The sequence below is a fragment of the Rattus norvegicus genome, chromosome 3 (assembly GCF_021556685.1).
Source record: "Rattus norvegicus strain SHRSP/BbbUtx chromosome 3, alternate assembly SHRSP_T2T, whole genome shotgun sequence".
Taxonomy (NCBI): Eukaryota; Metazoa; Chordata; class Mammalia; order Rodentia; family Muridae; genus Rattus; species Rattus norvegicus.
Genome location: NC_141536.1, coordinates 118,454,879 through 118,526,089, shown reverse-complemented (window position 1 = coordinate 118,526,089; position 71,211 = coordinate 118,454,879). Strand labels below are relative to the sequence as shown.

General features: G+C 48.9%; 2 protein-coding genes and 1 long non-coding RNA gene across 29 annotated transcripts in view; 2 read left to right on the top strand and 1 right to left on the bottom strand.

The window, feature by feature from the left end:
- Nucleotides 1–2,014, top strand: part of Adra1d (adrenoceptor alpha 1D) — a 16,134-nt gene extending 14,120 nt beyond the window's left edge. Inside the window, 1 exon segment of the mRNA NM_024483.2 lies at nucleotides 652–2,014. Coding sequence (NP_077809.2) covers nucleotides 652–1,247 — 596 coding nt within the window. The 3' untranslated portion in view covers nucleotides 1,248–2,014.
- Nucleotides 2,015–28,082: 26,068 nt separating this feature from the next.
- Smox (spermine oxidase) lies at nucleotides 28,083–63,615 on the bottom strand. 27 transcript variants are annotated; one of them, XM_087651542.1, is made up of 9 exons: nucleotides 63,482–63,615; nucleotides 43,233–43,466; nucleotides 41,983–42,113; nucleotides 38,427–38,653; nucleotides 34,622–34,795; nucleotides 33,716–34,475; nucleotides 32,640–32,800; nucleotides 30,498–30,587; nucleotides 29,646–30,074 (listed from the first exon to the last, which is right to left on the bottom strand). In XM_087651542.1, the coding sequence occupies exons 3-9, from the start codon at nucleotides 42,065–42,067 to the stop codon at nucleotides 29,937–29,939; spliced, it is 1,635 nt and encodes a 544-aa protein (XP_087507668.1). In that variant the 5' UTR covers nucleotides 42,068–42,113; nucleotides 43,233–43,466; nucleotides 63,482–63,615; the 3' UTR covers nucleotides 29,646–29,936.
- On the top strand, nucleotides 45,242–53,614 carry LOC134486446 (uncharacterized). The gene is made up of 3 exons (XR_015684613.1): nucleotides 45,242–45,571; nucleotides 48,357–48,639; nucleotides 51,651–53,614. It is a non-coding gene; the product is annotated as an uncharacterized LOC134486446 (long non-coding RNA).
- Nucleotides 63,616–71,211: the final 7,596 nt, after the last annotated feature.

Below are 71,211 nucleotides of genomic sequence, written 5' to 3'. Positions count from 1 at the left end.
GAGTACACTGCACAGAGTACCATAAAACGCTATAACAAAAGACTGCAAAGAACTCATTTTGCTGGGAAAGGTTGCCAAAATATTTTTACATGAGACTTGTAGCAGAATTGTGCTTCCCCATCAACGCCTTAAAGAACAAGACCTGCTGGTGTCGCCTAGAGACTGACTGCCCTCAGCAGAGAGACCGCCATACAGGCGGCAGTAACTAGGCTCCACCACAAGGACTGGTGCAGCCAGTTTCTGTCAGTCTCCCAGAGGTTGCTGTAGCCCCCCTCCGACCCCCCCACCCCCGCTCATAAGCCTAGAAGATGACTGCCTCTGCCTCATCTTGAGGAACGTTTAGGGACACTGCTTGCCTCTCTGAGAGCAGAGCACACGCAGTCTCTGGTTTCTGTATGAAACCTGCTACATGTGGTTTGGGTGTCTTTCCGGTCGGGGTTTGTTGCCTGTGCCCAAATAGTTTTCTATCAAGTTAGATTCAGAAAACAGGAAGATAGTTCTTTCTCCTCATCTATGGTCTTAGAGAGTGACCGCCACCTCCATCACCACCACCATCTTGATAGCGACTCGGCTTCTGAGGTCGGCAGCAGTTCTTTGTCAACCTCCCTCCTAACCCCATCAGTTAATTACCCTGGTCTCTGTTCCCTGCAGGCTCTCTGTTCCCGCAGCTGAAACCGTCAGAGGGTGTCTTCAAGGTCATCTTCTGGCTGGGCTACTTCAATAGCTGTGTGAACCCGCTCATCTACCCCTGCTCCAGTCGCGAGTTCAAGCGCGCCTTCCTCCGCCTCCTGCGCTGCCAGTGTCGCCGCCGCCGCCGCCGCCTCTGGCGAGTCTACGGCCACCACTGGCGAGCCTCGACCGGCGACGCGCGTTCCGACTGCGCCCCCAGCCCTCGCATCGCTCCCCCCGGGGCCCCTCTAGCCCTCACTGCACACCCGGGTGCGGGCTCGGCAGACACGCCGGAGACGCAGGATTCGGTCTCCAGCAGTCGAAAGCCAGCCTCCGCCCTCCGGGAGTGGAGACTGCTCGGGCCGCTACAGAGACCCACGACCCAGCTGCGTGCGAAGGTGTCCAGCCTGTCCCATAAGATTCGCTCTGGGGGCGCGCGGCGCGCGGAGACTGCGTGTGCCCTGCGCTCCGAGGTAGAAGCAGTGTCCCTAAATGTTCCCCAAGATGGGGCAGAAGCTGTCATCTGCCAGGCTTATGAGCCGGGCGACTACAGCAACCTCCGAGAGACTGACATTTAAGGACCGAAACTCAGGCTGGGGAAGGTGCTGGGGAAAGTGCGGGGGCCAGGGGTGGGGTGCTTTATGGGATACTGCCTTCGGATCCAAGACTGCCCAGGGTGGCTGCTCCATCTCACCCAGAGCAACCCGAGCTGGACCTGGGGGTCGGAGCACTTCGAAGGTGATGGGTTATGGTGCCGCCTGCTGGACATAGTTGTCCAGAGCTCTTCCTGAAAGGGAAAGGCTACAGGATTCGCCCTTCTCATCCAGTCTAAGAAACTACTTAGTCAACTCCTAGTGTCTAAGCAGAAGGCTTCAGGTATGGCTTCTCCCCTTGGGGAGGAAGAGGAAGAGGTACAAATTCTTGTTTTGCTGCTCCCAGGGAAAAGATCCGTGGACAGTTTCTACTCCTTACTGCCACCTGGAGGAAGTCAATGGACCTACCATAGGACCTGCCATCCGGCAAGTTTTGGTGGCGTATTGGATGCCCGCCGAACAAATCTGTTGCTCTTCCGCTCTGGGCCCACTGCCCTCTTCCCCACACTCCTAACTGTATGTTCCCCTCACCATACCCCCCGCCCCGGGGCCTTACTGTTTACACTGTGTACATAGTTCATTGTGCCTGTCTGTGCCCATCACTTCTCACTGGGATTCCAGGCTGCCAAAGGGGAGAGCCTTATTTATCATTTTGAAACCTATTTATTGGTAAGAGTACTTATATTTTGTTCAGACTGTGCAAACTGTCCATCTTTGGCTTGTAATGCATATAGAGCCTCCTTCTTCTGAAATCCTTAGACCATCACAGGACAATTATGTTCTCCTTGCTGGTTTGGGGGGTGGGGGGCATATAGGTCAGAAACATATTTTGGGAGCTGGTCCTCTCCTTCATTCATTGGGTCACTACTGTCCTTTGGATCTTTTAGCAAGACTAAAGGTCTTCGGAGCTTTGTTGGCTTTTAAGAGTTGCATAAGCATCAGCACACGCGCGCGCGCGCACACACACACACACACACACACACACACACACACACACACACACACACAGATGCATCTGCGATGCTCCGAGGGCCTCAGGGAACATGGTGGCTACATCGTGTAAGTGATAAAACATCACAGAGGATATACACACCCAAGCAGACAAGCATGTGAGTGTTGAGAAAAGCCACACCTAGCTGTATGTTCCTCAGCTCTGAGTAGAGACATGCATCCCATGGTTCAATTCAATCTCTGAAAAGAAAATATCAGCCACACGTCTCCAACCTGCATAGGACTGATAACTGTGAAGAGTCAGCCCTTAGCAGGACAGCTTTCTAAACAATGCCCTGAAACTGGAAGAGCCCGTCACTGGCGCCAACATGGATCGGTGTTGTGAACCAAAAGGTTCCTTTTCTAGGGAGGTAGTCTAAACTCCAAGCCTTTCACAATAATTTTACAAGATCAAAAAGGAGCGGTAGCAGGGATCAGAAGGAAATGGTTTACAAGGCGATCTGGGATCTGAGTTTTCAAAGCTGGCCTCCCTGAAGCACCCAGGTACAGAGAAGCAGTTATAGCAGGCACTGGCTAGGAATGTGCTACCTACACCAAAGTGTCCCCTTTGTACATGCGGGCCTTCTTGAAGCTAGGCAACAGGCTTCTCACAGAAGGATCCACGAGTCAAGTCAGAAGTCAGTTAGTTGGTAGCCCCCAGTGTCAAGTTACTGAGCATTGACCTCTTGGGTAGAAGGATGCCAGGTTTGCTTCAAATGCCGGCTCAGGTGTTTGAGGTCCCACCCAGCATATGTGCCAGGCATGGCAGTCACCTCATGGCCAGGCTTCAGCCCTATGCCCTGGGCACACTGCTGCTGCTCACACTGGGAACTGGGTGTGAATGAGGTGCAAAAGGCGGCAGAGCCCAGAGCAAGGGTCTCTTTAGCAGAAGCCCCCAGGGATCTTGTTTTATAGCCAATAAAACACGGCTGCTGACCTCACCCCTTGGATATGACGGGATCTCAGCCGAGAGGATTAGATAGAATCGTGATGCCCTTGGGGTGGGGGAGCTAGCAAGTGACTTCAGGAAAATCTGGGAGAACACACCATTTCTTGGGTTCCTAGGTGCTACAGCTCTTCAGCCCATCCTACGAGCCAGACTAGAAACTGTCCCTGAAGTCCACATAAGACGAGGCCTTTGCCCTCATGTGATCTTAAAGGGTAGGTGAGGCCTGAGGCATCTATGACTAGGGAAAGGATGGTCCTATGAGATGTAACAAAGACTGAAGCGAGCTATAAAGGACACTACTGTTTGTCTAAGTCCCATCCCTGTCTTTACCCTCATCCCGGCTTCCCACCCCAGGACACTAACTGCTGTCTAACCACTCACCTTTCCTTCCCACACTTTTCCTAGGATACTTTTGCAACTTGCCAGGGACCTCGAGTTTCCCTGAACTCATTCTCTGTGTTAATGGCATCTAGCCTGGTACCACCTCTTCTCTGATGTAGTGTCTGCTGGAGCTGATTGGTATCCATTCATGCCTCCCTTTTCTTTCTCCTCCTTCCCCCACAGGCTTCTCTTTCAACCCTTAAATGGTCCCCAGGATTATACTCCTCAACTCTCCACATAATATCATCCACTCCACTTGTCAACGATGTCATCAATGACTCCCAGGCCTTGAACTCTTGAGCTCCTGATGTTTGTTCAACCTCCCAGACACACATCAAGGCCATTTACTTCGCACAAAACGCCCTGAGCATGCCCTGACTCCACCCCTCTCCAACATACTGGTTTCTGCATCGTTCCAAGATCTTCCTCACAGATTCCCAGCTCTGAACAAGCACCAAGTACACTGCAGCCTCTCAGATCGCTCACACCCTGCCTGTCTACAGTACACTGAGAGCAAATATGCCCTACACAACATATGATCCTCATTCCAATCATCCAACCCCCCCCCAAAGGCCCGTATCATCAACCAGTTCCTGGGTCTCTCCTGTTCCAGTCACTGACAGGCCAAGGGGAAGTGTCTGAAACTTCCATTATCCTTCCTTGTATCAGTTCTGACTCCTTAGAGCCCTCTTGACCCTGATTCTATTCCCATCTCTTTATACACCCAGGAGACTACATGGTCACCGTCTGTCCGCTTGGAAAGAATTCTTTTTAGTTGGCCCCCGTCCTGCCCTGCTTGTAGCTCCAGAGAAGTACAAATCCAGATGCTCAAAAAGGCTAGATCAGTCCTCAGCCTCTGCCTGGAATAGCTCACAGAGAACCACGTGGGTGCAGCCTCTCTGCCTGGAATAGTTCACAGAGAACCACATGCGTGCAGATGGGGCCCTTTTTTTTTTTAAAGCATTTTTTAAGATGTATTTTATTATATGAGTACACTGTAGCTGTCTTCAGACACACCAGAAGAGGGCACCAGATCTCATTACAGATGGTTGTGAGCCTCCATGTGATTTCTGGGAATTGAACTCAAGACCTCTGGAAGGGCAGTCAGTGCTCTTAACAACTAAGCCATCTCCCCCCCCCCCCCCGAAATGTGGCCTTTTGAGAAGGAGCTCGGTGCTGCCCTCCAATAGTCTGAGCTTCCTGTCTTCCCCATCTAGAACCTTAAGAGGAAAAGGGGAACTAAGAGAATTGTGACCAGGGCAGAGGCCTACATTCTAAAGTGGCTGGTTTGAAAGGACCCCTGGAAAACCGCAGGATGCATTTTGGAATGGAGACAGGAGGCCTGGAGCTCAGGGGAATGGCAGTGGTGGTGGAGTGTGGGCCTTTCGTGTGTAAGGCCCTAGCTTCAATCCCCAGGATCAGGGCTTGGGAGTATCAATAAGGAGTCTCGGAAATGGAGCCATACAAGGTGGGCTTTGAAAGAGGGCCGGAAGGATACACACATTGAAGCATCTGTCTGCACTTGAGCTGCTCTGTTTACGAGGCTTTCTTTTGCCACCCATTGGTGCCATCAGAGTTTACGTTCATTCCTTTCTACCCTTCCAAGAACCAAAGGAAAAGTCCTAGGTCCTTTTCTGTTTTTTTTTTTTCATAACATACCTTGATGAAATGGAGGCTTATTCTGTGTGTACGTGCATGCGTGTGTGTGTGTGTGTGTGTGTGTGTGTGTGTGTGTGTGTGTGTGTGTGTGTGTGCGTGTACATTCAGAAGATAACTGTGGAATTAGTTCTCTCCTTCTACCCTTACATGGGTTTCAGGAATCAGAATCAGGCCCTTAGGCTCACGTGGCAAGCACATTTTCCCACTGGAATTGGTCCCATTCGTCCTCTGAGTGAAGCCAAAGAGGTCATGGGTCACTGGCCACCTCACGGGTCAGCTAATATGGGGTCAAATCTAACAACGGGTGAGGCAGATGGGAGTAGGAGGGGTCACAGAGGACAAATGCCATCTGTGTGCCAGCACGGGAGAAGGGAGGTGTTCAGAGAGTGGGGGGGAGCAGCGTGAATGGTAGTGACATCTCTCTGCACACTGGACCAGCTAAGGAGACCGTGACTGTGAAGGACACGGGTCACTACCTGCGTTCTCACTTTTCTCACCTGAGTTAAGGGTTGCTGGAACTGTCAAGCTTGTGCCCTCTGCTTTATAGCTTCACTGAGAGCTTTTCCTCTTAGCTGCCGTGTGTAACCGGTGGCATGTTGTTCAAGGTTAAGGCTAGAGAGGATCTAAGCTGCAGTGTTGCAGCCAGCACCTATCTCAGTCACCGGGCATTAACTGACCCAGAGCCACACCTCCCCTACAGCTCTCACACAGGGCCTTAATGACCATAGGTAGGTCACGTGACTACCTCGCATGAAGAACTGGAAAAGTAGGTGTGGTTAGTTTAAAGAAGGGGTCCAAAAAAGTTCTGCCAGTCAAATTCAGCCAGCTACCTACTCAGTACTGCCCACAAACTAAAAATGGGGGAAAGTCAAAAGTTTTATTTTTTTTAAAGATTTATTTATTTATTATATGTGAGTACTACACTGTCTCTGTCTTCAGACACACCAGAAGAGGGCATCGGATCCCATTACAGATGGTTGTGAGTCACCATGTGGTTGCTGGGATTTGAACTCAGGACCTCTGGAAGAGCAGTTGGTGCTCTTAACCACTGAGCCATCTCTCCAGCCCCAAAAGTATTATTTTATGGCATTATGTGAGCATTGCTTTCCAATACCTTCAGTTTTGCCTCTTGATTCACAAAACCTAGGCGTATTACCTTAACCGTTACAGGAAAGCCTACATCTTAGGGTAACTGAAGGGAATCGCTGCCTCCTTCCTGGGACAACACTGCTTCCTGAACCAGAACAAGGGTTCTGCCTAGCAAGAAACCTCAGAAAATATGGACCAGGCAGCCCTAGTTGTCTACAACCCGTTTCAAACTTGTATTCAGTTACTTAACCTTTTTATTGGTGAATATTCGTTGTGTGTAATAATGATTTATTTAATCTCCAGATAGCATAAACTAAGACTTAACCCCTCTCACCAGTCCCTGGGACAAAGGAGTTGTTCTGGAATGTACCTGCCTCAAGGATATCTTCTCAGCTCGGCCAGATTGTAGGAAGAGACCCAAGAAAACTGGAACCTAACCAGCCACCTATGCCAAGGTGGCAGAACTCAATGTTATGACTACAGGAAGCGGGTCTGGGGGCTGGTCACATCACAGCACTCAGTGAGAAGTGATGTTTGTAAGCACCAACTGTCACAAGTCCTAATGACTAAGTCATTGATTGAAAGCCTAAATGTGTCCTGAAAGCAACATAAGATTGAAGACAGACTGAGGTTGTGGACCCGGGCCAGTCATCCACCACCTAGAACATCCTGCCTGTTTCCTATGCTACAGTCCTCTCCATCCTCCTGGATGCCTCCCTCTCTGTCTTTCTTTTTTTTTTAAGATTTATTTATTTATCATATACAAGTACACTGTAGCTGTCTTCAGACACACCAGAAGAGGGCATCAGATCCCATTACAGATGGTTGTGAGCCACCATTTGGTTCCTGGGAATTGAACTCAGGACCTCTGGAAGAGCAGTCAGTGCTCTTAACCACTGAGCCATCTCTCCAGCCCCCCTCTCTGTCTTTCATAATGTGTCCTTCACCCCACCCCAATCTGAAGGTGATGCTGAGGCCTTTATAAGACTGACACGTTCCTTCCCAACTCTTTCCTCTTGTTCTGTGCCTGTAAGTTCTCTGTGTCTGTCTCTAATGTCATCTCTCATCAGTCCATTTCAGAGTGGAACATGGAAAGACAATCTTAAGAGCTTTTATTTCTAAGTTCTTGGTCACCCTGAACACCAGGCCTGTGTTTGTAGTGAACGCCACCTGCACAGGAGGGATCTAAATGCCTTCTGACTCCCTTTGACCAGCCAGCGTTCTCTAACCAGCAGCAAACAACCTAGGTAAAGTCACTGAATAATATTAACTGAGCGCCTGCCATATTCCAGATGGGTGAAAATAAAACAAGCTACAAAAAGAAAAACAACCCCGGCCCCCATGGAATTCTTGTTATACGATATACAGGGGATACATAATCCACTAAATAAAACCTATGGTAGGTTACATAGGAATAAACAAAGAGGATGTAACAGAAAGTAGTGGGGATGGGGAGATTACACCCTGGAACACGGGAGAGTTCTCAGCAGATGGAAACATGCAAGAAAAGGTCTGAAGACATTAAGGAACTGAGCCTCCAGAATCGCTGAAAGGAAGCATTTCAGGCAGAGGAGACAGCTGGTGCCAAAAGTCGTGAGTTAGTAGGATGCCTGGCATGTCCAAAGATCACCAAGGATGCCGTGTGCTGTGGCAATCACAACAGTCATGAAGTGAGGGTGGCTTTGCAGAGCAGTTCAGGCACAGGGGGCAAAGAGGAGGCTCTGGAGGTGTTCCAGAGATGGGGCCCACTTCCTAGGTACCACACAGGCCCCTCTGCAGCTACCAACTAGTCAGCCCTGTTAGGAGCCCTTTGTCTCTTGGGGAAGTTGTTTGATTGGTTGATTTTTGATCAAAGGCAACATTTCCAATTTAAAGCAGCATCCTGTGAAGTGCGTTTAAGACCCTTCCCTGTGAAATACTAACAAAGTAAAAGATGAGGATAAAAATTTCAAAACAAACCTGAAAAATAAAACCATCATCGGTCAAGCATTTGCATACTCTAGGGACCAACTTTAAGTTTTATGAGTTACTGCAGAGTTGGCCCTTTGCATTAAGGGCTTGATGCCCCTGCACTCCGTAAATTTACTACCACCCCTAACTCCAAGAGTCTGCTCAACCATCAAATCACTGGCCACCATCCTACTGCCCCTGAGTGGCTTTCTAAATCGCCAGGAAAGAAGCCAAGATTTCTCACTCTCCCAGTCCCCTCGGGGGTGGGGGAGAATGTGGGGGGCTGTCACACAAGGACTTCACGGTCACTGGATTACCTAGTTAGCATGTAGGTTTGGGGCAGAAGAGCAGTAAAATTGTGGTTTTTCTCGGCTTCAACTGATAGAGAATGAGTGGTTGGATGAAGTTGTAGGGCATTTTCAAGAGGACAGTAGATCTTCCTGGATAGAAGTTTGACAGAATTAAGAATGTTGTCCTGGCTGCTTTTGTTGTCAACTTGACACAAGCTGAAGTTATCACAGAAAGGAACCTCCTTTGAGGAAATGCTTCCATGAGATCCAGCTGTAAGGTGTTTTCTCAATTAGTGCAAGTGAGGGAGGATCCATTGTGGGTGGTGCCGTCCCTGGGCTGATAGTACTGGGTTCTATAAGAAAGCAAGCTGAGCAAGCCAGGGGAAGCAAGCCAGTAACTAGCATCCCTCCATAGCCTCTGTATCAGCTCCTGCTTCCTGATTTGCCTGAGTTCCAGTCCTGACTTCCTTTGGTGATGAACCACAATGTGTAAGTGTAAGCTGAATAAACCCTTTCCTCCCCAACTTGCTTCTTGGTCATGATGTTTCGGCAGGAATAGAAACCCTGACTAAGACAAGTGTTTATTGGCTTCAACAGCATAGCCTGCAGCAACGTGCCCTTTATGCCACGAATTGCCTCCCTTTGGGTCCAAATCCTGTGGCCTGATCCTTCCAGGTCCCTGGTTGGGATGGAGCCACACTTGAACCCTGACTGACTTCCCAGTCTATTACCAGTGGCCAGAAATACTTTCTTGGGCTGTTGATTTCCCCCAAAGAAAGGTGTATCCATCAGCTACTATCATGATAATGCTGTGAAACAACTCACTCCAAGACTCTCAGATCACAACTGGAAACTTTTCTTTGTCTTGCCTATGCCTGTCTTCAGGTTTGGCTCAAGATTCTCATGGGTTCAGATCTGTTCCCATATTTTTCCATGTTCTACTTGAACCGTCAGCTAGAGCATGTACTTCTCATGGCAAGTGGTGGACAGGAAGCTGAAACCAAGTGCACAGATACCAAGTGTGCACATTATTAGCTTCTGCTGCCTGCCTCAGGAAAGAGGCCTTAAGTCACATCAAATATGTGCCCATTCCCTCAGTCAAAGCAAGTCACTTGACCAACCTAACAGTCAATGGGACAGAAAAGTACACTCTGACCCAAGGGAAGAGGCCCATGAGTGAACGGGTGCTGAACAACATTCTGGTATCACAAGGAACCAACGTTCCCGGCAAACGTAGCCCTATGCCTTACTCTACGCTGTGTCCAGGAGGCTCGGGTGTAATTAATGAGAAGCCCAGAGACACCCTTGTGGAATCTGGACCCACTTCTGATGGTGGCTGTTCTACTTCCAGCAAGCAAAAGTGGGACCAAGCAGGAACAGAAAATACAGGCCAGAATCGACTGCATGACCAATCCATGTGTATAAACAGGAGGTGGCAAGGTCACACCCAGGGGGTAGCTATGACCCTAACAAGGAGTCACAGGGTCACATTTCTGATTCTCTAACCCTCTCTTCAAGAGGGCCAGGTTTCTTGGCAGTGGCTCTAGGTCTCCTCTTCAGCTAGCCTTTCAATTTAGCCTCCAAGGAAATAACTGGACACCCCCCACCTCTGCAACCTCAGCCCTTCCAGACTCCCTCTCCCTCTTCCAAGGCTAGCCAGGCATGATCATCACCATACAACTGCCTTCTTCTACTACAGCGATCCTGTGTCACAGCTGAACACTGTGATACATTTGTATATTAGTCATTCAGAGATAAGACTGCTGTAGTCAGCAGATCCCGTCGAAGTGGCTCTTCTGACCTTGGCTAGGTTTACGTGTCTCAGAGCTGCTCAGTGACCTAGACATAGGCCCCAGTAAGACCAGTGACTTGGCTCTGCTCCACGGGCAGCCCAACCCAAGCATGTTGTCCCGGTGACCGAAGAAGTGCAGGACTGTAAGTAGAACATGCAAGGACTGTTGGAGCATGCTCACATCCACTTCATGCTCTTGTGTGAAGTTGAATGGCCAAATGGGGATTCATTTGTGAGAGGCTCTATTTAAAAAAAAAAAAAAGCCATTCGAGGTAAACAACGGAAACTTATTTCCTTACAGTCCACAGGGCAGAAACCCAAGCTCCGTAAATCCAGGATGTTGTTGGGTCACTGTCCTCTGAAGACCTCTCCCCTTGCTTTATAAATGGGCATTACTCCTGTGTCACCAGCCATCTTTTCTGTGTTTGTCTATGTCCTGATGTCTATTGATGGATTGGGGTCTATTCTAATGACCTTATTTTAAATTAATTACCTCTTTAAAGAGTCTGGTTCCAAGTCGGTCACATTCTAAGGTGTAGGACTTTGATGACTTGTCGTTAGGGACACAACTCAGCATCTAACAGCCTCCTGGGTGAGAGCAGACACAAAGTTACTGGAAGAGTTGGCAGAGGATGTTGCTTTTGTCGTCCACCTATGAGACAGCACTAACCTGACCTTTGCCTGAACCACAACAGCAGAGATGCAGACCGAGAACTGCTGTGACTTGAGACTCCCCCACAGCAAGGCCAGGTTTGCCTTTGTCACTGGAGCCTAGCTTACACCCATCTCCTAAAAGCCAAGTAAAAGCCTGTTGTATATGTCCTCTGAAGCATGTCACAGCTACACAGAGTGGCTAATGTTCTTTGTGGGGGGGTGGGGGCGAGTGGGAGGGGGAGTTGAGACAGGGTTTCTCTGTGTAACAGCCTTGGTTGTCTTGGAACTCTCTTTGTAGATCAGGCTGTCCTCAAACCCACAAAGACACACACAACAAACAATAAAATAAGTCTTGAAAAAAAGTTCAGTTTTTACGAAAATGCCATTCCTTTAAAGAAAGTAAAGACATCCCACTTGGACTGACAATGTTCACCCACCCGACAAGAGCCATAGACCATCTAACAAAACCATCAGCGCCAAGTCTGAAAACCCCTGTATGAGCTGTTGGCTAAAGGACTGAAGAGCTTGACAGAACAAACAGGCTAGTGCTATTGTCCTTGTTCCTCCCAGAGGCTGACAGCAAGTCCCTATTGATGAAGACACCACATACCTCAGACACAGAACTTGGAGGATCCGAGCTGGATCTGACCCTAGAGCTTCCTCCCTAAGATTAGCTCCCCTCGTACTGGAAGGTGTCATGCAAGACGGATGCCAAGAGAAAGAAACAACCAATAGCCTTACCTATGAGGTCTATGAACCCCACAGTGACCAGCACGGCATGATAACTGCATTCTAAAAATGCATCCTCAAACCGGCCGGTAAGTGTAGCTCTCATCCCTCATCAAATCCTTGCAACAGACAGAGCTCATTACAGAAAAATACAACTGGCCATAATGGAAGAGTTCAGTGGTTCGTGGGAGCCTAGCTCCGTACAGAGACATGTGTAACACAATCCCTACACCAAGATTTTAAGAGCCAGAGGACCAGGAAGTGGATGTGAGAATGTGTCTCTTACACATTACTGGGAAGCTTCCGCCATGGTGCTGCTTAAACAAGACTCAAGCACAATACCAACAGAGGTGCTAACGTGGGAGGGAGAAGTCTCACAGGGCCCCACCTCCAGACAAAGAGCTACAGGCAACTGAGGAAGCTAAAAACAATCTGAACAGTGAGCCCCTGACTCCAACACTTGAAACCATATACACATAAGCAACACTGAACAGACTGAGTGGGTGTGTGTTTACATTTACACACACACACACACACACACACACACACACACACACACCAGTAAGAATGAAAAAGAGGCCATGAATTAGAAAGAGAAAGAAAAGTAGTTATGAGAGAGGGGTTTGGAGGGAGGAAAGGGAAAGGAGAAAAGTATGCAATTATATTCTGATTTTTAAAAATAAAAATGTTAAGGGAAAGGAAAAAAGGCAAAACACAGTTGAAAGGGTTTTTTGAAATGGAGTCCAGAAACCATCAATGTGGAAGACTTATTTAGGACTTTAGACGTTGGCTATGAACTCTAGTCCTCTTTGCCGCTGGACCACAGGCTCTGACATTGTGCCCAGAGGCTCAAGATGCTCATCAAAAGGCTATCAGACTCTTGTTTTATGGGCCTTTCCCTCCTGTTTATCTTCTGTCTTCTATCCATTCCTTCTGGGTCTTCTATCAGCTACATCGCCTCGTTCCTTCTCAACACTCAGGATCCCACAAACGATCTCTTTTTTCCCTCATTTGGCTAGCTGAACTCCTGCCTTCCAAACTGCAATTACTACTCTCCTAAATAGTCATTTTCACTTTGAAAAGAAAGTATAAATTATCTACAGAATATTAACCCTTAACAAAATTGAAACAGTATATATTCCAAAAACCCATAACACTCTAAACATTGTCACTTTTACATGTAAACTCTGTCTTTAGGAAATAGATAATCAATATTTTATTTTCCCAACATTTATAGAAAAGACAAAAGGATATTTTTTATAAGTCTGTTTGTGACTATAAATGACAAAAATGTTTCTGAAGAAACACTTGCAAACAAAACTTTGCAACATTAAAATATATCATGTTCAGTACAATAGAACACAGGACTATTAGGACACTCCCTGGCCTACTTGTAACAAGCTTTTAAGGCAAAAGCCTATGACCTGCTGCCCCAGCAGGCTTGGCCACTCATCCCAACAGCCAACACAAGAGCTGAGTAGCGGGACAAGCTGCATGGGAACCATGGAACTTTAATCAACACATGCTGGACCGAGCAGATAGGACGGTCGGTCGACCTAAGTTCCTCTTCAGGTATAGATATGAGCTCAGGTTTAGATAAAGTCGGGCAAGGGAAGAAAGGTCTTTGAGAAATCCTTAGGGTGTGGTCAGCTGATCGTTGTCTTTGTTCTGGCTGTCAATGGCCTCAAAGAAGTCCTTGTTTCTTGAGGCACCAAGTGAAAGTGATTGCAAGAACTCCAGGGGGCAGCCCTCCATCAGGGATAACGGCCCTTCTCTGGAGAGTTGTCTGTCCCATGAGGCTCCTCTGTTCCTAGAATCCAAAGTGACTTTGGGTTTAGTACACCCTGAGACTTTATGTGCCTTTGGGGCATAAGGACAGGACACATAAAGAGCTGACAGCGATGTCCCAGTTTACCTTCATGCCTCGGCCAGAAGGGAACCAAGCTAGGTTAAGCTGCTCGATAAACACTTCTGCAATGGTCAACGTGCTGGCAAGCAGGGGACTCAAAATAAAGGGGACTGATGCAAAACAAAGGTCTTCATGCTGTTTGTAGTTCCTTAGAGACCCAATAACGTGCTTCTTAACTGAGAAACTGGGACAGCAAGATGGGTCAGTGCGTGCCTGCCTCTCAACTCTGGGCTTGATCCCCAGAAGTCACATAAGGATGGAAAGAAAACATTAACCACACAAAGTTGGTCTCTGATCTCCGCACACGCACCATGGCATATATGCATGTGTGCATGCACACATACACTGTTCTAGAAAGAGCATACCTTCTAGTGAGGGATCACTCCATTTAGAGAGGAGGAACGTTCTTTACATAAACTCCTGATCAGCTGGTGCTAACACCCAAGTAACAGTCAACCCCGACAGATGATTTTGCTAGCTTATATATGCCTTAATCTTATGCATTTTATAAACATGGTTATCCTTAAACCTCCTTTGGTCCTGGCCCCAGGGTATATGTTGAATAATTTAAAAAGAGACAAGTCTGGTCACTTACTTAGGCTGATAGGAGATTTACAGAGCAAGGATATTACATATTGCCAAAATTATTTTAAGTACACTAATATTGTTCTTTTTCGAATAGTTGTAACCCAGATCATATTGCCTACTTGGCAGAATTATGTTTTTTCCTGATAAGGCTGCAGGGTATGGGAATCAGGGCCTGATGGCCGTCATAAGACAATGCTATCTCCTTTGTCGTTGGAATCAGCCCAACAGATGATCAGTCCTGGTCAATAAACATTTACATCCTAGTATCCTAAAAATTCATCTCCGACAGACCTGGCTAGCATATTACTACCTACCTTTAGGTATTTTTGAAGGCAGAGCTTCTGTGCCTAAATTCCACTTAGGCAACTTAATGTCTCCAAAGCAAATCTATTAGTAAGTCCTTTATAACACCAATTCTATCACTTTGAGTTTCTTCTACACAAACACCACCTAAAGAGAGCGAGTAGGGAGCTGGGGGAATGGTGCTCAGTGGTTAAGAGCACTGGCTACTCTTCCAAAGGACTCGATTTTCCCAGCACCCACATGGGAGTTCACAACCATTGTAACTCCAGTTCCAGGACCTGATGCCCTCTGATGCCCTCTGCTGGCCTCTGCAGGTACCAGGCTTGGTGTATAGGCACACCTGCAGGCAAAACACGCACACACAATTTATTTAATTGTTTTTACTTTACTGTGTGAACTACAGTCATACACAAAATGGATGACTCCAATCTTCTCACAATTTACTTATCCTTAATCAAAGAAGCCAAACTCAAACCGTACATGCTGTCCTTGCTGTTCCAAATATGGAAATTTCAAGACCAGCAAACAAGTAAACAATGTGAGTGTTAGGGGTCCTGTCCTTTTGGGAAGATAGAGGCATTTGTGTTGGAGATGTCTAGGGAGTGTGTACCATTACCAGCATGCATAAGCTGGAGCCTTCCATCCTCAAAACAGAGGTACTGGGAGGTTGTGGCTAAAACCCCTCCCCACCCCCAGGAAAGATGTAAACAACGTCCACTGCCTCCTTCTAAAGTCCCCAAGACAAATCATTTCTACGGAAGTTCACTCTAGGAAACCAGTGAGTTTCTAGGGCTTACAGAGCAGCGGATGGAGGATTGTGGTCAGATGCACAGGTGACTGGAAAATAGCCACCCTGGACAGTCTGCATCCAGCATGGATGATGACATCTTGCGTGTGGCTGTATAGACAGAGTCCCCTTCCTTAGTCCTTCATTTACTTTCGTTCCCCCTTCCTAAGAGCCCCACCCCCACCCCACCCCAGGCCACAAGGCTGAGTGATTAGGGCGGAATGTCTTACAATTGATTGGAGGAGTAGCAGAATACTAGGGGGCAGGGGCGGGGACAGTTTGCCTCGGCAGATGGTCCTGTACAACAGAGGTAGAACCTAGTGGGCCAGGAGACCGGCCCTCATGAGTGGACTGTGCCTTTCTTATGTGAGTCTAGCTCTCATGGTAAGTGGTCGTTAGGAAGCAAGCCCAGCTCTCATGAGCGTCTTCTCTCACACGCCTGTCTCCCTTCACCTTTCTACCATGAGCTGAAATGACATGGGACAGCACCAGAGTCTGGACAGATACTGTACCTGATCTGCCCTCTCAGCCTTGAGAACTATGTGCCAAAATATGCTCCAATCGTTCATAAACAGCCCAGTTTCTAGGGTTCTGTTATGGAAGCTCATGAAAGGGGCACTGTCAGCTGTTGTAGTTAGAATTAACTGTCAACCTGACAGGGCTCAGACACTGCCCCCATCACCTGGGGTGGGATATGGGCGGGGGGGGGGGTTCTTAGTAGAATACTTGCCTGAGAGACTGATCTGTGTGGGCGCTTGCAGAGGGCTGTTTTGATGAAGTTGAGCTAATTGATACTATCGATGCACTTTGGGTAGTACCATCCCTAGGCGGGTGGTCTCCATGCTGTAAGAAGCTTCTGAAAGGCCTGTGAGTGAGCCAGCGAAAGAGCCAAAAAGCAACATCCTAGGGTCAGCCCCTGCCCTGACCTCCTTTAATAATGGACTATGACCTGAAAGTGTAAGTCAAAAGAACTCACCCCACCCCACCCCCAGCCCACCCACACTCCATCCACCCTACCCTACCTCCACCCCACCCCACCCCACCTCCAACCTACCTCCACCCCACCCCCACCCCCACCCCCACCCCATCCCACCCGCACCCCTCCAATTTGCTTTTTGTCAGTGTTTCTCTGCACAGCAACAGAGTGGAAGAAGAGCCCCACAGTCAATATTTCATTTCTTTACCGGAACGGTGATAGAACACTACACGCTGACTATCATATATCATATATTGGTATTTTGAGTAATTCCCATAAAACATGTACACTTTGTACTGGTTCCTAACTTGAGTGCAGTGAGGTAGACTATCCCAGAGCTAGAAGAAAACACTACTTATGGACACCAGGGGACAACAGAAGCCCATTGCTAACTCTTCCTCCAGGGCTCAGGAAACTGGCTCGGGAGCAGATGTGTTTGTGTGGTGTGTGTGTGTGTGTGTATGTGTGTGTGTGGTGTGTGTGTGGTGTGTGGTGTGTGTGTGTGTGTGTGTATGTGTGTGTGGTGTGTGTGTGTATGTATGTGTGGTGTGTGTTTGGTATGTGTAGTGTGGTGTGTGTGTATGTGTGTGTGGTGTGTGTGTATGTGTGTGTGGTGTGTGTGTGGTGTATGTATGTGTGGTGTGTGTTTGGTATGTGTAGTGTGGTGTGTGTGTATGTGTATGTGGTGTGTGTGTATGTGTGTGTGGTGTGTGTGGTATGTGTGTGTGTGTGTGTGTGTGTGTATGTGTGTGTGTCTGTGTGTGTCTGTGTGTGGTCTATGTTCCACTTGTAGTTCAGTCAGGGACTCCAGGGAGCAGCATTTTAACCTTGGACATGACTTACAGGACCAAAGCACTGGGGGACACCCTCATTCCAGGAATGCTGGAACAGAACCTGGGTGGTTCCAACAAGACTCCCCGCCCCAAACCTCAGCTGCCAGCCCATTTGACAGTTATTGGGTGTCTATTTGTTAGAAAGGGGCAACAAGTGCACCAGCCCAAGACCAACCACAGAACTGCCTTGTACTCTGCATGCTATGCTTTCAAAAGCTGAAGAAAGACCGCTGGTTGTTACAGAAACACAGAAACAGAGAGTGGGTGAGGAGGATAAGGATTAGTGAGACCAAGTCACATGCAATTAATAAATGCTGATTGTGGGCAAAAATTCCTGAAAAGAAGCTGTGTGTGCAAAGATCGATTGGCTGATTAGAATTTCTGTACTGTGGAGATATTGGAACATTATGGATCAAAGGCCAGCTACCTTTTTAGGGGCCAGTTCTAGCCCTCTGGAACAGCCATTCTTTACCCACTTCTAATGAAGGGCCCTAGTTCTTACTGAAGCATAAGCGCTATTAGGAGGCTTGGCCTGGTAGAAAGTAGATAGGTTATGAGGACCCTAAGGACTTTCACCAGCCTTACACCCACTGCCTCAGGTCAAGATTAGGCCAAGTACCAGCTTCCTGCCTTGGGTCAAGGCTCAGCCAAGCTCCATTCTCCACCCAGAGTTCTCGGGAGGAACAGAGACATTCTTGAAAATCTGAATAATGTAGTGAGAGTCACCTGACCCTCTGGTCCCAGATAGAGCTGGAAGGCATGTCATATAAGTTTAAACTGTAAACTTGCTGATGTAACCTGTACCTTTAAAAGTTAAAAAAAAACTGCTTATTTATAGTCATTTGGGGTTGTCTTCCAGTCACTTGCCACGAGGGGCTGATTGAAGGTCCACCCCGATGTGCCGGAAAATAAACTTCTTGGGTTTGCATCAAACTCTGTTCTCGTGTCTCACTTGGGGGTCTCCCAGTAGTTAAGACTCACTTCGAGCCTTACAGTGTGTCTAAACTGACATCCTGTGACTAATGTGGGAAGCCCTCTGATTAAGGTTGAAGACCGCCATGACCAGAGAGCTTCTCTGAGCTCCACATAAAATGGAAGACTCCCTTTACCAAGGGCTTCCCCTTCTCTGCCCTTGTTTGGGGAGCCTGAACCCCTACACCCTTTACCTGGGGAAGATGGAGTAGTCCTTGGCAGACCTTCAAGTTCAACTTCCTCTTCCTGATGATAAGAACCTGCCCAGCAAGTACCTGGGATTCCTGGAATGCCTCTCTGAACAAATGAGGCAGAACTTTCAACTCTAGCCAGTGATTTTCATTTACCCTGAAAACACCTTCCCACTCTCCAAGGTCCATATATACCAAACCTGGTTCACCTTGAATAAAAGTATGCACACAAGCTAGGATCCTCAAAGAGAGCTGTTTCACTGAAGATAGTGAGAGAAGGCCTTCATTGGAAAGAGCTATAACACTAACATTATCGGAGAAGGCCTTCTCTCCCCACCACCACCACCACCACCACCACCACCACCACCACCACCCCTGGCACTCACTCCCAGCTGGACTGGGATCCTGCAGAACCCCACTGTTCCAGACTCTGCTTCAGCCTTCGAGCCTGGTGGAAGGGAAGAAGTGAAAGATGAGGAACCACAGCTGGATCCCAAAATGCACACCACAGACTAATAGATGAAATCCTCTTAGAATCTATCAACTTAGCAGACCGCTAGATTCCTCCAACCCAAAAATTAAGAATGTCATGAGATAGCACCTTGGGACCATAGAAAAGTTTCCAGCATCTTGCTATAATTGCCTCTCTCATGTACCCACCAGTGTATTTTCCTTCTTTTTTTGAAGCTGGGGATGGAACCCAGGGCCTTGCACTTGTTAGGCAAGTGCTCTACCACTAAGCTAAATCCCCAACCCCCACCAGTGTATTTTAATCTTGCCTTAATTTATTACTTTCTTTGTTCCATAGAACTATAAAAAACTTCATGAAATGACTTCTACTTTGGAACATGGAATTTGGGATAACCCAGTCATGTGACTCAAAATGGCTCTAGATCAAACTATCTCTTATTCCCTGTAAGGTGAAAGCTGTGTCTTTTGTGTCCGCATGATAGATAGACAAACTTTTAAAAGCAATGCTTCTTAAGCTGGGCATGATGGCTCATGGCTTCAGTCCCAGCACTGAGGAGGCAGAGGCCAGTTTGGTCTACATAATGAGCTCCAGGTTTTGATGAGAGGGGGTGGGGAGAGAAGAGGAGGAAGAAGAGGAAAGAAAAGAAAAAGGAGGAGAGAAGAAAAGAAAGGAATCTAAGATTCCAGTTGGGGAAGGAGCCTGAGACTTCATGTTTCTGGCAAGAGCCAGGAGATGCCAAAACTATGCTTCTACAGACCCAGATTCGGCAGAGGAGAGGAGAATTTGCAAGATGTTATAAGTAACCCTCATAAAATACAGTCAAGAATCAGAGAAGAAAGAAGGAAAAGAGGGAGAGGAGTGGAGCTGACAAGTTTTGTTCTACAAAAAGGACACAGAAGTCATAAATTCAGAAACCTGGTGCCACTACACCTTGAACTTTTAAAGCTAAGCCTACTCATACCATGTTACCCATCAGCTCTTCACCTAGATACAGACTCAATAGAAATACTTATCTTCATGAGTATATTTATATACTAAAATGTCCACAGCCATTCTAGTCTAACAACCAAACACTTGAAATAAATCTAATGTCTCATGTATCACCAGAGTGCATACATAAGTCATCACAAAACAGACTGTGATCTGCAGTCAGGACAAATAATCACTGAACAGGACCACATGGATGAACTACAGTATAAGCTAAAGTTTATAATGTTATTAGACAAGATCTGGGATCACCTGGAAGATGGGCCTCTGAGCACGTCTGTGGTTACAGTGTTAATGTGGGTGGGTCCTGGGCTGCACCCTGGCATGTGTGCATCGAGCCATTGCTCACCTCAAGGTCATGCTTCTTTCACTTCCCCTCTGTCATGGACTATACTCCTGAATAAATCCCTTTTCCCTTAAACTCTTGTCTGTGTATTTTACTACAGAAACAAGAAAGGAAATTAGGAATGAAAGTTGCTACAAAGAATTGGGAGTAGGGGTCACTGTAGAAGAAGCTCGACTGTGTGGTTCTTTAGCCTTTGCAACTAACTGTTTTGTGGTAGGACTATGAGAGACCTTGGCATTTTGGATTACAAGACAACACTGAATGGTGAAGGTAGGGCTTAATGGCCACTCTAGTGGGAGCTCAGAAGGCAAGCATGCTGAAAGGAAGGTGGGAAAAGGAGGCCTGACTTGAGGTTGACTGGAAGTCTACTGGGAACTGGGATAGGGGACCCATGGGAGTCAGAGCCAGCCTTACTACAAGAACTAGACTATGGACTACCCCCACTTTTCCTGCAACCTGTAAGAGATCACGGGTCTGAACTTTTCCTCGGAGCCCCCACCGTGCTGTCTATAGCATTAATTACTCTTCTAATAACCCCCCCAATCTGACTCAGTGTCCCAAATCTTTCAATTTTGAGTCCCAGATGCCAGACATGGAACTTAGGATTTGGTGTTTACCATGGTAGATTTTGGTTTTGTTTTAGTGTGATTGTTTTTGCCCCAATTCTTCCCCTTGAAATATGACTGTTTACTCCTTGTCATTATATGTTGGGAATAAACTGTTTTGTATTTTATAGGAGCTGACAGTGAGGAGACTTTGAACCTTACAGTGTCAAAACTGTTAATGACTATGAGGACTTTAAAGTTGGACCAAAACATACCATATCATATGAGCTCTTGAGACAGGTGACCTTGAAGGTAGAAGGTTAGAGCTTTAGTGATTTTTTTTTTTTTTTTGGTTCTTTTTTTCGGAGCTGGGGACCGAACCCAGGGCCTTGCTCTTCTTAGGCAAGCGCTCTACCGCTGAGCTAAATCCCCAACCCCTTTAGTGATGTTTTGAGCCCGGCCTGGTGACCAGCACTCAGGAGGCAGAGGCAGGTAGATCTCTGAGTTCTAGACCAGCCTGGTCTACAAAGCGAGTTCTGGGACAGCCAGAGCTACCCAGAGAAACCTTGTCTTGAAAAACTGAAGAAAAAGAAAAGGAAAACGAGAAAAAGGTGATGTTTTAATGTCCAGCTAAGGACTAAGTTATAAAAGTTCTAACTTGGAAGGGGAAGCCCTGGGTCCTGCTAAGACTGAACCCCCAGTGAACTAGACTATGGGGGGAGGGCGGCAATGGGGGGAGGGTTGGGAGGGGAACACCCATAAGGAAGGGGAGGGGGGAGGGGGATGTTTGTCCGGAAACCGGGAAAGGGAATAACACTTGAAATGTATATAAGAAATACTCAAGTTAATAAAAAAAATAAAAAATAAAAAAAAATAAAAGTTCTAACTATCACTTTGATAGTCTACAGTCACCTGGAATACAGGCTGCTGAGCAAACGGGATTATCTTTTTTATGTTAGTTGATGTTAGGCAACTCATTTTTTTTTAATCTTTATTAACTTGAGTATTTCTTATTTACATTTCAATTGTTATTCCTGTTATTCCCTTTCCCGGGTTCCAGGCCAACATCCCCCTAACCCCTCTCCATCCCTTCTATATGGGCTTCCACTCCCCATCCTCCCCCCATTGCCGCCCTCCCCCTAACAATCACGTTCACTGGGGGTCCAGTCTTAGCAGGACCCAGGGCTTCCCCTTACACTGGTGATCTTACTAGGATATTCATTGCTACCTATGAGGTCAGAGTCCAGGGTCAGTCCATGTATAGTCTTTAGGTAGTGGCTTAGTCCCTGGGAGCTCTGGTTGCTTGGCATTGTTGTACATATGGGGTCTCGAGCCCCTTCAAGCTCTTTCAGTCCTTTCTCTGATTCCTTCAACGGGGGTCCCGTTCTCAGTTCAGTGGTTTGCTGCTGGCATTCGCCTCTGTATTTGCTGTATTCTTGCTGTGTCTCTCAGGAGAGATCTACATCCGGCTCCTGTCTCCCTGCACTTCTTTGCTTCATCCATCTTATCTAGTTTGGTGGCTGTATATGTATGGGCCACATGTGGGGCAGGCTCTGAATGGGCGTTCCTTCTTAGGCAACTCATCTTAATTGTAGGCGGGACCAACACTTTCCTCCTTAAATTTGCTTTTGTCAGTGTATTTTATTGCAGCAACAGGAAAAGAAATTAAGGCATTGTGTTTACATTAAATGCAGAAATGAGAAAATCTGGGGCTGCAGAGATGCTCAATAGTTAGAGCACTGGCTGCTCTCAAAGAGGACACAGTTTCACTTTCCTAGCACCCACATGTACTCACAGCCAACCATCTGTAACCCCCTTTCCTGGCCTCTGTGAGCACCAGTCACACAAATGGTGCACAGACATGCATAGGCAAAAGATCAATACATATAAAATAAAACTAAAAATATTGTTCAATAGATGTTTGATTTTTTTTTTAAGAAATGAGCAAAGTTCAAAGTAAGATGTCAAGTGTCTCGAGAGTGACAGATCTTTGGTCTGATTAGGATCTAAAAAATGTCCCCCAAAGATATGAGTGATCACTCAGTCTCCCTCCCTCTTTCCCTCCCTCCCTTCCTGTCACTCCTCTTTCCTCTTTCTCTCTCTCTCTCTCTCTCTCTCTCTCTCTCTCTCTCTCTCTCTCTCTCACCCCCCCCTCTCCACTCTCTCCTGCCATAATGCCTCACCACAGCCCAAAGCAGTGCCATTGCATCTGCAGGGCCCTGAACTAAAACACCCTAGACTGGGAGTCAAAATGAACCTTTCCACTTTACAAGCCAATCATCTCAGATTGTTTTTGTCACAGTAGCGGAAAGCTGCCAAACACATTAACCTTACAGAAGTATACGTGGCAGTCAGCAGGTGGTTAAGGGCAACAGCTCATAGTTCCAGCTATTCCTGCAGGTCACCATTTTAGTTTCCAAGTGAAGCAAACCAATGTCTAGGAATTGGCCTTTTCTACATTATTCTACTTCAAAAACCACCACAAACTGCATACACAATGCACAGATCATGCATGCTGTGCTTTAAGACTTTGAACTTCATTGCATAACATCAAGAAACAAAAGTGGGGTTGTTGGTTTTTTTTCTTTTTCTTTTTTTTTTTTTTTTTTTTGGTGCTTCTCCCAGTCATTAACCTTACCAATTTTTAGATATTAATGTATCTAATGGCTTACTAAAGGCACTGCTTTACTGCCTCATTGCACAGCACGACTTCGCTTGTTACCTGGAACAGAATGGCCTGGAGGAATAGCTGAGAGATGAACCATTGCCCCAAACACTTCTGTAAAATCTTGCCTGCTTGCCTGCTTGCCTGCTTGCCAGTGTGCCTTGTATTTAGAATATAAAATGAAAGTGCACACTGAGCCTGGCATCAAAGCCTTTCTGGATCTGTCCTGGCTTCAGTCCACTAGTGACAACTTGTCCCTTCCAGTCACTGGTGTCAGAGTGTCGATTCCAGAAAGATTCCCACAACACTTCAAATGAGAACGTCCCTGTACCCAGACGTCTGAACACAGCCCCCAGGTAATGGTGCTGTTTGGGGAGGTCAGGATGCGCCCCCTGCTGGACCATGTTCCTCACTGCAGGCAGCTTTGAGAGGTTCCAGTTCCCTCTCCACTTCCTGCTTGTGGTTGAGGATGTGCACGGTCAGCTCCCTGCTCCAACAGTGTGCCTGCTGCTGCCATTCCTCCTCACTGAGGTGGTGATACGTTCGTCCCTTTGCCAGAAGCCAAAATAAACCCTCCTGCAAGTTGATGCTGGCCATGGTGTTTTACCACAGCAACAGGGGAATAACTAACACACAACTACATTCCAGGAAATACATTTATTTTTTTTTATATGCTACGTATGAAACCTTACTTTGTCCCCATGAGGTAGCCAGATTTAACGGGCCACAGTAAGTAAACGCAGTGCTGTTCCTCACACCGGTGCAGCTTCCATCAACACAGCACTGTGTCTGGGTCTCTGACACCAGCCTCACTTGAGTAAACTGAAGTCACACTTCTGAATTATTGATTGCGTAAACGCATTTCCTGAAGCATAACTAAAGTTTCTTGCATAATAAGTGAAGTATCTAAACATCTACTAGATGAACACCGAAAAAAAATGAATGATTCAATAAATGAACAAGAACAACAACAAAAATAAAATACAAAACCCTCATGCTAGAGGCACCAACTGTGCCTCTTTTTTGACTGTTATGGGAAAGTCGACGGCAATGTAGGAAGAGATACAATATTATTATTCATTGTTTAGTGTTTATTAAATGGGGTCCTGTGAGGGCTTTCTTGGTTCACTCTTCGGAATTGAGGAAGGCTCCGAGAATACAAATCCTCTCAGTGCAGCAAGTGCTGTGTCCCCATATGGCCAGAAGGGGGTGCTAGAGGTCATGGTTTGGTCCATGGCTTGTCCTTCCAAGGGGAGCCCATTTGGTCCTTGTCTAAGAATCTTTGCAATTGGAAAATCCCCACCACCAACTGCTTGTGTGAGGGCAGTGGGATGTATAAAGTAACACTGCACATGAAGCTTCCCTGTGGAGAAGAGCAGGGACAGGCACCTGGAAAGTCACAATAAAGGTCCCTTCCTGCCTTAGAGGGTGGAGTACACAGGTGGGGGATCACCAAAGCAAAGAAGGGGGGTCAACTATCACTCTCATCTGTCCTAAGAGAATTCTCACGGGTGACTGGAGGGCTTTCTGTGTGGGTGAGGAAGTGACCTAGTCAGCTTTTATGTGTCGATGAGGCAGAAGGGTCTATTGCCTGGAGACAGCAAAGAGAATTAGAGTTATGGGAAGGAGAAGATTCTCTGGAACCTAAGAGGCGGCCACCAGTACTTCAGGTTCACATCAGTTTTGCACAGTGTCCTCCTTCCTTTAGTGTTCTGCAAACGTTACTGCTAACCTGCCTTACACTGGGCACGAGGTACACAGCAGTGAACATGGAACTTCCACAGTAGCGAGATGGATGGGCAAGCAACTGGGACACCAAACAACAAAAGGGAGAAAAGAACTGCTATGAAGAAAGGGGGCACAGGGATAAATAGGGTAACTGTGGAAAATGACAGTATGCCCAGAAATGTGTCTGATTAGAACCCTAAAAGCAGCAAAGTGGGATGGGGGTGCCTGACAAAAAGGGCAGCCAGGTCTGAAGGAAGGAGAGGGAAGAAGCAGGTGGAGCTTAGAACTTCTCACAGGATGACTGAGAGCTACACCTTGGTTCTCCAGTATGGGGGCTGACACAGCTAGATTGGCCCTGGGGCAAACAGGCTCAAAGAGGAGGTTATACAGGAGCCCTCTAGGAGGCTGGCTCGGCCACTCAAGGCAGAGATGCGGGTACAGTGGGGTTTCTCAGAGAACTAGATGGAGAATGTGTAAGAGGAGTCGATGAGACTCGCCTATGGCACCTCAGATGAGGAGGAGTGGAGAGCGACCTGGGTGCTCTCCTGAAGCCACAGGATTTCGGTGCCAGGTATCCAGATGAAGAGGACAGCAGCTGGGCTGGACTGTGAAGGGGTGGGAGGGAAGATGGCGTTCTGTGTGGTTTGTTTCCTCTGCTTTACTCTGGTCAGTGGGTACAGCCCTTCTCCTCCAGAAGAGCCTGCTGGTATGACTTGGCTCATGACAGAACCATGCTGACTGGTTTTAGGAGAACAAGGAATGGTAAGAGAGACCAAGTGAAATGATATGCAAATCCGAGATCCCAGAGCAAGAGCCATTTACAGGTCACAGGACACGCTCGAGGGGCAACAACCCAAACTCGTAAGAAAGGACAGCAGCCTGCCCAGTCAGCTAGACAGGGCAGTGAAGTCACTCAAAGGAGAAGGCGACATGGTGACACGGCCTTGGGTGTGCAGATGGTTGTGTGACCCCACTTGTTGGGGTAGGGGTGATGGTAGACATAAGACAAAAAGAAGTACAGGGTGAGGTGGAGTGAACCCCAAGTCCAACAGGCCCAAATCACACATGCACTGGATCTGTAAAGTAAAACGCCTAACAGTTAACTTGAATTCCCTGAGAGTAGGTTTGGGATGTCCATTATTATTAGCAACACTAGAATAAAGGGCATGAAAATGTCCCTCTCTCCACTACCTCTGCTGTAGGGGGATGAAAAAGGGCAGTGGCCAACCCTTCTGCCTAGTATGAAGTATACTGCATAAGGTTGCCATGGTTACCCTTAGCAGGACTCTTCCTGCCTGGTGCCCTATACAAATGAGAGACTGGCTCAATAGACAGGCTGGCCCAGAGAAAACCCAGCCTCCTGCCGCTCTGCCATTAGACAGGCAATTGTTTAAAAACCAGCCAGCGGCTTGCTTATACTACACCTAGGAGCTTCCCTTTCCCCATCCCAAAGGCCCAAGCAAACTGCAGTTATCGCTATGATTTAGACCTAGACTGTCCTCCAAAGACCAACATGTAAAGACCTGGTCTGTGGCACTGCAGAGACATGATGGAACCTTTAAGAGGCCGAGTCTTATGGGAGGGATCCAGATCACTGTGGGCTTTCACAAAGCAATGGCTGAAAACCTTACCTGGAGCCCCCAGTGCCTATGACACAAGATGCCAGGTGACTAAACGTACAGACTCCAGGATATAACAGACCGCAGGAAATAACTTTTCTCTGCAAGTGAACCTCTATGCAATGGAAATGATGTGGCAGCAATGGGGAGGGAAGGGGTGCGGGGGGAGTTGACAGGGTTGGGTGCCACATCTGCTTTCAGAAACTCGGTCGGTCAGCACGTGGGAAGCACCCCACCTTCCTGTTAGAGGTAGTGACTCCTTCTGAGGACTCTTCTCCTCCTTGTCCATCTGCCTCGGACCTGCTTTGGGGACTATGAGCCATGCACACAGGGCACAGCTCTTCGATGAGAGGCAACATCTGGAGGCCTGACCTCTTCAGCACTCTCTCCAGAGCCACACACGCCCCCAGCCCCCACCCCTCACCCCCTGCATCTGTCTTCATCCGCATCTCCAAAGGTCCCTCGGCATCTTCAGTTCCCTCCCCTCATGAGACAGCATGTCCCCTAAGCTATGTGGCCCAGGGCAGCCCCACCTAAGCCCTTTTAAGAACTTCAGTCCCCTCTGCTGAAGCCTTGACTTCTCTCACACAGCTACTGATACAAAGGCCAAATATAATAACCACCTATTACCTGAGCTCGAGTTTAGTCCTCATCACCAAGCCACCAGTGGACTATGTGACAGTCTGAATAAGAAATGTCATCTACAGTCTCAAGCATTTAGTCCAGACTTGGTGAGCTATTTGTGGAAGCTTAGGCAGTGTGGCCTTGCTGAGGGACATTTGTCACTGGGGTCAAACGTCAGTTTATTTTATGTGTATCGGTGTTTTATGTATCATGTGTATGCAGTGCCTGCAGAGGCTAGAGGAGGGGGTTGTACCCCAAAAACTGGAGTTGTTAGAGATGGTCATGAGCCACGATATAGGTGCTGGCAATTGGACTGGAGTCCTCTAGAAGGTAAGCCAGTGTTCCCAACCACCAGACCAGCCAGCCCGACCCAGGTTTTGAAGTTCCAAAGCTGTACCCCATTCCCAGTTCACTCTGCTTCCAGCTTGCAGTTTAAGACGTGAGCCTTCAGTGTCTGCCCCAGCCGCTTCCACACCACCGTCAACCACTCGTATCCCTCTGTACGTGGGAGCCCGTTAAATGGTTCCTTCTACAAGTTGCTTTGATGGTGGTGTTTTAGCAGTGATAGAAAAGTAACTGGCACAGGGTATAAGTCCTTCCTCCCTTCATCTGCTCTCAAGGTGTTGTCCACTGAGCTGGGAGGGGCAAGAAAGTAACCTTCAAAAGTGGCTTGTTTAAACTGAGGCACATGTAAAAGTACAGAAATTCAGTGCACAACCCAAGGCGTCCTTACCCACACATAAAGGTAACAGCTCCAGGAACTATCTCCCCTCTCACTGTTGACACTGTAGCTTTGCAGCTCCTTGAACTTTTAATGAAAACAAAGCATCCAATCCAGAGTCTATATTCTTTCATTCCGTATTGTTGAGACTAATCTATGTTGCAAACAGCCATTTATTTTATTTTACTACTGTGAAGAACTCTATATATTCGCACGTATGCATTAGTTTATCCTTTCTCCTGTTGGGGCACACCTAGGCTATTTCCAGTTTCTAGCAATCATGAATTCATCATTTCAGTGGGCATCTGAACTTCTCTCTCTTGGGTAGGAATCGGGAGTGTGGTTCCTCAATGTGGCGGGTGAGTGGCCAGCATTGACAGGATCTGCCACATAGACTTCAGGTACAGCTGTGCCTATGCTCCCCACATCTGGAACAATGGCTTCTGATTAGTTTGGTGTACCGGCCTCATCTTCTCAAGGACAACACAATAGATGGCCTGGATTACGGCATCGGGCAGACTTCACTGCCGACCTGTGAGACAAGCACACTAACTGTAAAGCTTTACTTACCTGGGGAAGAGAGAAATCATCCTTTCCAACCAGGGCTGGCATCCATTGTGCCAGGAAACTATGCAGACTGTAGAGATGGCTTGGAGGTTAAAAGCACTGGCTGATCTTCCAAAGGGCTCGGGTTCAATTCCCAGCACCCACATGACAGCTAACAAACATGTGAAACTCCAGTTCTGGGGATCCCTCACCCTCTTCTGGTCTGTGGGTACCAGGCACGCACATAGTGCACATACATACATACATACATACATACATACATACATACATACAGGCAGAATGACCACACACATAAGAGTTCAACTAACAAAAGGAAACAATGTGCCCCTTATTTATGATTGATACCATGCTAGCATATGACTGGTGGTGTTGCTGAATGTTCTCCCTCCCCCCACCCACTCCTACCCCACATACCTGATGCCCCCCATACACACAATGTGCAGTCGCCAAAGAAACTTTTTGAGCCATCTGATCCCCATGGTGTTCTTTACAACTCTGACACCTGGTAATTAACTTCCCTCCTACTTTATAGCTTGTGGCTGCTTTTTGTCTGTCCTACTGCAGTCGGTGGAGAAAGCCAGGACCAGTGGAAGTGAGTCAGAACCTCCTATCAAATTCACAGAAAGTAAGGGCGGCTTCCCACAAAAGAACTGGGCTAGAGAGAAGGGAGGTGGTGTGACCAAAGGAGGACCCACAGCATGCTGTTTAGGTTCTGTGATGGAAGACATCCCACACATACTGTTAAAGACTCACTGCCCTGTGGCCAGCAATAAATTCATCGCACCCTGGTATGGAGCCACAGATGGGGCGTCCTGTAGAATTCACCTTCACTCCACACAGCCTGCCCACCCTAAGGAAGTGTGCAGTGGGTAGGGAGAGATACACATCCCAGGGGATCCCACTGAACAGAGACAAGCAGAACGGGGAAAGGGACATCTCCCCAACAACCCTAAGCACCTTCCCTTCTATAGGAGCACAGCTGTAACGCCTTGCACCAACCCCTAGTCAGAGATGAGAGTAAACAAACCGACACAAAGGCTTTGAATGGAGGAGAGAAGCGAAGGAGCTTGGGAAGGGTCACTTCTTTTATTATCCCAAAAATGCGAAGTATTGAAGGCACTTGCAAGAACATGGAGAGAGGAGGAAAGCAGGAAGCAGGATCCCACCTGGTCGTTACCCAGCCTGGAGAAAAAGAAAAGCTATAGAGCCAGGTCGGAAGTCAGCCCGGTGTCCACTACAGAAGGCGAATCCCATTCTACAGACAATGAGGAAGTTAAGAGCACGGGGGCAAGGGACGGGGACCAGCAGTCACGAGTTAGTGGTTCTTTAAGGAACACGTTTGGCAGTGAGGACACCGTTCAGGGCCCCTGCTGGAAGAGGTCTCGGTACATCTCGATGAGCCGAGCGGCCTCACGCTGGCCAGAGAGCAGAGCACCGTGGGTGGTGGAGTAGTACTTGCGGTGTGTGGCCTCACCGGAGAACAGCACCTGCATGGGCTAAGCGGGAGGAAGGGGAAGTGAGGGTGGGGTGGGGAAGCAGCCGAGGCAGCGGGCTCCCTGTCAGCCCCGGAACCCCTACTCCTACAAGGCAGACACGAGTGAACAGGATGCAGGTACTGCTGTTTCCATAGGGTGAAGGGTCACCCACCCACCTAGCCCCCTTCCCTTCCCCATACACCCCACGCCTCAGTTCCTTCTGTCCCAAGGCTGTTAGAAGTCCTGGCTCGATAGTCTCAAAGAATCCATTCACCTCTTAATAAATAGTCTACCCTCCTCAGCCTCTATTCTCTGATCAGACAGAGAGATTTATACCACCTGTTTCTGAGGCTAGCTGAGCTGCAGAGAGTAAATGAAGCTATGCACGTTAAGCACTTAGAATCTGGAAGAATGTAAACAAAGTTAGGTGGTAATTTAACAAACCTTTATGGAGCCCCTACTAGGGTCCAGGGATTGTTCTGGGCACTTGGATGATAAAAGGTGACCAGGCTGCTGCTTTGTGGAGCTTCCATGCTGGTGGGGAAGCCAGACACGAAACCCAGTTACTAAACAGTGTCGTATGTGATTGTGGGTGTTCGGGTGAGGTGCTGAAAGCCCAGAAAAGAGGTTCGAGGTCTGGGAAATCCCACAAAGCTTCCCAGAGAACAGGACTTAAAGGATGGATGCTGGTGAGTCGACAACAGGCAAAAGAAGTTCCGCCAGAGGGGAAGGTCACCACACTGAAGACAGGGAAACTCTGGTCTAGTCAGCGCTCAATCTCAAGAAAGCAGGTGTCCTGGTGAATCCAAGGCTGGTTCGGTCTTGCATATCAAACTCGTGTGTGGACTTTCTCCAAGAGAGCAGTGCTGACTCCACCAAGTCTAGACTAGGAACGAGCACCCTGGCCAGCTGCCAGGTAAACTGCACCTACTGATAAGGGACTAGGGAGTCTCAGGGATGGGCCGTGTGGCCAGCTCAGGCTGCCTCTCCGCCCTTCTTCATCAAGCCCCAGTTCCTGTTGTGTGTTTGTTTGTTTGTTTGTTTGTTTGTTTGTTTGTTTGTTTTGAGACAGGGTCTCAAAGTATATATCCATCCTGCCTGGCCTGGAACTCAGAAAGACCCGCCTGTCTCTACCGCTCGAGTGCTGGGATTAAAACTGTGAGTCGCCCACCGCTCCCAGCTCAGGTTCTAGTTCTAAACTGGTTCCAAAGTTATTCAAAGTAATAAAAATGACACGACTCGGCCTCTCTGTCAGCAGTGTGTAAACCTGTGGCTGAATTCTAGTCAACAGGCTTCAAGGTGTACTGCTGTCTCTGTCCAAGGAATCCCCTTTCTGGTCCATGTAGCTATTAACCGAAGACATAAGCGCCATGTTCTTACAGCCCTCGTTCTTGGACTATGAGGTAAACTCCTGAACATGGTAGCCTGGAGCTAAGATATGTGTTTCCCTACCACCATCCTCCAGATTTTTGCTGCTGATTTCTGTTTTGCTTTGCTTCTGTCACAGCCAGGGGGTCTCCTTCATAGGAAGTTGCCCTCTCTAAGCACAGCTAGACAGACACCTTCACTGACAGAAATCTCCATCAATAACTCCAAAGAAGTACTTTAAATATGTTATATTTTAACATTTAATGTATGTTCACAGTTAGTGAACAAACTATACTATGGGAGCATATTTCTGTCCGTCTTTAACAGTGTGTGTGTGTGTGTGTGTGTGTGTGTGTGTGTGTGTGTGTGTGTGTTCTCATGCCATCATGCTCATACAGAAATCAGGACAGCAAGCAAGAATCAATAATTCTATCTTTTGCATGAATCCTAGGGGCTGAAGCCAGGTCAGTCATCAGGGTTGGCCGTGAGTCCCTTACCCACCAAACCATCTTGCTGGCCTCAGATTTATTTTCTTCTTCGAGTACAGTTGACCTGCTCTGAGGCAGGGCAGTATTCTCAAGTTTTTCTCTGCCTTAAGACAGTGTCCATGTATCTCAGGCTCACCTTTCACTATGTGGCCAAGGATAACTCTGAACGGCTGCTCCTCTCCCTTCCACATCTCCAGTGCTAGAATTGGAGGGTTTCTGAGGTGCTGGGCTTCGAACCCAGGGCTTCTGACATATCAGACAAGTGCTTTACCAGTTAAGATACAACCCTAGTCCCTCAAATTTAATCTCTAAAACATATCAAGGACATAACCCTCTGCTGTCCCATCAGACTCTACTGTGGGAACGTTAGGCACGTGTGGCTTTGAACTTGAAGTGTAAGTAGTGCAATCAAGGAACCAAAACTTTAATTTATTAAATTTAATTGTTTAATGAATTCAATCTAGCTGCGGCTGAAGGTTTCTGTCTAGCACAGCAAGCAATGATTCAGGTTTCAGAGATTCAAGAAAATATTAATTTTCTATGTGATTCTACTTTTTTCTTCCAGATGTTAAGTGTTTGTTGCCTTGTTTTTTCTTTCACCATGGGAGCCACCCCCACTGTTCCTCACCATGACACCCTTAGTGGACACTACTCCAGTCCTCCTCCCTGGACCAGACACATGCAGAACACCCCCTCCAAGGCCTCTCCACAGCATTCACAGCCCACTCACCGCTGTCTTGGAGCTCTCTGTGTAGGGCAGGGGCTTGGCCAGCTTCTCCACATCTGCCCCACTTGAGCCCACCTGTGTGTATGAATAGGAACCCCGGAAGTATGGGTTGCTGCCCCAGGCTGAGCGCAGGATTCGCCTAGGTTTTGGTATATTGGGGTTCCCTGTTGGGGAGTCAAAAGAACCAAGAAAAGGGAACATAAGAAATAGCTATATAGGGAAGGCACCCCAGACAATCAAGCAGCCAAGAGGCAAGCATAAAAGATTGGAAGGAATGAGGGGGCTGGGCTCAAGCTGTATTTCCTATTCATCACTTCCTAGTGATCCCCAGAAAACAAACATTATGTATCTCAAGGCCTTTGAATTTCCTACTTTAAAGTATTAGTGGGGGGGGGTGCCTCAGTGGTAGAGCTCATGGTTAGCCCTCATGGGGGCCTGGGGTTCAGTCCAGGCAGTATTCAAAACAATTTCAGATAATCATGCTTCCCTTTTTATTTTCATGGGCTCCTGGGAAGTTCTCCTGCAATTGTGCGCAGAAAATAACCAATTAAAAGAGTCAAAGATGCTGGGTATGATAGCATATGCTTGTCGTTCTACCATTCAGAAGGCTGAATAGGACAGGAGGATCTTGAGTTCAAAGCAAGTAGCTACAACCCAGTGAGTTCCAGGCCAGCCTGGGCTACACAATGAAACCCTATCTTAAAAACAAAAACAAAACAAAACAAACAAACAAAAAACAGAGTAAAACAATTCTACCTCTGAATAAGATGCTAGGTAACAGGAAATGAGCAGCTGTGGTGATGGTGACATTGGAGCCCTTTTTACCATGAGGCCCTTAGTGGAAAGAGCAGTTCTTTTGAGTCATTTGAACTACAAAATGAGAGTGCCAGCAACTGAGGAGACAGAGGCTAAAGATGGTTCTCTGCAGTTGCTCTCCCAGTAGGCACAGCCACCTCAGTGCCACAATCTGGAAAGGGTAAAACTGCTACAGACCTGGGAGTTGAGAAAGTAACCAAGCCTCAGTGAACCACATGGACACAGCCCCAAGCCTCAGTGAGCAGCACGGACATGGAGCCCACCTGTGAACTGTCGAAGCATCTCCGTGCAGATCTCCGCTACAGCCTCGTCATCGCACCTCTCCATGACGAGAGCCTCCTCCCCACAGATCCAGCCACTCAGCACATGGCCATAGCGCTCTGGTGGGTAAAGGACATCGAAGCCACAGATCTTGCGGTACCAGAGCTCAGGCGGGTAGGTGAGGGTACAGCTCTCTGCCTCATCCTCCCACACAAACTGCAGGCTGTTGCACTCAGGGCCCCAAAAGGGCTCCTCGAATTCAAGGAAGATCTTGTCAGTGGTACCAATGCCCAGGCGGTGGATGGCGGCCACCTTCTCTGTGGGCAGACATGGCCTAAAGAAACTGGTGTACTGCCTCTTGAGCACGCCCAGCGAAACGGTCACAATCACGTGGTCTGCTGGGATCACCTCACAATCCTCGCACTCCACGACTACAGGCCACTGCTCATCCTCGTCCCACCTCCCCTGCTGGGGATTCTCTCCACTCTGGCCACCCTCCCCAGCGTCGTGATTGTGGTCACCCTCACCACGGGGCTCGATCTCAGGACCCCGGGGGCGAGCCGAGGCCTGGTCCCAGTGGATGCAACGGACGGGTTTCCCCAGCTGGATGACATGTGGGGGAATGCCCTTAGCCAGCAGCTCCACAACTCGCATGAAGCCGGAGGGGATGATGTGATGGGCGCCAGGGATCTCCGTCCATTCTCCAAAGGCGCTCAGGGACACTTCATCTATGCTGTGAGAGCTGCTTTCACAGCTCTCCACCTGTGGGAAGACCCAGAGAGAAGCCGGGTGAGGCAGGGCCAGGCCATGCAAGCAACAAGAGCTCTGAGCGGCATGGTACTTTGGACCCAGATTCCCCCAGAATTCGTCTTTTTCACTCTGGCATCTATACTCCACAGCAAAGATACCTTCAGGTACTGCTGGATCATGGCGAGCTTCAGGCGCTTGGTGGCCTCTGTGTCGTCAGGGTCATCCCTGATGCGATTCCGCACCTTCTCCCGGGTGAACACCCCGACACTGTTCTGACTCTCAGCATTGACTGGTTTACCATTCCGGAAGAACTCCTGGGTCAAGTTATAGACCTGACAAAGAGACCCAAAAGACTGAGCCTTCTTATCACCCTCTACAGAGGGCACAACTGGAAGGCCACCCATTCCCTGGTGTCCCTGGTGCAGCGGTGGCTTCTGCATGAAGTTAAGCAGGTACCTGCCCTAGTCAGCCAGCTCCTCACCTCCAAGCCTTTAAGAGAGATGTGATGGGCCTAAAGCTTTCTTTGGGGGCCCTTCCTGAACACACTGCAAATGTCTGAGAGCTATAGAATCCTCTTGGTGGGCTCTGCACATGTGTGCGAGCCCTCCTCCCATTCCCTGGAGAATCTGATCTGTACGCATCACCTTTTCCAAGAACAAGATGCAGAATGCTCATCCCCTATAGACATCCTCTTTGCAGTACCCAGATCCACAAAGAGCCCCTTCATTTGGTCTGCAGTACATGGAAGGAAGAGAGAAGAGAGCAACACAGGGGGCAGAAAGCATCTCCGGGAGGCCCCAGCAGGCCAAGAAACAGAAACCACTTGGCAAGCATTCTTTAGCCCAAAAACCAATCCACTCCTTATCCACGGTGACCATCAGTCCCTTGAAACAGGGTCTGCCTCTTCTGCCAGCCCATCCCATAATCCTTCCACCCTACCCCCAAACACTGAACAAGTCTACTCCTAGACACTCACTAGGACTCACCAGACACTCACTAGGACTCACTAACATTCACTCAACATGCATTTGTGGGCTTCACACCCATGACGTATTAAGCAAGAGAAAGTCCCGAGCCTTGCCCAAACTCTAAGAAGTTTCTGAGAAGATTTCTACAAGATACACTGTGACAGGAAAGAAACCAGATATGAAGTCAACCAAGGACTCATTCTGACTCATCAGGATACAGCAACACTGGCAAAGACAGAGAGAAGAAAGAGTTACACGCAGAAGACACTACACAAAGATGGAGGGCGAAGCAGTCGAGAAACTTGAAAGGTGTTGGTTTGGGGAAGAAGCAAGCAGAATGCCCTACAAAATGAATGGCCTTGGGAAGGTAGTCAGGTGCCAGGGCAGGAAGGCTAGCTATCATGCCAAGGCCCTGAAGCCCTGTGAGAATGGAGCCCCACCCACTGCTGTCATTTCTAGGACTATATATATAGCAGAGAGCTTCTCAGCTGATCATCTATGGATGATTGCTTGTGGCCAGGCTGATTAGTGGTTATCTCCCTCCTTAAAAAGAGTCTCTATTCGGTCGGTCAGCATGCATCCATTGGAAAGAAGATGTCTTCTCTGCACTGCAGCCCTAAGAAATGTTGTGGGGCCAGAGTGAAGAGCAGCTACAATACCACACTCCATTCCCACTGTTCCACAGGACAGAAGCCTCTACATGCAACTAGCACATGAAGTAAAGATGCCTCTGCGGCATAAATTATAGAGAAAAATATTAGGAACTTGTCCTGCCTACAGTCACAAGATGCTGGGTGGTCAGCAGTAGCTGGAGCCTCAGCAAATTCCTCCTATAGGATCACTGCCAAAAACTCAAGCTGGGGACTCTCCTTCTCCTCCCTGGTTTTCCCCTAAAAGATAAGCAACATAGTAACCAGTATTCAGCTCATGTCATTGAAGACCATAGGTTCCTTCAAGGAGTAACAAATGTAGCCACCACCAACTAGGACTATCATGTGGTTATGGTCTCCTCCCGAACATGAAAGCAGAGTGTGGGGCACAGGTCTACGACCACTACACCAATTCTTAAATACTTTTCACTGGGATTACAATCCTTGAACACTGGGATGTAGACACAGCCATGTACATTTTACAGATGAGAAAACTGGGGATCCAAGAGGCTATAGCTTAAGTGTTTGATAGTCTCTATCTAATTCTGGGAACACAGCTCAGCCTGATAACACTTGCCTAGCGCAAACAAGACCCTGGGCTCAATCAGCACTGAGGGAAAACAAACAAACAAAGCAGGGCAGGGGAAACAAGTACTTCCTGTTCAATCATGAGGACCTGAGTTCAGACCTCTAGCATGTACCTGCAAACCTAGCCCTGGGCGGCTCGACTCGGGTAGATCTAGAGGGTTCACCAGCCAGCTGTTCTAGCTGAAACAGTGAGCTTCAAATTCACTAAGAGACTTTGTCTCAAAATGTAAGGAGGAACAATGGTGACCTCTGACCTATGGGCCCACACACATACACTAAAATGTACCCATATGAATGGCCCTTCAGAGCCATCTTTGTTGGAAACATTTACTATAAAGCTAACTTTAGGCATGGGTTCACCTGGCAACTTAGAATGGTCCCGGGGTATCGACTAAAAGCCACAAGTAAATCCTGATCTACATTTCTTCCTTCAGACACTAAGCAGCACTGCAATTTGATAACTACTTTGCCCATTCTATCCTCCACAGCCCCCGTCTTGGTTTTCAGAAGTGAAACTAACCAACAGGAAGGAGAAGAAGTCACAGCCACTGAGGGTTATTGGCAGGAAGTATCCAGACAGCCAGGCATGGTGGCACACATTTATAATCCCAGAACTTGGAAGGTGAAAAAAATAAAAAGAATCAGGACTTCAAGGCCAGCTTTGGCTACATAGCAAGTTTAAGGCCAGGATGAGCTATATGAGACCTATCTAAAAAATAATAAAAAATAAAAACGTAAGTATTCGTGCTTAAAGCACTTACAATAGCCAGGAGTCAGCCTGTAGGCCAGTAAGGTCTACTTTGAAGAACGCAGGTTACTATCTGAACTGCCTCACATATCTTGTCGGTACATACACAAAACAGGTGTGCACATCCTCCAAGCACCAGGGAGTGCCACAAGTGTACAAAGGCAAGTGTGCAATGAGTGCTTAGCGGTCCATTTACTGACCTGGAGTGGGGTTGTTACAACAACACCACCTCTTATTCTTTACCTGCTTTCACAGTGCAGCTTACAGTGCTACTGAGAGATACTAAGGACACTGGTCATTTTTTAAGGCTTGGATGTTTCAGTGATGTACAGAATTGCTACTTCTATCTAAAATAGACTGCAATGCTCACCAATATACTAGGAGTAGAAAGGACTCTGAGGCTGGACTCTCACTATCGTAACCACTAGATACCTGTTGAGATTCGGAGTTTTATATTAGTTCCTGCATGGTTTCACTACCTACATTCGGCTACTCAAAAACCACAAATGAGGGGTTGGGGATTTAGCTCAGTGGTAGAGCGCTTGCTTAGCAAGCGCAAGGCCCTGGGTTCTGTCCCCAGCTCCAGAAAAAGAAAAAAAGAAAAGAAAAACCACAAATGACTAGAAGCTACCATACGGAACGGTGCAGCTCTGAAACAGCTCCATCAGTACAAAAGGGTCTCCTGAACGGTGCTAGTTACTCCTAATAACAAAATTATTATTAGCATCCTAATAATAACTAAATAAATAAATGAATTACTAAAATAATCACCAGAGAATTGAGATCAATGCACAAAAATCAGTTCTATTGCTATAAACTAGGAATAATTAGAATGCTTTCTAAAAATATTGAATATCTATTTAAAAAAATAGTGACAACAATTACCACAGCCCAAACACTTAGTAGAGTCTAGCAAATGACATTAAAGGCCTTTCTGAGAAAATCTACCAGTGTCTTGCCTAGCTCGGCAATTCATGGTCTCCCTACACTGTCCTGATGTTCCCCTTACCTCGTTGTATAAATCACTGAATTCCTCAACCACGTCCTTGGGGATGCGGCGGCCACGGTTGGTAAGGTAGCAGGCCACGCCATTCTTGGAGTAGAGGCTGATGCGGCCCACGCTGCGCTCCCCATCTGTTGTCTCTTCCAAAAGGCCATTGGCTTCTGCTAGTTGATAGATAGGGTTCCCGTGGGATCCATGGATCCAGGTGGCTCCCAGCTCAAAGGTGGCGTGTCCTGGTGGTGACAACAGACCCTTAGAAGGGCAGAGGTTTCTTTAGAGAAGCACAGGACTGCCTCCCTTCCTTCTCTAAGAGGGCCCCACCCACATACACACAACAGGGCAGGAAGGGGTTTGGCAGCGCTCTCTGAGGAAGAGCCAAAGCCCACAGAGGACACCTGACAGCAGATGAAGTGCTGTCCATCAGGGAGAAGCAGTGGCCAGAGTGACTCCTGAGTGTGCCCCAGCATCACCTCGAGACATCAGTTAGAAGCCTCCCCTTTTCTAGTCTTAACCTTCTTCTAAGACAGTACTATATGCCAGACCTCCGACTCCCTCCTGCTCAAGAGGATATTCCCTACCATTATTCTAGCATCTCAACAGCCCATGGCTCCAGAGTCCAAGCCTTCCTCCCAACACAAGATGCCCCCTCCCAACACTTCTAGGACAGAAGACAGGACAACTCCATTTTCCTAGGATGGAGGAATACAATCCCAATCTCCAGGGAGATCCTTCCACACCGTGGGGCTGGCCCTGAGATTCTGTCAAGGAGGGCTAAGAGTACTCCTGGATTCAAGAGGTAAGGGGCCTAGGAATCCACCCCACCTCCTCATCCCCAGCCACAACAGCAATAGCAGCAGATCTGAGGTAACTGCCTCTGACCTGAGCCTCAGTTTCTTCTTCAGATGCCATAAAGCTGTGAGGCAGCTTTCCCTGCCCAGCTTCCAGAGAGGTTAAAATAGTGCAGAGAGCAGAGAAACAAGTGTGTAGTGGTCAGGCTCAAGATGGTAAACTTTCTGTCAAATTCACAATAATGTCTCCTACCTCATGTATACTCCTCTGGACAAAAGTAACTGTCCTGCCTTCCACTGAGAGGCAGGGTCTACCCCCTGAATTTGGGATAAACTCACAACTTGCTCTGACTAGCAGAATGTGGTAGGAGTTGTATTTGCAGCCTCCGAGCCTAGAGCTCGAGGGGCCTGACTTAGTTATTAGTCTTTTTCTATTGTTGATATAAAACACCACGACCATAAACAACTCAGGAAGGAAAGGGTTTGCTTCAGCTTACACTTCCACCTCACAGTCCATCACTGAGGGAAGTCAGGACAGCAACCCAAACAGGTCAGGAACCTGGAGGCAGGAGTTGATGCAGAGGCAACAGAGGGGCGTTGCTTACTGGCTTGCTCCATGCTTGCCCAGCCTGCTTTCTTATAGCACCCAGGACCACCTGCACACAGTGGTATCACCTACAGAGAGCTGAGCCCTTCCACATCAGTCATCAATCAAGATGTACCGCAGGCCAATTTAGTGGAGGGTGGGGGGTGGTTTCAAAATTGATGTTCCCTCCTCCAAAATGGCTCCAGCTTGTGTCAAGCTGACATAAAACTAGCCAGCACTCTAAACTAACAACTATAAAAAGAAACAGAGGTTCACCTTGTTAGGAATATGAGCCCAGACCAAAGCCTACACTTCCTACCAGACAAGACAGTAAGGCTGTCTTCGAGATGCTAACCAACTTGAGTAACACTTCCAAGTGACCCCGACATGCAGGAATCAAGGCAAAGCCACCAAAAGACCCAGCTACCTGAACCCTGCCCACACGTCCATCCACAGATTCTGAGTAAGCAAACCGACTTCGTAAGCTCTTATATCTGGGGTGGCTAGTTCCGTAGCAATAGCTGTCTGACACAGCCTAAGGGCAGTAGTTTTGCCCTCGCCCCAAGAAGTAAGCAGGTCCTCCTCATTTGCATGCCTTCCCTTTCTTGGAATGTTTCTAATTAAGCCCCAGTTCCTAAAAATAGCCCTGCAGCACGAATGTGCCTACAACAGCCTCATGCTGTAGCTAGAAGAGTTGCCTGGTGCCTCGGAAAGAGGCAGGCACGCACAGGCCCCCTTGTGTAGGAAAAGTAGGCAGACTGAAGGACACCAAAAACAAAAAGTCCAGGACCTTGCCCACAGGAGCTGCCTGCTGGCCAGGAAGGATACTCCAGAGCCTCAGGCCTGGAAGTCCCCTGAGTGTCTGTTCTACTTTGAGCTCCCAACAGGAGCAGAGAGAGAACACCAGTATTATTATTGCTATTACGATTACTATGAATTTGTTTTTAGCCAGTGCTGCACATGTAGGCAGTACGGTACCAGCCACCCACTCCTCTCCAGAAACCCTCCTGACTGTTCACTCATGACTACTCATCTTGCTTTGTGACCCACTGGACTGAGGTTGACCAGGACTCTGTGGTGAGACCACAGGTCCAGAGCTATCTGCGGGAGCCTGGTGGGTTCAGCAGTGAGAGTGAGTGAACACAGTAGCTGCTCTCTCTCCCAGAGTCTATTAACAGCTAACAGTTGAGAGGGAAAACAGCCATTTGAAAAGGAACCGAACCCTTACCCTGGCACAGTAGGGAGCTCCAAACCACACAGAGACTGGGCAGGGTTAAAGCAAGGAGCGGTCTTTCCTGTCTCTAGATGTTCTTCAACTATGAGATGAGGAGAAGAGCAGGGCCAGGTCAAGGTTTGCCAGGAGTCAGAGGAACAGAATAAGGCCACCACCAAGGATGCTTCTCCCACTCACTTCCATCTCCGCCACACCTGTATTCCCAAGGGCACCAGGCACCACCTCGTGCCTCCTCACCTCCTAGCAACTGGTGTCCTCAGAGCTGGCTCTGGACCCCCCTGCTCTCACTACTGACAGGGACATGACCACCGTGCCATGCTGAAGCCTGTCCATCGACACACTGGGTTCTGGCCTACCTGTCTACATACAACACAGGTGCCCTGCCCAGCATGTTCTCCCCTATCCCTTCATATGTATTATTCCACACAGCTAGTCTCTCCCTCTTCTCTGCCCTGCAAGTTTCCCATCTGGTCTTCTGCCACCCTGTGCCCTCCCTGAATGGTCTCAGTTGTCAGCTGCCCCAGGGACTGGGCCACCTATCTCCCCATCTTCCATTTCTATGTCAAACTCTGAAGAGCTCACAAGAATCATAAATAGGACTGCTCTTCCCTGAGGCTGCCAGCCATCCAATCAACAGTGAGCAAACACTGGGGCTCCTTGGCTGCCCCAGCCTTACAAGAACTTTGGACGGCACTTTCATTCTTACTGCCAAGTGTCACCCAAGTTTGTGCCTGAAAAGGAGAGACAAAACCGCATGGCTCTAGGGGAAGACTGTTCCTGTGACCAAGAGATCTATGAGGAGAGAGTGTGTCCTTGATGCCCACTGACTCCCTGCCTGACCACCTGTGTAAGCAAGTGAGTATACACACTGTGCACGGGGACACAAAACCCTCTAGAGAGCAACTGTGGCAGCTCAGGCCTTAGGAGGCAAAGAACTGGAGTTCCAAGGCGCACCTGCCCTGGAGACGGACTCTCCCATCTCGAAACAGAAGACAAAGCTGGGAGATGGCTCAGCTGATAAGCACTTCCACAAAAACATGAGGGCCTCAGTCAGATCCCCCAAAATCCATGTAAAAACTCCACACCTATAATCAGTAGAAACAGGAAGACCCTTAGGGCTTACTGGCCAGCCAGTTTACTAGCAGAAAACTTTAGTTCCAGATTCACTGAGGAAACAGAGACACTGTCTCAAAATATTAAGTTAGAAAGCAATTGAGGAAGGCAACCAATGTTGTCACTCTAGTGTCTAAACACACACACACACACACACACAGTGACCATACACATTTACTCATGTACAGCACACTCACACACAGACACACACTCACATAGTTCACACTCATACATAGCACACAAACTCATACATGCTCACACACACACTCACGGACACATACACATTCCCTCACATACACACAGACACACACATATAGCATGTACACCTACTTACACATAGCACACACACACTCATGCAGCACACTTTCACACTCAACCCACACACACAGACAGACACACACACACACACACACACACACACACACACACACACAGAGGAACCAAATCTCTCACATACTCCAGGTCACTGCATGTTTTCTCAATGGGTCATATTCATACTCCCAACTCACTTGACTCACTACTGGCCAAACACCTCACACAGGCTGTGGCTGTGGGAGCCCTGATCTCCAGCTCCATTTCAGGAAATATCCCTACACTCTAGAACCCGAGCACTTTCTTCCCACCCCAGGGGCAAGTCTCTTCTCTGGCTGCAACATGGACAGATCTTCTTTACAGACAATCCTAAGACACACATCGCCCACAAGGAAGCCTAAAATCCCCCTTCCACTCTAATAACCCTAGTCCTGTTGCCTGGTCCTCAGTCATGATACACTAACTTGTACTAAAGACTAATCAGAACTTACACATGTACCCTCCCTCCTGTAACATTAGAAATAAGTACCCACAGTTCTTAGATAGTATGTCCTCCCCAACAAACATTGTCAACCCCAACTCTTACACCAAGCAGCATTCTCCAAAATGGGATGTCAGTGCAACGGGCTAAGGAAACTTCTGGAAAACACCCACATGGGTGCATGATCAAATACTTATCCCAAGGAAAGATTAAATTAGTAAGATTTGAGGTAGGACTGGGGTGGGGGGGGGGGGGGAAAGGTGCCCTACAGCAGTACCTGGGTCTGAGTGATGCTTACCAAGTTTCACGCTCTGCACACGGCCCCCAATGTGGCTGGAAGCCTCAAGCACAGTGACATCCGTGAAGCCCTGCTCCAGAAGTGCTCGAGCTGCAGCCAGGCCAGCCAAGCCGGCGCCGATCACCACCACACGAGGCTGTCCCCTTCTCCGAAGGCCACGACTGAGAGGGTCATCCGCACTGTCGCCACTGGATTCACAACTTTGCATACCGTCCGTACTCACTTTCTAGGAGCCTGTGACAAGAGAGGGGAGGGGTAGGGGTCGGCTCTCACTGCAAGCTGCCCTCACTCCCTAAAGACCTGATCAAGAAGAGAGACCCTCCAAAAATGCAGAAAGGGAGACAGCAAAGGGCAGAGAGATATGACAGCCAAGGAGGAAACGTGTTTTAGGATCTACCAACAAGTCAAGAGGTGAAATCCATCAATCCCACTCTCAAATCTCTTTAAGCTGTGCCAGTTCCCTGGCCACCAGTCTAAAGTAGGACAAGAGGTGACCTGAGAAGAGATGACTAAGTCCACAGTGGAGAGCTATCCCGATGTCCTGTTCAACTGTTCAACCCTGAGTGTCTGCTCTCTGTGCCAACCCCAGGCTGCTCACACAGACATCAGGATACTCACACATACCAGAAATACTTGCACAGGCTCCAGAATGATCACACCAGCCCAGGACACTCTTACACACAGCACTGGGCTCTGTCCCTGGCTCTCACCTGGCACATCCCCCTTACGTCTTTCTCCTCTCTGCTTTTTGGCTGGCCTTCTGAGTATCAGTGAGGTGGCAATGTGGTGGGAAGGACAAAGTCTTCACCTCCCTGTTCCTCCAGAAAGTGCTAGTATCCAACAATCCTTGCTATTCTGGGCAGGTCCTTTCCCCATCCACCCAGGCCCCCAGTCACCACAAAGCAGCAATGAACCCAGGAAACACTGGACTGTGATGACCCGTGGCACCAGACAGCAGACATCAAATTGACAGTTACACGCTGCCAGCTTGCTGAGAGACGCCAGGCTGGGCAGCTGGTAACGCGGGGCAAGAAGGTGGCCCAGGCTGCAATGCACTGCTCCTCTAGTCCCAGAAAGAACAAGCTGCTTTGAAACTCAGCTCCTACCCTATCCCTTACATTCCCTGACTCAAGCAACGTCAAAGTCCAGTTGTCTTTGCTAAGGTTTGAGTCAGAGATGCTGCAGAACTTAATAGCACCAAGATCGAACAAGGAAATAAACGCAGGTGGACGGAAGCTGCTAGACTACAAACCAAGAAGCAAATAAAAACCTGTCACCCACACCCATGAAGCAAGCATAGCTTTTTCCAGACAAAGCAATCCACTTTTAAGAATCAACTGGAGATGCAGGGCACATCCCACCAAATAGACATGTCAAAGACATCACACTAACCAAAGATATCACACTAACCAAATCTGGAAAATAACCCAAAAGTGGTGACTGATAACAGATGCATGGGCTATGTAGTACTCTCATCCCATGCAAAACTCAGCAACCACAGAAAAGAGCTGCTGCACTCCAACAGCACAGATGCACCTACAAACATGTGACTGAACCAGAGGTCAGACACCTACCAGCACTTACTGTATGGCTCCATTTACATGAAGTTCGGGGAAAGGCAAGCAATCTGTTGGGGACAGATTAAAGGAAAGTGGAGGTGAATGAGAAGGAGGGAGCTTCCTGCAGTGGAGGGAGCATATCTACCTTGGTCTGAACGGAGGTTGCACGGCATGTCAAGATATGTCCACTTCCAGCTGACGTTTCCATTTTCCCCGAGACAGTGTCCTCTAACACTTGCAGGTTTAGCAAAATAGGTGCTTTGCTTCCTAAATATGCTCAGGCTAAGAGGCTGCTTCTCCCCCAACTTATTCCACGTGATGTATGGGCCTAGACAGAAGTGCCTCCTCTCCTAGTGCACCTCCTATTCCACTCCCAGACTCAACTAGTCAAGTCAGGGTAGACTACAGGCAGATGGCGCTAGAGACCCAGAATCCCTCCCAGGCAATCCAGGCTTTGCGGGCCACTAATAGGTGGGCAGGAGTCTTTCCTGCTTCCTCCTCCTCCGCTACCCTCTTCCCCTTCTTTTAGGCCCCCACCCTCCAGGGAACACGCCAAGCAGGACTGTCTGGAGTCTCTCCCTCCCTTCCTTTAGAGGCCCAGGTTCCTATGCACTAAATTTAGAGGTGAGGATGTGGCGGATTGCACGCGCTGGCAGGGTCAAGTGGTGATGCCACCGGAAGTCTGCCAGTCACCGCCAACGCCGCCGTGACAAGCTAGTAAACAGAGCACTGCGGAGGGCCTGCGTCAGCTGTAAGGATACCAGAGTGCCCATGCACCAGGTGAGACTTGACACGGCTGCGTGCTCCAGCCCACATTCTGGAAGAGTGGGGATTCCCCTTTACAGCACCCCTGCCCCAGGGACACTCCAACAGCCTCGTTTTTTTTTGTTTTGTTTTTTTCATTTTGTTTTGTTTTGTTTTTTTTTTTTTTTGGCAATAAAGGGGCAGAAAGGCAGCAGTGTTTGTAAAGCTTATGAGTGGAGCCACGTCTTGAAATGCTACTTTGTAGAGTAGGTGTAACAAGAATTGAACTAGAATTCCCACACTGACTGTGGCCACATATACCAGTAATTCCAGTACTGGGAAGGAAGGAAGATCATGAGGTTCAAGCTAACCTGGGCTATATGGAAAGATATTATCTAAAAAGAAAAAAGAAAAAAACTAGGAAGGTGGGTCCTGTTTATCACAGGATCCCTGAGACTACCTTCTAAACCAGAACAGTCTACTCTTCCCCTAAGCATGACTGGATGTTCCTCACTACACTGCTGTGACCGTCAAATACAGTTGTCATAAGCTGACTGTCAGCATTTGAGGACCTGACACATGAAGGACGTGTGCTGCAGATACACTGTGACAGGGTTCTGAAATGGACCACAGGCCACCTTAAATATGACTGCAGAAAGAACCCTCCACTCCCAACACCATCTCAGAGACCTTGAACATGGGTATCAGATGCAAACAGCACAGGACCTACGGGTCCCTGAACCACTGACCTTCCCTTCACAGCTAACTCCACAGTACTGGTCTTCCGTAAGTCTTGTCCCAAACCGGTTCCATCCACCCTTGTTGCCCACAAGAAGCCAGAGGCACCACACACACAGAGCCACAGATGACAGGAATGTCTACCATGGCCCTCTTACCACCTTATGTCTATACAACCTGAGACCCAACTAAAAAATAGGAGAAGACATACCCAGAAAGCCTGCAGTGCTGGGCTCAGTCAACCTTTGCTGTTGGTTTTTATCATTTTCCCCACTTGGGTTGTTTTGGGGTTTGTTTTTATGTTTGTTTTGTTTTGTTTTCTTTGAGGGGGCAGAGAGAGGGAGGAAGGTAGAGAGAGGGAGGGATAGAAGGAGAGAGGGGGGAGGGAAGGAGAGGGAGGGAGAGAAGGAGAGGGAGGGAGGGAGAAAGGGAGGGAAGGAGAGAAACTGTCTTATTGAGGAAGAATTTAAACGGTCCTTGGTGCATGCCTGTCCCCTTTTCGCCTTGATCTGTATGCACAGGAGAAACAGAACGGCCTGTACCAGCCCACAGATAAAGGAATGAAGAAAAAGTGCTAGCTCAGCCAGGCAGTGAGGGAGGAAGGAGGAGGGGAGCTGAGAGAGCTCTGAACAATAGACACTTGCCTTCTTGCTCTGGCCTCCATGGTAAATTGGGGCGGGAAGGGGGGTGTCTAGGGCTTCCTGCCCAGCATCCATATCCCCAAGCAGGCAAAGCCCCAAAGCTTCAAGAAATCGGGTCAGCCAGAGCATGAATACCTGTCTTCAAAATACCCCACTGCCTCCAGACAGCACTTTCCCAGCCACAGGCCCCAGCTTCCCAGTGTCAGCCCCTCCTCCACACCTGATCTTGCTGAGCCCAGAAATGCCAGAACTCAGCTGGGGTAGCACACATATTCCTGCTCTCACCCCATTCACAGCCCCTGGGGTCAAAGTTGTGGGTGTCCTTAGCAGAAGATCCCCTTTGTCCACTGAGCCAACCCATGTCATCCTTACAGGCCAAACAATGTCGCCTCTAACCCCAATGTCCTCAGGGACTGACCCTCCAGCTCACTCTCTCTGAACTCAACCTTCCTAATGGTGTGACCCTTCAATACAGTTCCTCATGCCACAGTGATCTCCCCACCATAAAATTATCCCATCGCTACTTCTTAACTGCAGTTTTGCGACTGGTTATGAATCATTATGTAAATATTTGCGTTTTCTGACTGTCTTAGGTGACCCCTATGAAAGGGTCATTCGACCCCAAAGGGGTTGCAACCCATAGATTGAGAACCCCTGCTCTAACTATGCTCTAAGAGAGCTATGGCGAGACCTCACTAATAAGACCAGACTACAACCCAACAATTCATTGAGCACCTACTCTACAACAAACACAGGAAAGCCCTTTATCCTCAGGCTCTGCTGACTTCAGTTCTCACAAAATACTCCCCTCCACACACAACATAAACCCCTAGCTCTCCTCCAAAGCCTTGGGCTTCCCCCACCACCACCACCACCACCTAATGGCCGGAAGCAAGCATTCACTTTCCTTGCCCTACAACGAAGAAGCCGCCTCTAGGTTCTGACCACACAGTTCTCACCAGGACTGTGGAGCTGTGGACCGCAGGCCCCACATACTGGCTCTTAAGAACAACTACCTAGCGGTCCCCAGGACACGGGTGTCTCACTGGGGAGATCGATTACTGTCTCGTGTCTCAGAACTGAGACTGCAGCTTCCTGGTCACTGAGCGAGGCTGGATTCCGGGCTGGACTGGTAATTCTACAGGAAGTGAGCATGGCCACAGCCTGAGAGACACTACCTTGCAGCTCAGCAGCCCAGTCTGTGTAGACACCCCTTCCTCAGCAAGGGACCGCCTTTGCCTCTCCCGCTTATCCACAGGTCACCGTGTCACCGACTGTGATTACTGCTGAATATACGATGCCACTGGCAACTACCTCTACCTTTCAAAGACACAAAACATCCTGCCCATCCCGGGACCCTCTGAACACAAGGCTTTTTGTTGTTTTGGTTTTCTGTTTTTTGGATCTGTTTGTTTTCTGTTTGTTTGTATTCCCTCCCTCAGGCACCTGAGATGATGTGCTTCTCAGGTCACCCAGTCTGGATTTCCTCACTGCTGCCTGCAGAAGAGGAAGGCGCCAAGGTCACCAGACCCCTCCTCACTTCATCTCCTTAGAGTCCAGAATCACACCAGCTGAAACCCTCCGAACTAGGTCATCCCTTCTAACCAGCATCCCTCCTCTCCCTGAAGCCCTGTGCTCACTCGTGAGAGTTCTACCCAGGCCACGGGTGACCTCAGCTGTGGGAGACAGTGTATCTGCATCCTGGGCTTTGTGACTCTCCAACAGGTAGGACTAACGGCCAGCTTCTTCTTCCTTACAGGAAGCTCTTTCCAAGCTTCTAGCAGGAGGAAAGGGTGAAGGGAGGAAGCTGGGGCTCGTCCAGGGGAACATCTTCGGGCTGCCTGGCAGGGCTGCCGAGGATTTGGAATCTTGAGACCCCCCCAGACAATGAAATTATTCTTCTAAGGTAAAAAAGAAAGAAAGAAGGGGGGAAAAACACTCCCAGAAATCCCACACCAGCTGCCTTGCTGTGCTGGCAAACAAAGGGGCTCTGTGTCTGTGCAGGGCTCCTCCCACCTTCCAGTCTGGGGCAGGCCGCCCCAGCCTCTCTGCCAGACCCTTCCCAGCCTTCTCAGCCAGTCACAGTGAGTACAAGGCACAGCACCACCAAACCAGAGGGGCCAGGCCAATGGACAGGAATAGAGATGTAAACACAGTGGGCAGAATAGGGCAGCCCGGCTCAGTATCCTACTTGCTGGCTAAGGGATACCTAGGCCAGGGCCTGCCTTTCCCTAGGCCTCATCTGGCCAACGCTTCTGAACTCACCCCAAGAATATCAAATATGCTCCCACCTCCTGGGGTTACATATCTCAGCCCCACCTGACACCACTGCCAGTCTTCGAGTTTCTCTATCTGTCTATGGGGCAAGTCCACCTTCATGTGAACTTCTGGGAGAATTAAAACAAGACAGCACAGGAGAGAAATGTGCTATCTCACAAAGGGAGCATGAAGAAAGGAGGTCCCCAGAGGACCCTTACAGAGGTCGGGGCACCCTCCAAGATCCCAAAGCCCCACTGCATATAAAATAACCCAGAGCTCTGAGCTCAAGAGTCCAGCATCAGTTCTGGCCCCAATGCAAACAGGACCTTGAGGTCAATCAAATCCTGACGACTTGACTCCCAGCCCAATCCTGTCTATGTCAGAGCCCCTCAACCCTGACTCTGACCATCCTACGCAGAATCCATGGCCATTGAGCAACTCCAAATTCGAAACAAGGAAGCAGGTACCTCACTTCACAGACCAGCAGCGTCCCTCATGACGGCCCTGATGAGGACTACAGCCCTAACTTCCTCCTGGTGCCTGGCTTCTCTCCAAGCACCGAGCCTTTGTTATGCACATCTTCCCTCAAAATGTAGTTCTGAAAAGGACAGCTTTAAAAAGTTTCTTGTAAACCTGTTTCAGAAGGAGAGAAGAGCCGGCCCCCACCCCCACCCCCGTGGCAGCTCTGACTGGAGTGGAAGGGACAGAGTGTACACACCCCCTCATGAAAGCAGTAGGCAGGCGTGGGAGGTGCACTGGGTGAGGTGATCACCCTGGGCCAGACTCAGTTCCCTGCTACACTGCAAAGTAGAAATGGACATCAGGTACTTTTATAGCTCCCTGAAAGGGCAGGTCCAAAGGGAAGCCCAGCTGGGGGATAACCAAGAAAAGATAGCTCTCACTCACTTATAATCACAAACAGCCCCTCCACCACAGTTGTCATGTACGTTCTGAGATGTGGTCACCAACTTTTCAATACCGGTTACTGGAATTTCCACCATCACTTACCGGATGGGTGACAGATTAGCTGACTTTCGGGTTTTGTTAATTTGACACAAGCTAGAGTCATTGGTAAAAGACCTCGCCTGAGCAAACTGCCTGTGGACAAGTCTGTAACGCATTGTCCTGATTAATGACGTAAAGGGGTCACGTCCATTGTGGGTGGGGTCACCGCTGTGTGGGTGGTCTTGGGTTCTTACTGTAAGAAAGCAGGCCAGCAAGCCTGAGGAGTAAGTCAGTAAGCAGTATCCCCCATTGTCAGTTCCTGCCTTGGCTTCCTTTCTCGGACTGTGACTCTGGACATGTGGGCCAAATAAACCCTTTCTCCCCAAGTTAGTTTTTGGTACGTGACCTCATCAGCAAAATGGGCTGTGCTACAGTGCACACAGAGGCCTAGAGCCCGCACATAGCAGCAAGAGTTCTTCATTCTTCCGCAGGAGAAGACTGAACCAGGTGAAAAGACGTGGGTGGAGCTTGAAGGAAGCCCATCCAGTAAAGGTCTCGGATCCTCCTCTCACACTAATTAATTTAAAAGCAGGAATATGAAGCTTGACAGGGCTCCCCACTTGGAAAATTGATGTTTTATGTAAGGTAGAAGAGAAAGGTCAGCCCGTATCCCACCTGCCGCAGGTCCATGAGTGCATGGGCGCTGGCTTCCCAGATGCCCCTACTGAAGTCCTCTCCTCTTGAGGTGACCTCTGTAGCTAAGAGGATATTGCAGAAATAATGTGACACCTAAACGTGGGTTATGAAAGACACAGTGGTCGTGCCATCTTGACAAGCAGAAGTGGCCTGGCTTGGGAGCAGATTCTCCAGCTCCAGAGACTTCAGATGCTGGTAGCCTCCTGGGAGATCCTGAGCTAGAACGAACCCAGCTCATTTTCTGCATCCTCATTCCTGACTCACGGAAGAGCTACGGGTGATGGTTTCACTGTTTTAAAACTGCTAACTTTGAGACAATCTGTTGCCCTGAATAGCCTTCGGTCTCCTATCTAGGAAGCCTTAAGGGGGAGATCCCCAGGTAATACCTCCATCACGTGGGGGCTCCATCCCCACTGGTCTGAAAACCAACTAGAAACCAAGCCTAATGGTTTACAAGCCCCCCTGACAGGAAATGACAGTCCCCAAGAGATGTCTACAAACACCTATACTCACACTGACTCACTTAAGTCAGACTCCACGAACTAGGAACACAAGCACGGGCATTATTTTAGGATCACCTCTGAAGCTAATTTCAAGCCAAGGCTCTAGAGCAGACTTCAAATGCAGAGACGCCAGGTGACTGATGATATTATCAGAGGAGGAGGGTGACAGAGCTGAGGCCAGGCCATGGTCAAGGTCCCCTTTGATGTTGGCATTGTCTAGCTCCCAAAGTCCTCGGTAGCCCAGGTCTGGAATACCCCTCAGGCCATGACTGCCCTTACATATAACACCACACTCATCTATGTCTTCTTCTTCTACTGCCTCTTCCTCTGCAGGAATGGCCCCAAGACATCGGGCTGGAGTCTAACCGAACAAGCCCGGAAAGCCCTTTCTCATCCCTAAAGTAGAAACAGCTGTAACAGTTGGCCTGACTGCTCCTATGCTCCCTGTCAGAAGTACTCAGTGAGATCTATATTTGCATGTAAGAATCACTGGCCTTGTACTGCATTTGACCCTGCGGAGGACAGAACATCAAATTATGGAGACAGCGCTGAGGCTCAGAGCTGGTTAACTCAGAGGTACAGCAGGCAGCTGAGAGCCAGACTGGGGAACCCAATACAGGCAGGGAAGGAGTCAGTTCCGTTCCTAGATGGTGGCACTTAGAGATACTGCTGATGCGAATAACTCATGAGACCAAGACTGCTGACTGTCCTCCCTACCCAAGATCTCCTGCTGAGCCCCGAGGCTCTGGGTCCCAGACGCACACACCTGACCTTCCTTCTATGCCTCAAGAGTTGGGAAGAGACATGTCAACAGGAGTGGGGAGGACACATCCCACCTTCTCCTCAGAGTCTTCAGCCACACCCATGAGTCTCGTGGAGACAAGAGATACAGACAAGCCCTGTGCTATTGCTAGGGAGAGACCAGCCGCATGCCCACCCCGCCTTCCCACTGGATGATAGGATACCCTATGAACAGCATCCCCACCCCTTCTCTCCAAAGGAAAAGGAGTCATAGAGTCACTCAAACAAGGGCATACAGACCTCAGTCTCCACAGGCTGTGTTCCAGTGGATGTGGAGTCTGGGTGGGCATGGGACATGTGGGTGGGATGTGGTAAGTTTCTTGTTAAAGCACATGGGTATTCTAGGCCTGGGCTGGGCAGATCTTAAGCGACTGGATATATAGCACAAAACAAGTTTGAGAAAAACTATGTTGAGCCAACGCCAGGTAGAAGGGGCATTCTTTGAGCAAGTTTTATTGAGTGTCACTCTGTGGCAGCCCTGGGCACCAGGACTACAGAAAAGCTAGACAAGTCAGATCTTATAAGGTCCACAAACAAAGAGGTCAGGGTGGAGGGCAGGGGCAGCACTGGCACACAGGAAGTGAGAATGCTGTGTGAACCTCCCGGAACTTACTGAGAGGCAGGATGTGGAGCCGAGGCAGGCCAGCATGACCACAGTGACCAGTCATGACACTGCAGGGATAAACCCAGACTAATTCTTTGTTATCTGTCTAGCTGACCCTTTTACCCCTTGTGATAAGTCTAGGGTGTAAGTGAGATTAAAAAAAAACCTACCCAAGGCCAAATACCTGCTACAGGCCCCACTGGCTAAGGGGTAAAAAGCCTGGACTCTGTCCCTGAGCCCTGTTCTCCTGCCAGGGTCGTCACCAAAGATGGGCAAGCTTCTACAAGTCACAGTCTGCAGCACACCCCCAAAACACAATAGAGCTGTGCTGGGTGTCACCTGCAGTGACATGGCACTACCTCGAGAGGCAAACGTACCCACCATCACCTGCAGACACAGGCCAACCCACTCCGGATGTGAGTCATCCAGCCCAGGGCCAGATACAACAGACCCATCCTTGGTGTCCTGAAAGACGGACATGTCCGTCTTTCAGGACACCTAGGACACGTAAACTGGCAGGTGAAGGGGTGGCTTCCCCACAGGCTGGCGCTGGGACAAAGGAGACCAGCACAGTCAGCACGTTCTGCTGACTCTTTAAAACCACTTGCAAAAAGAAACGAAGCCGTGAACACAACTCAGCCACTCAGCTCCCCCTCACCCTCAGTGGCCCTTGTGACTCTGCACAAAGCCCAACTGTGCGCAACTGTAGCCCCGGGGGAGGGGTCTCCAGCAAGCCTATCCTCTCCCCTGAGTCACAGGGCCGCCACCTCACCCAGCTGAAGACGTGTGCTCCCTGCATGCAAAGTGCAGAGTTGTCTAAGGTTGGCTGGATCTGGGGAGCGTTTGCAAGGAGGGAGTTCTTGTCTTCAATAAACCCCTTTCTAGCAAAACCACCGCTCAAAGGTCCACTCATTACACCATGAACTACAAAGTTGAGGTATGTGATCACACACAGCATTTGCATTAACAAACTAACCACCACCCACCCCCCAATCCAACGAGAAATGAACACCAAAGCAAACAGACTGCTATTGGGTTTTAATATTCTGTACCAAGCCCTCTGCTAGACTCTCCGTTCACTGCATCCTTCACAGTCACAAGCACCCTGCCACCCATTGTACAGATGAGGAAACAGGTAAAGATGAGACAGGTGGAGACTACCCAGGGCCAGATTCTGATCTTTATTCAGGCCCTCACCCTCACCCTCACCACCCCACCCTGAGAAACAATCCCAAGGGCTGTCCCAGGCAAGCTATTCCTCTCATGCGCGCTCGCTCTCTCTCTCTCTCTCTCTCTCTCTCTCTCTCTCCATGGACTGTCACTGCACACATTATCCCAGGCACTTGGGGGCTAGGAAGAATCCTCTCAAAGCCTGGCAGTTCACCCAGTGGCACAGACAAAACCTGGGACCGTCACTAGAAGGCCACCTCTTGGCCTGGGTACCTATCAGGGTGGGCCATAGAGCACTCTAGTCTCCCTGCCCCTGGGGCTAGCTTAGGCTAGACAGGCAAACACCATGTCAGACTCAGTCTTTAGCCTTGGTTCCTCCTTCATAAACAGGATATGGGGTATGGCAATGTTGCTTTGCCTGGCCAAATGGAAACTCCAAGACAACCCACGACCCCCACTAAAAGTCATTCACCTCCTCTCACTAGCCCAAGACTTCCCCCTCCTGGTGACTTCAGGCTGCTAACAAGTGCACAGGACCAGCCACCAAAGGGCTCTTCACAATATGCAAGCAGGTAGCATAACCCACACACAAACAAGCAGGCTAAACTCAATGGTGTTCCCAGCAAAGCCTACAGCCGGGTCCACGGCCTGTGACAGATCCCATAAAACACCTGGGGAGTTAGGGCGCTGAGTCCTTTTGTTAAGTTCAAAGAGACTGAGCAACTCCCTGCTTTTGAAGTCAGGTCTGCTCAAGACACTCTGCCAATATTGTCACCGAGCAAGTTGAAGGTTCAGAGAATAGTGCCAAACACCTTCTTCCTGCTGAATGTTCCAGTTGGTCTGCACAGCAACCCTTCCATATCGCAGAGGAGGAAATGGGAGTTCAGAAAGGTTATATAAGTCTTTCTATGAGACTCTGCTAAGCCTGGTCCTCACTCTAACTTTCATGAGAGTCACATTGGACTCCTTCCCAAAACTACCCTTCAAGCTCCAAACCTTCCTGCATTATGCGTGTTTTCTAAGTTCATTTACCAAAGTTAAGGATAGTGAGTCCGTAATAATGTACCAAATAATGAGAGCCTCCTCTTACACTTTCTTCAGAGTGTTTGCCCACATGACACCCTAGGTGTCTCCTGCCAGCATCATCCTAAAATCTATCTGACTGGGAACTAGGATTTTACCAGCCTTCCAAGGCCAACAACCTTAGCTCCTGAATCAAGACAGCAAACATATGGGCCAAGTAGGGGTGGGGCACAGTTGAAGGTTTGGGTGCAGGTTCTAGGGTGGGGAGGAGTTGATAAGGAGAATCAAGCCAGATGGCCCAGAACCTGGGTTTGACCAGTGTCCCCTTTATCAAGAGAGTAGCCCAGGACTCAGCTTGAGGGGTGGGGGCACTAGCTCATAGCTAGCATCAGTGGGTATGTTCTTTGTTGTGTTTTCTAATAAACCCCAAGAAGCAGGCAGAGAATGAATGGCAGGAGTATGATGCCCTACACCAGACCAGTCAGCTATGCTTAAATGATGCAAATGCTTTTCTTCAACCTCTAACCTTGGTCCTTCACCCCTGGACGTACAGAGAGCCCAGGGCTCCAGCCTGTTTGAGGAGACAAGAGCAAGGGCAAAGGACACAATGGGGAGACACACCACAGGGCTGGGCTGAGGCTGGTGGGAAGTCCCACTGAGCATCCTCTTCCAAGATTTTCCTGTGGGACCAAAGCAGCAGCACCAGGGGGTGATCACCTGACGCTGCGAAGTCTGGACCCTCCTCCAGGACTGCTGGGACACCACACCTGTCTCTCAACCTGAGCTGCTCAACAAAGAGTCTTCACACTTTGTTGGAGGGAAAAGGTGGCAGAGCTGTCCCCACCAGTCACAGGGAGGTGAGGGGGGGGCAGGCACCCTGAACACCACCTCTTCCCCCTCCTGTGCTGACTACATCCACTCTGGGAAAGCCAGAGTGAGACTCCTAATATTCTGCAGACAGACTCTGAGGATATGGGTCACATTAGCAATCCAACAGATACCAAGGAACCCTGTACCCCACCTGTTCACTGTGTACCCTAAAAGTGATTCTCACTAAATCACTGTCCTCAATGGCTCCCCAGGGCCTAAGTAACTAATAAGGTTCCTACCAGTCCCATATTTTATTGTCTGTTATTGCTACTAATTTTTTGTTGTTGTTGTTCAAGTTCTGAGGTAGGGTCTCACTATATAACCCAACCTGAAACTCTTGGCAGCTTCCTAGCCCTGGGATGGCACACAGTTAACACATGTCCTGCTTGGTCACTGTCTTCTCTCAGGGATCCTCTGACTCCCAGCCCCAAGCCTGTGATGTCTTACCCCTCTCTCCTATATCCTCACCCTACTGGCCACTACTCCTGAAGCCAGTCCCTGTGACACAGTTCCCACTCTTCCTCTTCCTAAGCAATGTACTGGTTCAGCAGGGATCCACCACCTTGGGGGTATCTCTGCTAGCTTTTATGCCTCTCTTATCCTGGGTTCTGCCTGGAGACATCACTTCCATCTGTTTTTCTTTTTAAAGATTTACTTTATTTATATGAGCACACTGTGGCTGTCTTCAGACACACCAGAAGAGGGTATCAGATCTCATTATAGATGATTGTGATCCACCATGTGGTTGCTGGGATTTGAACTCAGGACCTCTGAAAAAGCAGTCATTGCTCTTAACCACTGAGCCATCTTGCCCTCCATCCGTTTGTTGATCACACTAGTCAAAACTTCAAGCCGGTGTTCCAACACAGCCCTTCAAAGGCGACAATATTACCCCATGGCATAAATAAGAAACTGAGTCACAGGGAGCGTCAGCTTCGTGCCCAAAGATCACACACAACCTTGCTCAAGTAACTTCTGAATAAGAGGGTGAGGAGTAGTACATCAAAAAAGCAGCAGGGTAGGTGGTGTAACACAGGCAGAAGCCCCTTCCGGATCAGAAGATCCGGGCCTGCTATCACCCTGCCCTGGACATCACATTAGGCGTTCTGGGTCCCTCGGTCATTCACCTGACGAAGACAGCAATGAGCAGAGGAGGCAAAGACCAGGTCTGGGCTGAGATCCCTCCTGCAAAGCCCGACTGTGGATTGTGCCTGTCCTACCAAGCCTCCCTCTCTCAGGAAACTAGCCCTCAACCCTTCCTTTCCTCCCACGGTGTTTGTGGTTTCCAGTGAGCAGCATCCTTCCACACCAGCCATCCCCACAGAGAATTTTCCTGCCAGTAAGATAATTAGGAGATCTTTGAAAACACATATTCCCTTAGCCAAATCATCTTGAGAAACATGAGATCGTCTTTCTTTCCTATACAACTTGTCTGGACCTCCAGTTCTCATGAACACAGCATGACCCTCCCACAAGACCTGCCCATTTCTTCTCTTATCCTTAAGGAGACTTGGAGCAGCCTTTGAGAAATGTTGCCCCCTCACCCCTCAGGAAGGCCTGGCAAAGTGGGGAGACAGGTTTGGCTGTACCCTTCTTTGAAGAGTTGGTAGAACACCTGTAGAGCTTAACATTAAAGCAGGCCAACCCCAGCCCTGCCAGCCCCTCTGGGCACAGGGTGGCATTCACCTTCAGTGTCCGTCTTCCCACCTTTTGCCGGAGAGTGGTGACTCCATGCTGGTGATGCCAGCATCTAATAGGACCTCAACTGACTTTAGGCTGTGCTGAGCCAGGAGAGCAAGGAGCCTTGGGAGAGCCCAAAGCAAGACAGACAGTTTTCCACACAAATTAGTCGGTCTCCTGCATCATTAGCACACAACTTTTAATGGTCAACCAGAACTTAGGTGTATTAAGCTGCTACTCTGGAAATACACAGCGCCCCACCCAACAAACTCTGTGACATCACTCCATGGGGGAACAGAACCTCTCTGTTTACAGACAAGGAAGCTGAGAAGGCAAAGGAAGCAGACGCTTGTCTGCAGTGCTTCAGTCAGGCCCTGACTCCCAAAGACACTGGGGAGGTGACCTGAGCAGAGTAAGACCACAGCCGCAGCTCATGTGACCACGGACAGCAGCCACAGGGTCTCCCAAAGGGAAGGAGAATGACAGAGGGCCTGTCACAAGTGTCAGAGCTGTGCTGGAGCTGAAGCCAGCTACCGCCCCAATCTCTCACTCCGCCCTGGCTAGAGGAAGGGTGCTCACCCCAGATTGGCTATCCTACCAGACTATGCTGCAAGCAGAGATAAGGTGCCCTGCCTACCATCGACACATCGCCCTGTCAGACCCAGTCACCCTAGAAACTCCATTTTGCTCCTGAAGCTCTAAGAAATCAGGCCTGAGCTGCCAGCCTGTGAGCCCCACTTCCCATAGGTCCTTCATCTAGCCCTACTTCACGCAGGCCACCCAAGCATCCTGTACCCTCCTTTCCCCACAAAGGTAGCTCTCTGAAGTCTGCCACAGTCCACAAGGGACTGAGGGGACCCGTTTTAGGTCCCATCTAAATTGAGTCTGTCCCACAGGACACAGATCTAAATTCACCGCACAGACAGTGAACAATGGATTAGCAATTCTGCATAAGCACTTACAAATGCAGAGTCCCAGTCGGGCATAGTGCACACCTTTAATCCCAGCACTCTGGAGACAGAGGCAGGCGGGTCTCCAGAGAAAGAGAAAGAGAGAGAGAGAGAGAGAGAGAGAGAGAGAGAGAGAGAGAGAGGTGTACATGCAGACTCCCAGGCCTCACTCCAGACCCACTCACTCAATCAGACAGGACTTGCATTTTAGTAAGCTGAGCAGGTGGTACATCTATGTTCATGTTTGAGAACCATTTTTTTTAAAACCACAGCTCTAATCATATCATGGCAGCCGTGGCCTAGAACCTTCCGTGGTTTCCTGGGGCCTGGTAGAAGTCCAGACTTTGCAGCTGAGCAATCAAGTCTTTTCCCAGCCTGGCTCAACCCACTTGGCCAGGTTTGACCTCCCTGCCCACCCTGTAATGTCCTCGGACTTCAGGACACCCTCAAAGCACCACTTCTTCCAGGAAGCGTCTCCGAACTACACCTGGCATGGCTCTTTATTTCCTGAACAGTGAGGACCACACCCTTTGTCCCTGCTGCCTCTGAACACCGTACTGGGCACGGAAGATCCCAAGTGCCAATGACATCTAAGAAGTCCCAGTGTCCAGCTCAGACTTTGCCCTCGCCTCCAATTCAGCAAACTAGGATACAGGCATAAACAGGCAGTCGCCCCCTCCTCCCCCTCCTCCCCCTCCTCCTCCTCCTCCTCCTCCAACTTCCTGACAACCACAGCAATGTGCTTGGTGTATGTCTCAGTTTCCCTAAATGCAGAAGAGAATGTCCAACAGTCCTACTTTCCCTTCTTAGGAGATGGGGGATCTGCCCAAGTGGGGAAATAAATCCCTAAACACTGGGGCTCAAGATTTGTAATAAACATCATGTCTGTGTGATGAGCAGCCCCTCCTCAGCCAGCCAGGGCCCTAGGGGTGGTCATGTCTGGATGTGTCCCTGGAAAAGGTTCCCAGACACTGCTGTCCTGGCCTGGATCTCAGAACCTGTACCCCTTAGAAAACCCCTGAGAACATAGTCCCACAACACTGCTGACCTCCACAGCCTCCAGGGGCAAAAAGTCTCTCTCACCCCATTTTACAGAAAGGCAGAAAGAGGCCAATGGCACTTCCAGTCCTCCTCTATCCCTCAGCTCTGTATCCGCATAGCCCACCTCAGACCCCAGCTGGGCTCCAGAGCAAAGGTGGAAGCTACCTCACTGCTCTAGGCAGAGTCCGAAAGAGGCTGGATGTCCTCTCCACAGAGGGGGAATTCAAAGAAGCAAAGACAGGGACCTAAACCAAGAGGTGACATTTAAGTAGTGTTTAGAATCACAGAGCCCCACCACCACCACCAAAAAAAAAAAAAAAAAAGACCTGCTCTCAGTGTACATGAACCCCTATTACTTGACCTGGGTCTCGAATTCATTGCAGAAGAAAAAGTGAGGTCAGAAGCAGAGACTTGGCAGCCCACTCCAAGCAGTAACTCCAGCTTTAGAGGGTATCAGGCACCCTGCTGGCAGGAAAGGCCCTTGCTTATTAGGAAGCCCTCCACTGGCCCAAATCCTAGAGCCATGGGAGAAGTGGCCTGGATTCCAGAGCCAGACCTCTCACTCTGACACTCTTAATCGGAATACTGTGCCTCCAGTCTGCCCTCAATCAAATGAAGAAAAGGCAACCATGTAAGTTGCTAAGAGCATTGAAAGAGTCAATACCTGCAGAGTCCTTAAAACGATATCTACTGCCCACTGCGCACACTAGGACCTTGCCCTACCCACTTGCCCTTGGCTACGGTCCCCCTTCCTCGGGATGCCCTCTTGCTCACACCTATGCCAGTTCACGGCCCTTTCTAGATATGCCAACCTCAGATATGAATTGTCAGCTCCTAGTTCCAGCATCTGACCCAGAGTGACCTTTGGGTCCATCCTAGATTCATCCACCAAGATCCCAACTCCCTTCCCTTCCATATCATCGGTCCCCTGGCTCTCCCCCTCTACCCTGAAGTGTTGGCCCCATGACTCAACACTCCAGTAACAGTTCTATATGAACTGGAAAGTTGTGGATACCACGATGAGGGGTCATAAAGAGGCATACCCCTCAAACCCAGCTTCTTCTCCCCCTCAACTCCCTGCCACCCTGGGTCTGAGCATGCAGCAGCTACCCAAGGGAATGGGCTGAAAATAAATACCAGGCTGTCCCCATGTCCTGAATTAGAGAGCCTGCTTTCTACATTGCTAATACCCACTGCTTCAATCTCCCCCCCTCCGTCTCTCTGTCTCTCTGTCTCTCTGTCTCTCTGTCTCTCTGTCTCTCTCTCTGTCTCTCTGTCTCTCTCTGTCTCTCTCTCTGTCTCTCTGTCTCTCTGTCTCTCTCTCTGTCTGTCTCTCTCTCTCTCTCTCTCTCTCTCACACACACACACACACACACACCAAGAAAGCAAAGGAAATCTTTTAGCTGCAATTGACAGTGATCCCCATGTAACTGGCCTCCCCTTGTTAGACAGGAATGACCCCAAAGCACCCACATCTTCTCTGCTTCCCCTTTTCACATCCTACTGGCTGGCTCATGTTCTTGCATCAATTTTCACAACTGCTTTTGTGGAAACAAAATAAAAACCTTCAGGATCACTTAAAGCTACAGGAGTCTCCTTGCTAACTGTACTACTCAGGGTTTCCTGAGTGTTACCTACAAGGCACTAATCAGGAGGCCCCAGGTATGGCCATGGGCCAACCAACCAGTCAAGGTTCTAGCCCTTAAGAAGCCAAATAAAATCAAGACAACTAGAACAAAGGGTTATCAGCTCTTACACATAAAATGAAGTTACATATACATCAAGTTCTATAATGAGTCATGTTGGGGGGCTCTCTACATAGGCTAGAATGGTGTCTGGGGGAAGGTATACTTAAATTAGGAACTAAAAAATTATAAGCAAAGTATGCCCAGTAAAAGCACTGAGGAAAAAAAAAATCTTCAAGTCAAAGAAGATACCACAAGCAAAATCCCTAGGTCAGGAAAAAGTTTAGGGTGTTGAAGAGATAGAAGTGACTCAATGTATCCATTAGGGAAAATATAAAGGTGTCAAGAGTCAAATAAGGCTGGGAGGTCATCAGTGGCCACATGACAGAGGGTCAACTAGGCCAAGGGAAAGCTCTGAGATTTTTATTCAAGTGTAATAAGAAGCCATCAAGGCATAAAATGATCTGATCAAAATGTTCTATGTTATTCTTGCTGCTCCGTTAAAAATAGATTCGAAGGCGATAAGTTTGTGCACTGGGAGAGGGCTACTACGGTATTTAGGAAGACTAAAAAGGTGGCTCGGCATGGGGCAGTAGCCTGAGGAGAGAGAAAAGGAATCGCAGCATGGAGAACAGGCCCTAGCTGGGCTCTGTGGAAAGGACCAAAAGACCTTGTTCTAGGACTGGTTGTGAAAGGTGGGTAGAAAGGAGTTCATGCTGCCTGTCCTAAGAGATGGGTAGATTACCAGCCACTCTCAGATGTCAGGACTTAAGAGGATCCGGCCCCAGGTATTGTCAGGATTCTGCTTCCGTTCACATTTGGACATTAGAAGACTGGTAGGAACCAGCTGAAGCCAGAGACAAAATCTGCCACTGAATATCAGGAGCATGAAACCATTTAAGATCTTTGTGTTCTGGGCTAGAGAGATGGCTCATGGGTTAAGCGCACTGGCTGCTCTTCCAGAGAACCAGGAGTTCAGTTCCCAGCACCCACATGACAGCTTACTTATAAATGCAGTTCCAGGGATCTGACAACCTCACAAACAGACATGCAGGCAAAATACTAGTGCGCATAAAATAAGTCAAAACAGAAATCTTTGTGTTCATAAATTAATTGTTTTTTTAATGATAAGAAAGAATGAAAACAGGCAGAAAGTGATCGGAGGATGGAGAGAAGGGAAGTTGGGGAGAGTAGGTACTGGGAACAGAACCCTGGGGTCCTCCAACATTTAACAGCAAAATGAAGGGGAATGGAGCAGGTTAAGGCAGGCTGGCAGGAGGGAGGAACTGGAGCACCCAGAGAAAGAAAGATACAACTCTAGGACAGAGCTTTCTAGGAGACGCTGCAAGGCAAGCAAAACCTGCTAGAGCGGCCCTGGATGGAAAAGGTGCTTGTCTCTTAGGGACACTGCTAAAGTCAGCACTTCCGAGAAGATCATTGTGATGGGAATTGGGTCCTTGGCTGAAGAGGGGTGAGGTTCAAAGCCAAAAGGGGAGACTGAAATGAGAGGGCGGACAATGACTGTTCTCAAGACCTGCTGGGTGAGAAATGCCACGGACACATAAGGGGATGGTCATGGGGCCCAAGAGCCCAAGAGGAAGCGGCCCCTCAAGCCCTGTAACGCTCCTTCCTCTGGAAGAGGAAAAGGACCGAGGTAGCAGAACACAAGTAAATGAGGACCATTCACACACTTTCTTGACCTTCTCTTTACCCCCAGCCCGGGTGACCTCCACTCAGCACCTGCTGTTTCCCCCAAGCTCGGTCAAGTGAACACCAAGCGGGACCCTGCCTGCCACTACAGTAGGTTCCTCCAACAACTTGTGGGCAGGGCTCGCCAAGGGCCAGCCACTGCGCGGTTTGCTCCTGGTACAAGACCCAAAGGTCCGCACACCGCTCACCTGCTCCACAGCCGCGCCACCTCCATGCCGGTGGCCGGCCTCCGCACCCATTCCCGGCGAAGCGACTGCTCCAACGCGCCCTACCCTTCATCAGCCTGGCTCCTGCCAAGCCGGGCAGCCTGCGAGCCCCGGGGCAGCCCGCGGAAGAGCTGCTCCCCATTCCTCCAGCTGTCCCAAGGAGACCGGCAGAAGCCCAGCCACCGCCGCCACAAACTGTGTTCCCTCCCCTCCACAGCGCACACCCTCCGAGCCGCCCGAATGCCTCGCCGGCTTTGTCTGCGCCGCGGTGCGGGGCGTCCGGGGGATGCGGCCCGGACCCCGGGGTCGCGGCCAGCCGGGGCAGCCTCCTCTGCCCACCGCTCGCCGCCGGCCTCCATCCGGAGCCCCTCGCCTGCGCCGCTCCGCGGGTGCCTGCGCCCGGGTCGGGGAGGCCGCGCCGTACCTTTCCCTGCGGAGCCGGGGAGCGTCTTCGCGAGCGGCCTCGGCCTCTCCGCCTCCCCTCCTCCGCAGCCACCGGGCTTCCTCCTGCAGCCGCCGCCGGGACCGTAGGGCCGAGCCAGCCGCCGCGGCCTGTGCGGGGCCCCGCTCCGCCTCGCGTCCCCGGCCCACCCCGCCTGTGCGCTCCGCCCCGGGCCCGCCCACCGGGGGCGGGGAGCCGGAGGCCACCCAGCCCGGAGTTGCCCGCGGCACAGCCACCTGCGCTCTCCTATCTCGCAAATGGGACGCCTCACCCACCTATCCGCCCAGGAACAGAGCCAGCCCCACGCTGCCCCGCCCTGCGAGGCAGATGAGGTCTTCTCGCACTTTTGGAGCGCCGCGCCCGCCTCAGTTTACCTAGACACTGCCGCCCTTTCGAAAGGAAGGGAGAAAGGGACCCTCTTGTCCAGGGCTATCTCTCCTGCAGATCACAGTTGGGTGTCCGCGTGAACCAGGAACCTCAAGTGAAAGGAAAAGAATGCACAGCCCCATAGTCTGAAGTGGCCCTTTTTAAAAGGTGCATTACCCTAGTAAAACCCCCAAAACTTTTAATAAAAGCCAACGTTAACACTTTTTCCTTTTTAAAAAAAAATATAATTGTTTAGAAATTATTTTTAGCCGGTGGTAGTGGCACATGCCTTTGATCCGGTGATTCTCAAGCTTTCTAATGTTGACACAATTTAATACAGTTCCTCGTGTGGTGACCCCCCCAACCATAAAATTGTTGCTACTTCATAGCTGTAATGTTGCTAGCTAGTGTCATGAATTGTAATGTAAACATCTGGAATGCGACCCCTAAGAAAGGTCATTGGACCCGAAAGGGTTTGCGGACCACAGGTTAAGGACTGCTGCGTATTTCCTGTAGAACAGGCAGGTGGATCTCTGAGTTCAAAGTCAGCCTGGACCACAGAGTAAGTTCAGGACAGCCAGAGTCAAACAGAGAAATCCTGTCTTGAACCCCCACCCATCCACCCAAAAGAAAATTATTTGTTTATTCATCTCTGTACCCCCTAATCAGTTTTTCATGTTTTGCTGGCACTACACCAGGTCAACACATGATCCAAGGGGATACAAGCCCTTGGTGGCAGCAAAGTCCCTACTCTGAACTGTGTCTCAGGAGGGTGCCCTCCCCTAACTTCAACCTGAAACCAGCCAAGGCTGATCGCAGGTCACTATGGGTTCAGCCAGGAGAGAAACTGGATGTGAATCACATGCTTGTGATCCCAACCTCAGGAGGCCATGTCAGGAGAGCCACAGAGTTCAAGGCTAGCCTTGGCTACATACCAACCTCAAGGCCAGGCTGAGACACACAGTGAAAGCCTGCCTCAAAGAAACAAGGAGTGGAGATGTGGCTCACCAGTAGAGCACTTCTCAACATATCCAAGGCTCTGGGGCCAACCCCCAAAACTGAATTAAAAAATAAATAAATGGCCCAGAGAGAGGTGGCCCAGCATAAAAGGGCATTGGTGGTCCCTGCCAAACGGACCCGCCTAAGAGCCAGCTTCAGTAGGGGACAAATGAATTTCAGATGAAGTTTCTTCTCATCAGAAAGGGTCTAGTCATTCACCACACTTGAAGTCCCTCTTCCCACCCCTCTGTTAAACACCACGCACTCCTGGGGTTAAACTCAGGTAGACATCATACTCTCCTCTGTGACTCTCACAAAGAGTGGAATGGTTAGGGATGGCTTTAAGGGCTGAAGCCCTTGGGTAAATTCTGCCTCTCTGTGTGTAGTTGCTTGGTTGTCGGCAAGTTACTTCCTGCCTTGTTGTTTCCATCCCCTTCTCCTTTGTAAATAGTATCTGCTCCAAAGAGTTGTTTTACACAAAAATATTAATCTGGTCTCATTGTTTAGAAAACTATTCAAATGGACTTCTTGCAAGCAATCAGGGAATTTAGTTACACATATTAACAGTTAAAAGCCCAGCAGTATTACCGACTTGTGTATGCAAAAGCTCAAAATAAATAAATAGCCAAACTTGGTCTTCCTATCCCTACCTGCTCTTTACAGTGGGAACATGTCAGCAGCTCTGGACTCCATCTTCATAGACCTCACCTTCATGTCTTTCAGTAATAATAGTTGGCTCTGACCGGTTTGTTTGTCATCCCAAGGCAGTCACTGAGGTGATGCCTGGAGCCAGTCCATCTATTCTAAGCCATATGGATAGAAAGAGAAGAAGAAGAAGGAGGAGGAGGAGGAGGAGGAGGAGGAGGAGGAGGAGGAGGAGGAGGAGGAGGAGAAGAAGAAGAAGAAGAAGAAGAAGAAGAAGAAGAAGAAGAAGAAGAAGAAGAAGAAGAAGAAGAAGAAGAAGAAGAAGAAGAAGAAAGAATTATTATTATTACAGGGCCCTGTTTACTACCAGAAGGTGAATGGCCCCAGAGCTACGTGTGCCAAGCTTGTACTGAGTTCCCCTCCAAAAGCCATTAAAGGTACTCGTAGGACACTCATGTTCCAATTGAGACAGATAAGAAAGGTCCACCTATTCCTGGGGCACTGCAAGTGTCCAGCATTGTTCAAACTGTTTTTAAAATTGCTGTCACTAGCTGGACATGTTGGCACATGCCTTTAATCCCAGCACTTCAGAGGTAGGCAGATCTCTGAGTTTGAGGCCATCCTCAAACTGCACAGCAAGTTCCAGGACAGCGTGGGCTACACGGAGAAACCTTGTCTCAAGGAGAAAACCATCCCTATTACTCTTAATGATGTTTTTACGTTCTTGTTGAAAATACTGCTGATATTTATGTTCTTGTCAGAAAGATGTTGGGGAATGGGGAGATTTTGCTCCCTAATTAGCAATTATTGGATTCTATCTCACTGGCTTCATTGCTTTGAGCAAAAGGCTATCAGTCAAGCGCTGGACTACACTACCCTTAGGCTGGTTGCAGCTGTTTGGAACACACGGTGGACACAAAGAATGGGCTGGTTTTTCTGGCACAAACTCAGGCAAGATTGTTTCAGTTTGTAACAGACTTTTTGCTATCAGAAGCTCAAATGAACTCAGATGATCCTATAACCACCTCCACCCAGGACAGAGGGAGCACACTTCCCCTAGTGGCCTAGGAGAGGCACTGTCATGACCTATACTGGGCCTGTAAACAAAAATACCCATTTGTATTATGTCAGGTGTACATCACACTCTCCTCTGTGACTGTCTCCTTCCACCAAAGAGTGGAATGGTTAGGGATGGCTTTACGGGCTGAAGCTCTTGGGTAAATTCTGGGTGGAAACACAAAGCATCATTGGTACACGAGATATGCTGTCATTGGTCCAAATGCTCTTTTTTTTCTAGCTAAAAACAGATTCCGTTCTTCATTCATCGTCTGAGAGATGCCTTCCCCTGCTCCCTCCGCTGGTGTTGCAGCATTAAACTTAGTAAGAGGTGTCTCTCAAGTGGCTTTGTCTTCTTTTAATGGAGCTGAGAGAAGCAGTAGGCACAGTAGGAGGCAGTGATGGCTGAAAGACCAGAGCAGCAGTGACCATGGCAGCCATAGCTCAGCAATCAGCAGGCCAAGCTGCAAATGTGACCAGGCAGCTAGCGGCTCCTCAGCTGAAGAGGCAGAGAGCTAAAGATCTTTATAGAAGGTTGCAGTAGGAGCCAGCATTCTCTCCAGCTGTGAGAAGGCAGACGAGAAACCACAAGCCCAGTCACCGAGGAGTTCTAGGGGGCTGTCTGGTCTTTAGTTTTAGTCAACGGTTTTAACCCAAGGTTCAGATGCTGTAGTAGCTGCTGTCCAGGACTAGGAAATCCCGACTTCCTAGACCTATCCAAGAGCTATGGAGTTGTGTTAGTCAGGGTTCTCTAGAGTATCAGAATTTATAAAATGACTATCTCTTCATACATATATATATATATAGATATAGATATAGATATGGCATTTATTAGAATAGCATACAACAGTGGTTGGCTATGAACAGAAAGTCCCAGAATCCAGTACTTGCTCAGTCCGTGAGGCTGGATATCTTAGTTGATGTTCGATATATTCTGGAATCCCGAAGGAGTACATTCTAATGCCAGTGAAGGAACGGACTTGCTGGCAAGGTGAGGCCAAGCAGGCAAAGAGCAGAAGCTTCCTTCTTCCAGGTCCTTACATAGGCTTCCAGCAGAAAGTGTGGCCCTGATTAGATCTAAATTAACGATCTGGATTAAAAGTGTGTCTTCCCACCTCAAAAGATCTAGATTAGAAGTAAATCTTCCCGATTAATACTCGTTGGCAAATAGTTTCTACTACCCTACTTTAAGCTCTAGGAGAACCACGCTAGCAGCCACCGCCCTGGTTCCCGTGAATCCTCGGATGAAAGGCACTCATAGCTCATTTTTACCCTGCCTTGTGGCTCAGTGGCTGGGCCCTTCCAAGTCTCCCTCAGCTACCGTGCCTTTTCCTTTACTCTTTGCTCAACGCCCTACATCTGCCCTCAGCTTGGTTGCCTTTCCAATCTCTTATTTGGGGAAGCAGCCAATGATCACTCCACTCAAGCTCTCACGTGGCTGGTGATCTCTCTCCCTCCAAAGCATGGCAAATGCCCTTTTCCCTCCTGCATCTCCTAGCCTGCCTTCGTGAACCTAGAAGTCCCACCTCTTCCACCCTACCATTAGCCACTGGCATCTTTATTGATCAGTTAAGACCCAATTGGAGAACAGGACCCTCAGAGTTCACACACAGGTTCCTGATCAAAGCATCAGAACCACTCCCTACACAGTAGGCATGCTTTTTTTTTTTTTTTGGTAGTCAAGTTGACCACCGAAAATAGTCACCCCAATATTTGCAAAGCTAACGGTCCCCAATGCCCTGGGCTGGCGGGATTGGGGGATCTAAAAGCTGCCAGAGATCCCAAATGGACATAGTTACCTGGGATTTCTATTTGGGTAAAACAAAAGGCTCCAACCAGATGACTGTAGCACAAGGTGCCAGAACTTTTAGAATATCTGTGTTCAAGTAACTTCCCAAGCCACAAATCCTTCTCCACGTCCCTGCTCCAAAGCCAGAACTGCCTTTTCCCAGGCTCCTTTGCAGCTAAGATGATCACATAATGCAGACACTGCCAATGAGATAAATCACTGAATGTCTGTATGTAAAAGGAACTAAAACAAAGAGCTGGAAAACCCAGCCTCTTCAGAAGAAGAGCAGCAAGGGTAGAAACGGTGGCTTTGCCACGATAAATGAAAATGCACTTTCGGGAGTCTACGACCACTTAAGTCCTCCAAAACCTTAAGGAAAACTTATTTCTCACAATTCTTTGGGTTGACTGGACCCCACTGGACAGATTGGTGGCCATATGGTATCAATTAGGCCCAGCAAACGGAAACCTGGCTGCACACAGAACATCTCCAGCAGAATAGCCCACACTTCCTTATAACATGGCAACCTGGTTCCTCGCTGGATGAAAACAGAAGCTGCCAAGCATCTTAAGACGTAGGCCCAGGTCTGCCAAGTAATCAGTTCTACTGCACTCTATGCCAAAAGTCAGAAAGCCGGCTAGGACTCCCAAAAGAAAGGTAATGGAGGGAGGAAAGAAGGGGAGAAACGATGTACTGATATTATAATATCAGAAAAGAAAAGAAAACGTAGAAAAGATGACAGGTAAACACACTGCAGCACTTGCAGTAGCATTGAGCGTTTTCTAAGGCCACAATTATGAAATAGCTCAGATTTGATCATTTAAATAACTCACTGTCTCAGAGCTGTGGCAGGTAAAGGCCCAGAATCAAGGTGTCAGCAAGACTGGTTCCTTTGAGGAGGGGGGATCCATCCCACACTTCTTGCCTGGCTTCTAGAAGGTGCAGGAAACCACTGTCTTTGGGTGACTTCAAGATGCATATCCTAAGTCTTAGATATCATCTACAATGGCCATAATAACTTCATTTCACCTTGATTATGTCTGTAAGGAATAGGGCATAGTGGTACATGCCTTTATTCCCAGGAGGAAGGCAGAGACAAACTCTGTGAGTTTGAGAGCAGCCTGGTTTAAATAGAGATGTCCACCAAAGCCAGGGCTGCTATGTAGACAGACCCTGACTATATATATTTCCAGGTGTGTGTGTGTGTGTGTGTGTGTGTGTGTGTGTGTGTGTGTGTGTGTGTAATTTCTAGGGATGAATTTTTTTTTTCAAATACTGTCAGACTTTGCAGTACTGGGGAATAGGATTCCAACATATCATTTTTAGGAAAACACAGGCAGACATGTAACAGATATGGAAAGAGAAGTAGCAGGAAACCTTGGCAGCCATTTTTGCAGGTCATTGACAAGAGAGGAAAATTCCCAAGGGATGCTTCTCTCTTACCTTCAGGAACAGATTGCTGGGGCAGGCAGGTTTACGTTAAAGCCAGGAACTTTATAACGAATCCTAGTGAGCAGTACCAGCAGCAGCAGCACCCTCGATTACAGACTGTTTGTTCTCTCCCACCAGAGGAAGCAGAAGAGACACAATATGGGCTCTCCCTTCTACAAGGAAGTCAGGACAGTTTGACATTTCCCCTTCATACGTGGTGTACAACCAGGCCAGAAAGCCAGTGGCCTGGAAAGCTCTGGATGACTGTAGGAACCCCAGACCTCCTTCCCTCACGTTTCTCAAAGCCTCTCACCTAGATTTGCTTACATGAGTGTTGTTTGTGCCCTGGCTTTTTGTCTGACCATCTTTGTTTATTCAGACCCTTCTACTCAGAGTTTAGGAATGTGGTCTTGGGCAAGAATCATGCCTCCTTGTCAATGGCCGTCACTGCCACCATCTATCCTTCCATGGGCATGTGGTCTTCCTGTCACCCACCAGAAATTTTCATCCACTTACAGCCTAAATCATAGCCATTACCTGGGATTTGGGGGGTAAAAAAAAAATACCAACCTAAGGATGGTGCCTCAAATCACATTAATTAAAAGAGACTCAGTCGGGGCTGGAGAGATGGCTCAGTGGTTAAGAGCACTGACTGCTCTTCCAGAGGTCCTGAGTTCAATTCCCAGCAACCACATGGTGGCTCACAGACATCTGTAAGGAGATCTGATGCCCTCTTCTGGTGTGTCTGAAGACAGCTACAGTGTACTTATAATATAATAAATGAATAAATCTTTTTAAAAAAGAGAGAGAGAGACTCGGTCAAGGGAAGGCAGGCAGAGAGGGGATATAGAGAATGGAGAAGGCACTCACTCATTCAGCTCCTTTCCTCATATGGACCCAAGTACCTCAAAAGAAATAGACACGTGGAACAAGAGGCCTTTCAATGTTCCCACACCATGCACAGCTCTTCTCACTGCTGAGGTAACCCCCATGTTCTGAAGACCTGTGGAATATGCACTCACTCAGGAGGTCTGTTCTGAGTCCTGAGCCATACCCACCCAGCATGCTGGGCCATTGATGTCATCAGCATCGCTGACTGTCCCAAACACGGGTGCATTCAGAACACTGCACATCCTAGGCTCCAGCGAAACAAATAAATCTGGTCACAGTGTGTGTCAGCAACCTGACCCCTCCCACACTCAGGGGTGGGGGTGGGGGTGGGGGTGGGGGGTCCTGTTGACAGGCTTGCACCACAACCTGTGTGTCAATATGGAGTAAACAGGATGGGCTGATGGCTGTGCCACCCACCAACTAAACAGGAAAGGAAGTACTCAACCCACACAAGACCTGTTTCCGATGCTCAGTCATTGTAGGGGAGGAGAGAGAAGAGGACAGGGGAAATTTCAGGGGCAGGCAGGGGGTGGGG

What these genes read in the sequence shown, in the direction of transcription:
- Smox (XM_087651541.1), bottom strand. Translation starts at nt 43,440, where the DNA reads ATGCAAAGTTGTGAATCCAGTGGCGACAGTGCGGATGACCCTCTCAGT. An exon ending in TGATCCAGCAGTACCTGAAG is followed by an intron (nt 34,476 to 34,621) that starts GTATCTTTGCTG and finishes GTCTTCCCACAG; the next exon opens with GTGGAGAGCTGTGAAAGCAG. An exon ending in GATGCTTCGACAGTTCACAG is followed by an intron (nt 32,801 to 33,715) that starts GTGGGCTCCATG and finishes ACTCCCCAACAG; the next exon opens with GGAACCCCAATATACCAAAA.